Source organism: Silene latifolia, chromosome 3, assembly GCF_048544455.1.
Source record: "Silene latifolia isolate original U9 population chromosome 3, ASM4854445v1, whole genome shotgun sequence".
In the NCBI taxonomy this organism is placed as follows: domain Eukaryota; kingdom Viridiplantae; phylum Streptophyta; class Magnoliopsida; order Caryophyllales; family Caryophyllaceae; genus Silene; species Silene latifolia.
In genome coordinates, this window is record NC_133528.1 from 150,307,884 (window position 1) to 150,368,831 (window position 60,948).

Consider the following 60,948-nt stretch of genomic DNA (forward strand, 5'->3'; position numbering starts at 1 on the left):
TGATTTCCGGAGAATTTTGTTCCGGGACCCTGGAATCCCGAAAATCCGTGTATTATACACTTCAATTTGAGCCGTTCGGGAGGTAAATGGGACCCTGTTTCTTTTTCTCTCGGTTTTTCAGTCACGCGTCCGGGGTCATTTCAGTAGTTAACCTATTCGATTCAGCCTCAAGTAACCCAACATTAAACGAGCATTAATCCATTATTCACGATTATCCGAGGTTCGGCGAATGCTGGTTTATGGCATACCGGCACCCCGAAATGTCTTCCGTCGCTAATCAAATTTTGCGTGACCCTTTTATCTAACCCGAGGAACTTTCTATGTGATTTACGGAGAATTTTGTTCTGGGACCCGGGAATCCCGAAAAACCGTGTATTATACATTTCTATTTGAGCCGTTCGAGAGGTCGTCTCGGATCCTGTTTCTTTTTCTCCCGGCTTTTCAATCACGCGTCGAAGTCATTTCAGAAGTTAACCTATTCGATTCAGCCTCAAATAACGAGCATTAAACGAGCATTAATCTAACCCGAGGAACTTTCTATGTGATTTCCAGAGACTTTTATTCCGGGACCCTGGAATCCCGAATATCACTTCAATTTGAGCCATTTGGGAGGTCGTACGGACCTGTTTCTTTTTCCCCGGTTTTTCAATCACGCGTCCGAGGTCATTTCAGGAGTTAACCTATTCGATTCAGCCTCAAATAACGAGCATTAAACGAGCATTAATCTATTTTTCACGATTATACGAGGTTCGACGAATGCTGGTTTTTGGCATACCAAGCACCTAAATGTCTTCCGTCACTACTCAAATTTTGCGTGGCCGTTTTATCTTACCTGAGGAACTTTCTATGCGATTTCCGAAGAATTTTGTTCCGGGACCCGGAATCCCGAAAAACCGTGTATTATACACTTCAATTTGAGCGTTCGGATGGTAAATCGGACCCTGTTTCTTTTTCTCTCGATTTTTCTATCACGCGTCCGGGGTCATTTCAGTAGTTAACCTATTCGATTGACCTCAAATAATCCAAAGATTAAACGAGCATTAATCCATTTTTCACGATTATCCGAGGTTCGACGAATGCTGATTTATGGCATACCGGCACCCCCAAATTTCTTCCGTTGCTACTCAAATTTTGCGTGGCCGCTTTATCTGACCCGAGGAACTTTCTATGTGATTTCCGAAGAATTTTGTTCTGGATCCCTGGATTCCTGAAAAACCATATATTATATACACTTCAATTTAAACCGTTCGGGAAGTCGTACCGAACCCTGTTTCTTTTTCTCTCGGTTTTTCAATCACGCGTCCAAGGTCATTTCAGAAGTTAACCTATTCGATTCAGCCTCAAATAACCCAGCATTAAACGAGCATTTATCCTCTTATGTCGATTATCGGAGATTCGACGAATCTTTGGTTTATGAAATAACGGCACCCCAAATGTCTTCCGTTGCTACTCAAATTTTGCGTGGCCGCTTTATCAGACCCGAGGAACTTTCTATGTGATTTCCGGAGAATTTTGTTCGGGGACCCCGGAATCCCGAAAAACCGTGTATTATACACTTCAATTTGAGCCGTTCGGGAGGTCGTACCGGACCCTGTTTCTTTTTATCCCGATTTTTCAATCACGCGTCCGAGGTCATTTCAGGAGTAAACCTATTCGATTCAGCCTCAAAGAACCCAGCATTAAACGAGCATTAATCCATTTTTCACGATTATCCGAGGTTCGGCGAATGCTGGTTTATGGCATACTAGGACCCCCAAATGTCTTCTGTTGCTACTCAAATTTTGCGTGGCCGCTTTATCTGAACCTCGGAACTTTCTACGTGATTTCCGGAGAATTTTGTTCCGGGACCCTGGAATCCCGAAAAACCGTGTATTATACACATCTATTTGAGCCGTTCGAAAGTTCGTACCAGACCCTAATTCTTTTTCTCCCGGTTTTTCAATCATGCGTCTAAGGACATTTTAGGAGTTAACCTATTCGATTCAGCCTCAAATAACGAGCATTAAACGAGCATTAATCTATTTTTAACGATTATACGAGGTTCGACGAATGCTGGTTTATGGCATACCGACACCCCCAAATGTCTTCCGTCGCTACTCAAATTTTGCGTGTCCCTTTTATCTAGCCCGAGGAACTTTCTATGTGATTTCCGGAGAATTTTGTTCCGGGACCCTGGAATCCCGAAAATCCGTGTATTATACACTTCAATTTGAGCCGTTCGGGAGGTAACCAGGACCCTGTTTCTTTTTCTCTCGGTTTTTCAGTCCACGCGTCTGGGTCATTTCAGTAGTTAACCTATTCGATTCAGCCTCAAATAACCCAACATTAAACGAGCATTAATCCATTATTCACGATTATCCGAGGTTCGGCGAATGCTGGTTTATGGCATATCGGCACCCCGAAATGTCTTCCGTCGCTAATCAAATTTTGCGTGACCCTTTTATCTAACCCGAGGAACTTTCTATGTGATTTTCGGAGAATTTTGTTCTGGGACCCGGGAATCCCGAAAAACCGTGTATTATACACTTCTATTTGAGCCGTTCGAGAGGTCGTCTCGGATCCTGTTTTTTTTCTCCCGGTTTTTCAATCACGCGTCAAAGTCATTTCAGAAGTTAACCTATTCGATTCAGCCTCAAATAACGAGCATTAAACGAGCATTAATCTAACCCGAGGAACTTTCTATGTGATTTCCAGAGACTTTTATTAGGGACCCGGAATCCCGAATATCACTTCAATTTGAGCCATTTGGGAGGTAAACGGACCTGTTTCTTTTTCCCCCGGTTTTTCAATCACGCGTCCGAGGTCATTTCAGGAGTTAACCTATTCGATTCAGCCTCAAATAACGAGCATTAAACGAGCATTAATCTATTTTTCACGATTATACGAGGTTCGACGCATGCTGGTTTATGGCATACCGGCACCCCCAAATGTCTTCCGTTGCTACTCAAATTTTGCATGGTCCTTTTATCTGACCCGAGGAACTTTCTATGTGATTTCCGGAGAATTTTGTTCCGGAACCCTGGAATCCCGAAAAACCGTGTATTATATACCTCAATTTGAGCCGTTCGGGAGGTCCTACCGGACCCTGTTTACTTTTATCCCGATTTTTCAATCACGCGTCCGAGGTCATTTCAGGAGTTAACCTATTCGATTCAGCCTCAAATAAACCAGCATTAAACGAGCATTAATCTATTTTTCACGATTATATGAGGTTCGACGAATGCTGGTTTTTGGCATACCGGCACCCCCAAATATCTTCCGTCGCTACTCAAATTTTGCGTGGCCGTTTTATCTTACCTGGGGAACTTTCTATGCGATTTCCGAAGAATTTTGTTCCGGGACCCTGGAATCCAGAAAATCTGTGTATTATACACTTCAATTTGAGCCGTTCGGATGGTCGTACCGGACCCTGTTTCTTTTTCTCTCGATTTTTCTATCACGCGTCCGGGGTCATTTCACTAGTTAACCTATTCGATTCAGCCTCAAATAATCCAGCATTAAACGAGCATTAATCCATTTTTCACGATTATCCGAGGTTCGACGAATGCTGATTTATGGCATACCGGCACCCCCAAATTTCTTCCGTTGCTACTCAAACTTTGCGTGGCCGTTTTATCTGACCCGAGGAACTTTCTATTTGATTTCCGGAGAATTTTATTCCGGGACTCTGGAATCCCAAAAAACCGTGTATTATACACTTCAATTTGAGCCGTTCGGGAGGTCGTACCGGATCCTGTTTCTTTTTCTCCCGGTTTTTTAATCACGCGTCCGAGGTCATTTCAGGATTTAACCTATTCGATTCAGCCTCAAATAACGAGCATTAATCCATTTTTCACGATTATCCGAGGTTCGACGAATCCTGGTTTATGGCATACCGGCACCCCCAAATTTCTTCCGTTGCTACTCAAATTTTGCGTGGCCGCTTTATCTGACCCGAGGAACTTTCTATGTGATTTCCGAAGAATTTTGTTCGGATCCTCGGATTCCGAAAAACCATATATTATATACACTTCAATTTAAACCGTTCGGGAGGTCGAGGACCTGTTTCTTTTTCTCCGGTTTTTCAATCACGCGTCCAAGGTCATTTCAGAAGTTAACCTATTCGATTCAGCCTCAAATAACCCAGCATTAAACGAGCATTTATCCTCTTATGACGATTATCGGAGATTCGACGAATGCTGGTTTATGAAATACCGGCATCCCCAAATGTCTTTCGTTGCTACTCAAATTTTGCGTGGCCGCTTTATCTGACCCGAGGAACTTTCTATGTGATTTCCGGAGAATTTTGTTCAGGGACCCTAGAATCCCGAAAAACCGTGTATTATACACTTCAATTTGAGCCGTTCGGGAGGTCGTACCGGACCCTGTTTCTTTTTATCCCGATTTTTCAATCACGCGTCCGAGGTCATTTCAGGAGTAAACCTATTCGATTCAGCCTCAAATAACCCAGCATTAAACGAGCATTAATCCATTTTTCACGATTATCCGAGGTTCGGCGAATGCTGGTTTATGGCATACTCGGACCCCCAAATGTCTTCTGTTGCTACTCAAATTTTGCGTGGCCACTTTATCTGAACCTCGGAACTTTCTACGTAATTTCCGGAGAATTTTGTTCCGGGACCCTGGAATCCCGAAAAACCGTGTATTATACACTTCTATTTGAGATGTTCGAAAGTTCGTACCAGACCCTAATTCTTTTTCTCCCGGTTTTTCAATCATGCGTCTAAGGACATTTCAGGAGTTAACCTATTCGATTCAGCCTCAAAAAACGAGCATTAAACGAGCATTAATCTATTTTTAACGATTATACGAGGTTCGACGAATGCTGGTTTATGGCATACCGACACCCCCAAATGTCTTCCGTCGCTACTCAAATTTTGCGTGTCCCTTTTATCTAACCCGAGGAACTTTCTATGTGATTTCCGGAGAATTTTGTTCCGGGACCCTAGAATCCCGAAAATCCGTGTATTATACACTTCAATTTGAGCCGTTCGGGAGGTCGTACCGGACCCTGTTTCTTTTTCTCTCGGTTTTTCAGTCACGCGTCCGGGGTCATTTCAGTAGTTAACCTATTCGATTCAGCCTCAAATAACCCAGCATCAAATGAGCATTAATCCATTATTCACGATTATCCGAGATTCGGCGAATGCTGGTTTATTGCATACCGGCACCCCCAAATGTCTTCCGTCGCTACTCAAATTTTGCGTGGCCGCTTTATCTTATCCGAGGAACTTTCTACGTGATTTCCGGAGAATTTTGTTCCGGGACCCTGGAATCCCGAAAAACCGTGTATTATACACTTCTATTTGGGCCGTTCGAGAGGTCGTACCGGACCCTATTTCTTTTTCTCCCGGTTTTTCAATCACGCGTCCGAGGTCATTTCAGGAGTTAACCTATTCGATTCAGCCTCAAATAACGAGCATTAAACGAGCATTAATCAATTTTTCACGATTATCCAAGGTTCGACGAATGCTGGTTTATGGCATACCAGCACACCCAAATGTCTTCTGTCGCTACTCAAATTTTGCGTAGCCCTTTTATCTAACCCGAGGAACTTTCTATGTGATTTCCGGAGACTTTTATTCGGGACCCTGGAATCCCGAAAATCCGTGTATTATACACTTCAATTTGAGCCGTTCGAGAGGTCGTACCGGACCCTGTTTCTTTTTCCCCCGGTTTCTCAATCACGCGTCCGAGGTCATTTCAGGAGTTAAACTATTCGATTCAGCCTCAAATAACGTGCATTAAACGAGCATTAATCTATTTTTCACGATTATACGAGGTTCGATGCATGCTGGTTAATGGCATACCGGCACCCCCAAATGTCTTCCGCTGCTACGCAAATTTTGCATGGTCCTTTTATCTGACCCGAGGAACTTTCTATGTGATTTCCGAAGAATTTTGTTCCGGAACCCTGGAATCCCAAAAAACCGTGTATTATACACTTCAATTTGAGTCGTTCGGGAGGTCGTACCGGACCCTGTTTATTTTTATCCCGGTTTTTCAATCACGCGTCCGAGGTCATTTCAGGAGTTAACCTATTCGATTCAGCCTCAAATAACCCAGCAAAAAAGGAGCATTAATCCATTTTTCACGATTATCCGAGGTTCGACGAATGCTGGTTTATGGCATACCGGCACGACCAAATGTCTTCCGTTGCTACTCAAATTTTGCGTGGCCGCTTTATCTGAACCGATGAACTTTATATGTGATTTCCGGAAAATTTCGTTCCGTGACCTTGGAATTTTGAAAAACCGTGTATTATACACTTCAATTTGAGCCGTTCGTGAGGTCGTACCGGACCCTGTTTATTTTTCTCTCGGTTTTTCAATCACGCGTCCGAGGTCATTTCAGGAAGTAACCTATTCGATTCAGCCTCAAATAACGAGCATTAAACGAGCATTAATATATTTTTCACGATTATACGAGGTTCGACGCATGCTGGTTTATGGCATATCGGCACCCCCAAATTTCTTCTGTTGCTACTCAAATTTTGCGTGGCCGCTATATCTGACCCGAGAAACTTTCTATTTGATTTCCCGAGAATTTTGTTCCAGGAGCCTGGAATCCCAAAAAACCGTGTATTATACACTTCAATTTGTGTCGTTCGGGAGGTCGTACCGGAACCTGTTTCTTTTTCTCCCGGTTTTTTAATCACGCGTCTGTGGTCATTTCAGGATTTAACCTATTCGATTCAGCCTCAAATAACGAGCATTAATCCATTTTTCACGATTATCCGAGTTTCGACGAATGCTGGTTTATGGCATAGCGGCACCCCCAAATTCTTCCGTTGCTACTCAAATTTTGCGTGGCCGCTTTATCTGACCCGAGGAACTTTCTAAGTGATTTCCGGAGAATTTTGTTCCGGGACCCTGGAATCCCGAAAAACCATGTATTATACACTTCAATTTGATCCGTTCGAGAGGTCGTACCGGACCCTGTTTCTTTTTCTTCCGGTTTTTCAATCACGCGTCCGAGGTCATTTCAGGAGTTAACCTATTCGATTCAGCCTCAAATAACGAGCATTAAACGAGCATTAATCTATTTTTAACGATTATACGAGGTTCGACGAATGATGGTTTATGGCATACCGACACCCGCAAATGTCTTCCGTCGCTACTCAAATTTTGCGTGGCCCTTTTATTTAACCCGAGGAACTTTCTATGTGATTTCCGGAGAATTTTGTTCCGGGACCCTGGAATCCCGAAAATCCGTGTATTATACACTTCAATTTGAGCCGTTCGGGAGGTCGTACCGGACCCTGTTTCTTTTTCTCTCGGTTTTTCAATCACGCGTCCGGGGTCATTTCAGTAGTTAACCTAATCGATTCAGCCTCAAATAACCCAGCATTAAACGAGCATTAATCCATTTTTCACGATTATCCGAGGTTCGGCGAATACTGGTTTATGGCATACCGGCACCAACAAATGTCTTCCGTCGCTACTCAAATAATGCGTGGCCCTTTTATCTAACCCGAGGAACTTTCTATGTGATTTCCCGAGACTTTTATTCCGGGACCCTGGAATCCCGAATATCCGTGTATTATACACTTCAATTTGAGCCGTTCGGGAGGTCGTACCGGACCCTGTTTCTTTTTCTCTCGGTTTTTCAATCACGCGTCCGAGGTCATTTCAGTAGTTAACCTATTCGATTTAGCCTCAAATAACTCAGCATTAAACGAGCATTAATCCATTTTTCACGATTATCCGAGGTTCGGCGAATGCTGGTTTATGGCATACCGGCACCCCCAAATGTCTTCCGTCGCTACTCAAATTTTGCGTGGCCTTTTTATCTAACCCGATGAACTTTCTATGTGATTTCCGGAGAATTTTGTTCCGGGACCCTGGAATCCCGAAAAACCGTGTATTACACACTTCAATTTGAGCCGTTCGGGAGGTCGTACCGGTCCCTGTTTATTTTTCTCTCGGTTTTTCAATCACGCGTCCGGGGTCATTTCAGTAGTTAACCTATTCGATTCAGCCTCAAATAACCTTGCATTAAACCAGCATTAATCCATTTTTCACGATTATCCGAGGTTCGGCGAATGCTGGTTTATGGCATACCAGCACCCCCAAATGTCTTCCGTTGCTACTCAAATTTTCCGTGGCCGCTTTATCTGACCCGAGGAAATTTCTATGTTATTTCCGGAGAATTTTGTTTCGGGACGCTGGAATCCCGAAAAACCGTGTATTATATACTTCAACTTGAGCCGTTCGAAAGGTCGTACCGGACCCTGTTTGTTTTTCTCCCGATTTTTCAATCACGCGTCCGAGGTCATTTCAGGAGTTAACCTATTAGATTCAGCCTCAAATAACCCAGCATTAAACGAGCATTAATCCATTTTTCACGATTATCCGAGGTTCGACGAATGCTGGTTTATGGCATACCAGCACCCCCAAATGTCTTCCGTTGCAACTCAAATTTTGCGTGGCCGCTTTACCTGACCCTAGGAACTTTCTACGTGATTCCCGGAGAATTTTGTTCCGGGACCCTGGAATCCCGAAAATCCGTGTATTATACACTTCAATTTGAGCCGTTCGGGAGGTCGTATCGGATCCTGTTTCTTTTCTCCCGGTTTTTCAATCACGCGTCTGAGGTCATTTCAGGAGTTAACCTATTCGATTCAGCCTCAAATAACGAGCATTAAACGAGCATTAATCTATTTTTCACGATTATACGAGGTTCGACGAATGCTGGTTTATGGCATACCGGCACCCCCAAATGTCTTCCGTCGCTACTCAAATTTTGCGAGGCCCTTTTATCTTACCCGAGGAACTTTTTATGTGATTTCTGAAGAATTTTATTCCGGGACCTTGGAATCCAGAAAATCCGTGTTTTATACACTTTAATTTGAGCCGTTCAGGAGGTCGTACCGGACCCTGTTTCTTTTTCTCTCGATTTTTTAATCACGCGTCCGGGGTCATTTCAGTAGTTAACCTATTCGATTCAGCCTCAAATAACCCAGCATTAAACGAGCATTAATCCATTTTTCACGATTATCCAAGGTTCGGCGAATGCTGATTTATGGCATACAAGCACCAACAAATGTCTTCCGTTGCTACTCAAATTTTGCGTGGCAGCTTTATCTGACCCTAGGAACTTTCTACGTGATTTCCGGAAAATTTTGTTCTGGGACCCTGGAATCCAGAAAATCCGTGTATTATACACTTTAATTTGAGCCGTTCAGCAGGTCGTACCGGACCCTGTTTCTTTTTTTCTCGGTTTTTCAATCACGCGTCCGGGTTCATTTCAGTAGTTAACCTATTCGATTCAGCCTCAAATAACGAGCATTAGACGGGTATTAATCCATTTTTCACGATTATCCGAGGTTCGAGGTATGCTGGTTTATGGCATACCGGCACCCCCAAATGTCTTCCGTCGCTACTCAAATTTTGCGTGGCCACCTTATCTGACCCGAGGAACTTTATATGTGATTTCTGGAGAATTTGTTCCGTGATCCTGGAATCCCGAAAAACCGTGTACTATACACTTCAATTTGAGCCATTCGGGAGGACTTACCGGAACCTGTTTCTTTTTCTCCCGGATTTTCAATCACGCGTCCGGGGTCATTTCAGGAGTTCACATATTCGATCCAGCCTCAAATAACGAGCATTAAACGAGCATTAATCCATTATTCGCGATTATCCGAGATTCGACGAATGCTGGTTTATGGCATACCGGCACCAACAAATGTCTTCCGTTGCTACTCAAATTTTGCGTGGCCACTTTATCTGACCCGAGGAACTTTCTATGTGATTTCCGAAGAATTTTGTTCTGGGACCCTGGAATCCCGAAAAACCGTGTATTATACACTTCAATTTGAGCCGTTCGGGAGGTCTTACCGGACCCTGTTTCTTTTTCTCCCGGTTATTCAATCACGCGTCCGAGGTCATTTCAAGAGTTAACCTATTCAAGTTCAGCCTCAAATAACGAGCATTAAACGAGCATTAATCCATTTTTCACTATTATCCCAGATTCGACGAATGCTAGTTTATGGCATAACGGCACCTCCGAATGTCTTCCGTTGCTACTCAAATTTTACGTGGCCGCTTTATCTGACCCGATGATCTTTACATGTGATTTCCGGAGAATTTTGTTCCATGACCCTGGAATCCCGAAAAACCGTGTATTTTTATACACTTCAATTTAAGCCATTCGGGAGGTCGAACAGGACCCTGTTTCTTTGTCTCCCGGTTTATCAATCACGCGCTCGAGGTCATTTCAGAAGTTAACCTATTCAATCCAGCCTCAAATAACGAGTATTAAACGAGTATTAATCCATTTTTCACGATTATTCGAGGATCGACGAATCCTGGTTTATGGCATACTGGCACCCCCAAATGTCTTCCGTTGCTACTCAAATTTTGCGTAGCCGCTTTATTTGACCCGGTGAACTTTATATGTTATTTCCGGAGAATTTTGTTCCGTGAACTTGGAATCCCGAAAAACCGTTATTATTATACACTTCAATTTGAGCCGCTCGGGAGGTCGTACCGGACCCTGTTTCTTTTTCTCCCGTTTATCAATCATGCTCTCGAGGTCATTTCAGAAGTTAACTTATTCGATACAGCCTCAAATAACGAGTATTAAACGAGTATTAATCCATTTTTCACGATTATTCGAGGTTCAACGAATGCTGGTTTATGGCATACCGGCACTCCCAGATGTCTTCCGTTGCTACTCAAATATTGCGTGGCCGCTTTATCTGACCCGGTGAACTTTATATGTTATTTCCGGAGAATTTTGTTCCGGGACCCTGGAATCCCGAAAAACCGTGTATTATACACTTCAATTTGAGCCGTTCGGGAGGTCGTACCGGACCATGTTTCTTTTTCTCCCGGTTTTTTAATCACGCGTCCAAGGTCATTTCAACAGTTAACCTATTCGATTCAGCCTCAAATAACGAGCATTAAACGAGCATTAATCCATTTTTCACGATTATCAGAGGTTCGACGAATGCTGGTTTATGGCATACCGGCACCCCCAAATGCCTTCCTTTGCTACTCAAATTTTGCGTAGCCGCTTTATCTGACCCGAGGAACTTTCTATATGATTTCCGGAGAATTTTGTTCCGGGACCCTGGAATCCTGAAAATTCGTGTATTATATATTCACTTCAATTTGAGCCGTTCGGGAGGTCGTACCGGTCCATGTTTCTTTTTCTTCCGGTTTTTCAATCACGCGTCCGAGGTCATTTCAAGAGTTAACCTATTCGATTCAGCCTCAAATAACGAGCATTAATCCATTTTTCATGATTATCCGAGGTTCGACGAATGCTGGTTTATGACATACCGGCCACCCCAAATGTCTTCCCTTGCTACTTAAATTTTGCGTGGCCGCTTTATCTGACCCGATGAACTTTATATGTGATTTCCGGAGAATTTTATTTCGTGCAGGAATCCCGAAAACCGTGTATTATTATACACTTCAATTTGAGCCGTTCGGGAGGTCGTACCGGACCCTGTTTCTTTTTCTCTCGGTTTTTCAATCACGCGTCCGAGGTCATTTCAAGACTTAACATATTCGATTCAGCCTCAAATAACGAGCATTAATCCATTTTTCACGATTATCCTAGGTTCGACGAATGCTGGTTTATGTCATACCGGCACCCTCAAATGTCTTCCGTTGCTACTCAAATTTTGCGTGGCCACTTTATCTGACCCGAGGAACTTTATATGTGATTTCTGGAGAATTTTATTCCGTGACCCTGGAATCCCGAAAAACCGTGTATTATTATACACATCAATTTGAGTCGTTCGGGAGGTCGTACCGGACCCTGTTTCTTTTTCTCCCGGTTTTTAATCACACGTCCAAGGTCATTTCAGGAGTTAACCTATTCGATCCAGCCTCAAATAACGAGTATTAAACGAGCATTAATCCATTTTTCACGATTATCCGAAGTTCGACGAATGCTGGTTTATGGCATACCGGCACCCCCAAATGTCTTCCGTTGCTACTCAAAGTTTGCGTGGCCGCTTTATCTGACCAGATGAACTTTATATGTGATTTCTGGAGAATTTTCTTCCGTGACCCAGGAATCCCGAAAAACCGTGTATATACACTTCAATTTGAGCCGTTCGGGAGGTCGTACTGGACCCTGTTTCTTTTTCTCTCGGTTTTTCAATCACGCGTCCGAGGTCATTTCAAGAGTTAACCTATTCGATTCAGCCTCAAATAACGAGTATTAAACGAGCATTAAACATTTTTTGATGATTATCCTAGGTTCGACGAATGCTGGTTTATGGCATATCGGCACCCTCAAATGTCTTCCGTTGCTACTCAAATTTTGCGTGCCCGCTTTATCTGACTCGATGAACTTTATGTGATTTCCGGAGAATTTTGTTCCGTGACCCTAGAATCCCGAAAAACCGTGTATTATTATACACTTCAATTTGAGCCGTTCGGGAGGTCGTACCGAACCCTATTTCTTTTTCTCCAGGTTTTTTAATCACGCGTCCAAGGTCATTTCAGGAGTTAACCTATTCGATTCAGCCTCAAATAACGAGCATTAAACGAGCATTAATCCATTTTTCACGACTATCCGAGGTTCGACGAATGCTGGTTTATGGCATACCGGCACCCCAAATGTCTTCCGTTGCTACACAAATTTTGCGTGGCTGTTTTCCTGACCCGGGGAACTTTCTATGTCATTTCCGGAGAATTTTGTTCCAGGACCCTGGAATCCCGAAAAACCGTGTATTACTACACTTCAATTTGAGCAGTTCGGGAGGTCGTACCGGACCCTATTTTTTTTCTTCCGGTTTTTCAATCACGCGTCCGAGGTCATTTCAAGATTATCCTATTCGATTCAGCCTCAAATAACAAGCATTAAACGAGCATTAATCCATTTTTCATGATTATCCGAGGTAGACGAATGTTGGTTTATGGCATACCGGCACGCCCAAATGTCTTCCCTTGCTACTTAAATTTTGCGTGGCCTCTTTATCTGACCCGATGAACTTTATATGTGATTTTGGGAGAATTTTTTTCCGTGCCCAGGAATCCCGAAAAACCGTGTATTATTATACACTTCAATTTGAGCCGTTCGGGAGGTCGTACCGGACCCTGTTTCTTTTTCTCTCGGTTTTTCAATCACGCGTCCGAGGTCATTTCAAGAGTTAACCTATTCGATTCAGCCTCAAATAACGAGTATTAAACGAGCATTAAACCATTTTTCACGATTATCCTAGGTTCGACGAATGCTGGTTTATGGCATATCGGCACCCTCAAATGTCTTCCGTTGCTACTCAAATTTTGCGTGGCCGCTTTATCTGACCCGATGAACTTTATATGTGATTTCCGGAGAATTTTGTTCCGTGACCCTGGAATCCCGAAAAACCGTGTATTATTATACACTTCAATTTGAGCCGTTCGGGAGGCCGTACCGAACCCTGTTTCTTTTTCTCCAGGTTTTTTAATCACGCGTCCAAGGTCATTTCAGGAGTTAACCTATTCGATTCAGCCTCAAAGAACGAGCATTAAATGAGCATTAATCCATTTTTCACGACTATCCGAGGTTCGACGAATGCTGGTTTATGGCATACCGACACCCCCAAATGTCTTCCGTTGCTACTCAAATTTTGCTTGGCCGCTTTATCTGACCCGAGGAACTTTCTACTACAAATCCAGGCAACCACAACGACCCTTTAACAACGCTTATTCACGAAAATCACCATAAGACGTTGTAGAATGGATGGCGCGAATTTTACTAAACTTATATACAACGGTTATGTGTTGTTAACCGTTGTTATTGGTTTTAACAACGGGTCAAACTTGCACAACCGTTGTTAATATAAAAAATAATAACAACAGTTTACTCTGTAATACATTATAACCGTTGTTAATAATTTGGCGCAAAATTAGTGAAAATTAATTACAACGGTTATATTAGAACCCGTTGTTAATACTTTTTAACAACGGTTTTCAAAGGAACCGTTGTTAATATATTATCTAATGACAACGGGTTTATGTGTAATAACCGTTGTCAATACTTTCAAGCAAATACCACAATATATACCACAGAAACACTGATCAGCTACAGCCACAAACATAAACACAAAGACAAACACACAACCACTTTCTCATCGTCTCTTTCTCATCGTCGCTTTATCATCTCCGTCACTGTTGTTGTCATCATCTCTTTCTTTCTCTAATTATCAGGTATATATCTATCGCTTTATTGTTTTAGGTTTTGTCATCTCCGTCATTATTGTTCTTTCTCTAATTATTTTATTTGCATGTGTTTTTCTCCGTCATTGTTCTTTCTAAAATTATTATTCGCTTAGTTTTTCTGCGTTTATTAGTAAAACAAACTAAATTAATTGATATATATACATAAACTTAATGCATTGCTAAAAATACAATTCTTAGATGTTCATATAGGGATGCATTCTCTTCTATGATATTCATCCTCTCCTCCTTTGCTATTTGGAGGTTTCGTTCCGCAGATGTAATATCTTCATATAGCTGCATTATCTGCGGCTCTAACAAGCCATTTTTTTTTTGCATCCTTGAGTGCGATACGAGCTTCCTCAAGGAAGAGCCTGTACTTCCTTTCGATTTCCTGCAAGCGGCGTATGAAACTTTTGTTGTACTCGGTCATAATGCATGTTAAACGAATGGTATCATTCATTATTGAAGGAAGTTTGGAGTTTATTAGGTTTTAAAGATTTAGGGTTTGGTGTTTATGGTGGACATAGTGATATAATGGATTGGTTATTGAGATAGTGGAATGAATTTATAATTAGTAATGTGTCGTTTAAGTTGTTTTTTAATTAATATGTTTACGGTTTGATGCTTAAATTAATACGAATTTTGTTTAGGAAATTGTGCCATATCCCTGCTTCAAATCTTATAACCCTTCGCATTCCATATATTGTGTCATTTCATGCTTTGATTTTGGCAGTAATTTAATAATGCATGCATCTAGTAATATATAGTTAATTGATGCAGGAGGGATTTTGGCAGTAATGCTTTGTATTTTTATTTTTTTTATTTTTTTAAAAACAATAACAACGGTTATTTAAAAAAAACCGTTGTCTTTAGTTATAACAACGGTTTTTTCTATTGTAACCGTTGTTATAACTTTCCCACCAAAAATGTAGTCACACATTCCACAACGAATGTCTCGTAACGACAACGGTTTTTAACCGTTGTCAATAGTTTTCACAATGGGTTTCTTAAAAAAACCAACCGTTGTTAAAACCTTTAAAAAAAGACGCTTTAACAACGTCCGCTTTTTTATATAACAACGGTCTTTAACCATTGTTATACCCTATATCTGTAGTAGTATTTCTATGTGATTTCTGGAGAATTTTGTTCCGGGACCCTAAAATCCCGAAAAACCGTGTATTATACACTTCAATTTGAGCCGTTCGGGAGGTCGTACCAGACCCTGTTTCTTTTTCTCCCGGTTTTTTAATCACGCGTCCGAGGTCATTTCAAGAGTTAACCTATTCGATTCATCCTCAAATAACGAGCATTAATCCATTTTTCATGATTATCTGAGATTCGACGAATGCAGGTTTATGGCATATCGGCACCCCCAAATGTCTTCCGTTGCTACTCAAATTTTGCGTGGCCGCTTTATCTAACCAGATGAACTTTATATGTTATTTCCGAAGAATTTTGTTCCGTGACCCTGGAATCCCGAAAAACCGTGTATTATTATACACTTCAATTTGAGTCGTTCAGGAGCTCGTACCGGACCCTGTTTTTTTTTCTCCCGGTTTTTCAATCACGCGTCCGACGTCATTTCAGGAGTTAACCTATTCGATCCAACCTCAAATAACGAGTATTAAAGGAGCATTAATACATTTTTCACGATTATCTGAGGTTCAACGAATGCTGGTTTATGGCATAACGGCACCCCCAAATGTCTTCCGTTGCTATTCAAATTTTGCGTGGCCGCTTTATCTTACCCGATGAAGTTTATATGTGATTTCCAGAGAATTTTGTTCCGTGACCCTGGAATCCCGAAAAACCGTGTATTATTATACACTTCAATTTGAGCAGTTCGTGAGGTCGTACCGGACCCTGTTTCTTTTTCTACCGGTTTTTCAATCACGCGTCCGAGGTCATTTCAAGAGTTAACCTATTCGATTCAGCCTCAAATAACGAGCATTAGTCCATTTTTCATGATTATCCGAGGTTCGACGAATGATGGTTTAAGGCATACCGGCACCCCGAAATGTCTTCCGTTGCTACTCAAAGTTTGCGTGGCCTCTTTGTCTGACCCAAGGAACTTTATATGTGATTTTCGGAGAATTTTGTTCCGGGACCCTAGAATCTCGAAAAACCGTGTATTATACACTTCAATTTGAGCCGTTCGGAAGGTCGTACCGGACCCTGTTTCTTTTTCTCCCGGTTTTTTAATCACGCGTCCAAGGTCATTTCAGGAGTTAACCTATTCGATTAAGCCTCAAATAACGAACATTAAACGAGCATTAATCCATTTTTCATGATTATCCGAGGTTCGACGAATGCTGGTTTATGGCATACCGGCACCCCCGAATGACTTCCGTTGCTACTCAAATTTAGCGTGGCCGCTTTATCTGACCCGAAGAACTTCTATGTGATTTTCAAAGAATTTTTTTCCAGGACCCTGGAATCCCGAAAAACCGTGTAATATACACTTCAATTTGAGCCTTTCGGGAGGTCGTACGGAACCCTGTTTCTTTTTCTCCCGGTTTTTCAATCACGCATCCGAGGTCGTTTCAGGAGTTAACCTATTCAAATTCAGCCTCAAATAACGAGCATTAATCCAGATTTCACGATTATCCGAGGTTCGATGAATGCTGGATTATGGCATACCGGCACCCCCAAATGTCTTCCGTTGCTACTCAAATTTTGCGTGGCCGCTTTATCTGACCCGAGGAACTTTCTATGTGATTTCCGGAGAATTTTATTCCGGGACCCTGGAATCCCGAAAAACCGTGTATTATACACTTCAATTTGAGCCGTTCGGGAGGTCGTACCGGACCTTGTTTCTTTTTCTCCCGTTTTTTCAATCACGCGTCCGAGGTCATTTCAGAAGTTAAGCTATTCGATTCAGCCTCAAATAACGAGCATTAAACGAGCATTAATCCAATTTTCACGATTATCCGAGGTTCGCCGAATGCTTGTTTATGGCATATCGGCACCTCCAAATGTCTTCCGTGCTACTCAAACTTTGCATGGCCGCTTTATCTGACCCGATAAACTTTATATGTGATTTCCGGAGAATTTTGTTCCGTGATCCTGGAATCCCGAAAAACCGTGTATATTATACACTTCAATTTGAGCCGTTCGGGAGGTCGTACCGGGCCCTGTTTCTTTTTCTCCCGGTTTTTCAATCACGCGTCTCAGGTCATTTCAGGAGTTAAGCTATTCGATTCAGCCTCAAGTAACGAGCATTAAACGAGCATTAATCAATTTTTCACAATTATCCGAGGTTCGACGAATGCTGGTTTATGGCATATCGGCACCTCCAAATGTCTTCCGTTGCTAATCAAATTTTGCGTGGCCTCTTTGTCTGACCCAAGTAACTTTATATGTGATTTCAGAAGAATTTTGTTCCGTGACCCTGGAATCCTGAAAAACCGTGTATTATTATACACTTCAATTTGAGTCGTTCGGAAGGTCGTATCGCACCCTGTTTCTTTTTCACCCGGTTTTTCAATCACGCGTTCGAGGTCATTTCAGGAGTTAAGCTATTCGATTCAGCCTCAAATAACGAGCATAAAACGAGCATTAATTCATTTTTCACGATTATCCGTCGTTCGACGAATGCTGGTTTATGGCATACCGGCAGCCCCAAATGTCTTCCGTTGCTACTCAAATTTTGCGTGGCCACTTTATCTGACCCGAAAAACTTTATATGTGATTTTCGGAGACTTTTGTTCCGGGACCCTGGAATCCCGAAAAACCGTGTATTATTATACATTTCAATTTAAGTCGTTCGGGAGGTCGTACTGGACCCTGTTTCTTTTTCTCCGGGTTTTTTAATCACGCGTCCAAAGTCATTTCAGGAGTTAACCTCTTCGATTCAGCCTCAAATAACGAACATTAAATGAGCATTAATCAATTTTTCAGGATTATCCGAGGTTCGACGAATGCTGGTTTATGGCATAGCGGCACCCCCGAATGACTTCCGTTGCTACTCAAATTTAGCGTGGCCGCTTTATCTGACCCGAAGAACTTCTATGTGATTTTCAAAGAATTTTTTTCCAGGACCCTGGAATCCCGAAAAACCGTGTATTATACACTTCAATTTGAGCCTTTCGGGAGGTCGTACGGAACCCTGTTTCTTTTTCTCCCGGTTTTTCAATCACGCATCCGAGATCATTTCAGGAGTTAACCTATTCAAATTCAGCCTCAAATAACGAGCATTAAACGAGCATTAATCCAATTTTCACGATTATCCGAGGTTCGCCGAATGCTGGTTTATGGCATACCGGCACCCCCGAATGACTTCCGTTGCTACTCAAATTTAGCGTGGCCGCTTTATCTGACCCGAAGAACTTCTATGTGATTTTCAAAGAATTTTTTTCCAGGACCCTGGAATCCCGAAAAACCGTTTATTATACACTTCAATTTGAGCCTTTCGGGAGGTCGTACGGAACCCTGTTTCTTTTTCTCCTGGTTTTTCAATCACGCATTCGAGGTCATTTCAGGAGTTAACCTATTCAAATTCAGCCTCAAATAACGAGCATTAAATGAGCATTAATCCATTTTTCATGATTATTCAAGGTTCGACGAATGCTGGTTTATGGCATACCGGCACCCCCAAATGTCTTCCGTTGCTTCTCAAATTTTGTGCGGACGCTTTATCTGACCGAGAACTTTCTATCTGATTTCCGGAGAATTTTATTCCTGCACCCTGGAATACCGAAAAACCGTGTATTATACACTTCAATTTGAGCCGTTCGGGAGGTCGTACCGGACCCTGTTTCTCTTTCTCCCGGTTTTTCAGTAACGCGTCCGAGGTCATTTCAGGAGTTAAGCTAATCGATTCAGCCTCAAATAACGAGCATTAATCCATTTTTCACGATTATCCGAGGTTTGACAAATGATGGTTTAAGGCATACCGGCACCCCGAAATGTCTTCCGTTGCTACTCAAAGTTTGTGTGGCCTCTTTGTCTGACCCAAGGAACTTTATATGTGATTTTCGGAGAATTTTGTTCTGGGACCCTAGAATCCCGAAAAACCGTGTATTATACAATTCAATTTGAGCCGTTCGGAAGGTCGTACCGGACCCTGTTTCTTTTTCTCCCGGTTTTTCATACACGCGTCCGAGGTCATTTCAAGAGTTAACCTATTCGATTCAGCCTCAAATAACGAGCATTAATCAATTTTTCATGATTATCCGAGGTTCGACGAATGCTGGTTTATGGCATACCGGCACCCTCAAATGTCTTCTGTTGCTACTAAAATTTTGCGTGGACGCTTTATCTGACCCGAGAACTTTCTATGTCTATTTCCGCAGAATTTTGTTCCTGGACCCTGGAATCCCGAAAAACCGTATATTATACACTTCAATTTGAGCCGTTCGGAAGTAAATCGGACCTGTTTCTCTTTCTCCCGGTTTTTCAATCACGCGTCCGAAGTCATTTTGAAGTTAAGCTATTCGATTGACCTCAAATAACGAGCATTAAACGAGCATTAATCCAATTTTCACGATTATCCGAGGTTCGCCGAATGCTTGTTTATGGCATATCGGCACCTCCAAATGTCTTCCGTTGTTACTCAAATTTTGCGTGGCCGCTTTATCTGACCCGAGAAACTTTATATGTGATTTCTGGAGAATTTTGTTCCGTGACCCTGGAATCCCGAAAAACCGTGTATTATTATACACTTCAATTTGAGCCGTTCGGGAGGTCGTACCGGACCCTGTTTCTTTCTCTCCCGGTTTTTAATCACGCGTTCGAGGTAATTTCAGAAGATAACCTATTCGATTCAGCCTCAAATAAGGAGCATTAATCCATTTTTTTACGATTATCCGAGGTTCGACGAATGCTGGTTTATGGCATACCGGTACCCCCAAATGTCTTCCGTTGCTACTCAAATTTAATGTGGTCGCTTTATCTGACCCGAGGAACTTTCTTTGTGGTTTCCGGAGAATTTTGTTCCGGGACCCTGGAATCCCGAAAAACCGTGTATTATACACTTCAATTGGAGTCGTTGGGGAAGTCGTACCGGACCTGTTTCTTTTTCTCCCATTTTTTCAATCATGCGTCTGAAGTCATTTCAGGAGTTAAACTATTCGATTCAGCCTTAAATAACAAGCATTAATCCATTTTTCATGATTATCCGATGTTCGACGAATGCTGGTTTATGGCATATCGGCACCCCCAAATGTCTTCCGTTTCTACTCAAATTTTGCGTGGCCGCGTTATCGACCCAAGGAACTTTCTATGTGATTTCGAAGAATTTTCTTCCGGAACTTGGAATCCCGAAAATCTGTGTATTTATACACTTCAATTTGAGCCGTTCGGGAGGTCGTACCGAACCCTGTTTCTTATTCTCCCGGTTTTTCAATCACGCGTCCGAGGTCATTTTAAGAGTTAACCTATTCGTTTTAGACTCAAATAACGAGCATTACTCCATTTTTCACGATTATCCGAGGTTCGTCGAATGCTTGTTTATGGCATACCGGCACCCCCAAATGTCTTCCGTTAGACTCAAAGTTTGTGTGGCCGCTTTATCTGACCCGAGGAACTTTCTATGTAATTTCAGGATAATTTTGTTCCGGACCCGGAATCCCGAAAAACCGTATATTATACACTTCAATTTGAGCCGTTCGGAGGTCGTAACGGACCCTGTTTCTTTTTCTCCCAGTTTTTAAATCACGCATCCGAGGTCATTTCAGGAGTTAACCTTTTCGATTCAGCCTCAAATAACGAGCATTAATCCATTTTTCACGATTATCCGAGGTTCGACGAATGCTGGTTTATGGCATACCGGCACCCCGAAATGTCTTCCGTTGCTACTCAAATTTTGCGTGGCCGCTTCATCTGACTCAAGGAACTTTCTATGTGATTTTTGAAGAATTTTGTTCCAGGACCCTAAAATCCCGAAAAACCGTGTATTATACACTTCAATTTGAGTCGTTCGGGAGGTCGTACCGGACCCTGTTTCTTTTTCTCCCAGTCTTTCAATCACGCGTCCAAGGTCATTTCAAGAGTTAACCTGTTCGATTCAGCCTCAAATAACGAAAATTAAACGAGCATTAATCCATTTTTCACGATTATCCGAGGTTCGACGAATGCTGGTTTATGGCATACCGGCACCCCCAAATGTCTTTCGTTGCTACTCAAATTTTGCGTGGCCGCTTTATCTAACTCGAGGAACTTTCTATGTGAGTTTAGGAGAATTTTGTTACGGGACCCTAGAATCCCGAAAAACCGTTTATTATACACTTCAATTTGAGCCTTTCGGGAGGTCGTACGGAACCCTGTTTCTTTTTCTCCCGGTTTTTCAATCACGCATCCGAGGTCATTTCAGGAGTTAACCTATTCAAATTCAGCCTCAAATAACGAGCATTAAACGAGCATTAATCTATTTTTCATGATTATTCAAGGTTCGACGAATGCTGGTTTATGGCATACCGGCACCCCCAAATGTCTTCCGTTGCTTCTCAAATTTTGCGCGGACGCTTTATCTGACCCGAGAACTTTCTATCTGATTTCCGGAGAATTTTATTCCTGCACCCTGGAATACCGAAAAACCGTGTATTATACACTTCAATTTGAGCCGTTCGGGAGGTCGTACCGGACCCTGTTTCTCTTTCTCCCGGTTTTTCAGTAACGCGTCCGAGGTCATTTCAGGAGTTAAGCTAATCGATTCAGCCTCAAATAACGAGCATTAATCCATTTTTCACGATTATCCGAGGTTTGACAAATGATGGTTTAAGGCATACCAGCACCCCGAAATGTCTTCCGTTGCTACTCAAAGTTTGCGTGGCCTCTTTGTCTGACCCAAGGAACTTTATATGTGATTTTCGGAGAATTTTGTTCTGGGACCCTAGAATCCCGAAAAACCGTGTATTATACACTTCAATTTGAGCCGTTCGGAAGGTCGTACCGGACCCTGTTTCTTTTTCTCCCGGTTTTTCATACACGCGTCCGAGGTCATTTCAAGAGTTAACCTATTCGATTCAGCCTCAAATAACGAGCATTAATCAATTTTTCATGATTATCCGAGGTTCGACGAATCTTTGGTTTATGGCATACCGGCACCCTCAAATGTCTTCTGTTGCTACTAAAATTTTGCGTGGACGCTTTATCTGACCCGAGAACTTTCTATGTCTATTTCCGCAGAATTTTGTTCCTGGACCCTGGAATCCCGAAAAACCGTATATTATACACTTCAATTTGAGCCGTTCGGAAGTCGTAAACGGACCCTGTTTCTCTTTCTCCGGTTTTTCAATCACGCGTCCGAAGTCATTTTGAAGTTAAGCTATTCGATTCACCTCAAATAACGAGCATTAAACGAGCATTAATCCAATTTTCACGATTATCCGAGGTTCGCCGAATGCTTGTTTATGGCATATCGGCACCTCCAAATGTCTTCCGTTGTTACTCAAATTTTGCGTGGCCGCTTTATCTGACCCGAGAAACTTTATATGTGATTTCCGGAGAATTTTGTTCCGGGACCCCGGAATCCCGAAAAACCGTGTATTATTATACACTTCAATTTGAGCCGTTCGGGAGGTCGTACCGGACCCTGTTTCTTTCTCTCCCGGTTTTTAATCACGCGTTCGAGGTAATTTCAGAAGATAACCTATTCGATTCAGCCTCAAATAAGGAGCATTAATCCATTTTTTTACGATTATCCGAGGTTCGACGAATGCTGGTTTATGGCATACCGGTACCCCCAAATGTCTTCCGTTGCTACTCAAATTTAATGTGGTCGCTTTATCTGACCCGAGGAACTTTCTTTGTGGTTTCCGGAGAATTTTGTTCCGGGACCCTGGAATCCCGAAAAACCGTGCATTATACACTTCAATTGGAGTCGTTGGGGAAGTCGTACCGGACCCTGTTTCTTTTTCTCCCATTTTTTCAATCATGCGTCTGAAGTCATTTCAGGAGTTAAACTATTCGATTCAGCCTTAAATAACAAGCATTAATCCATTTTTCATGATTATCCGATGTTCGACGAATGCTGGTTTATGGCATATCGGCACCCCCAAATGTCTTCCGTTTCTACTCAAATTTTGCGTGGCCGCGTTATCTGACCCAAGGAACTTTCTATGTGATTTCGAAGAATTTTCTTAGGGAACTTGGAATCCCGAAAATCTGTGTATTTATACACTTCAATTTGAGCCGTTCGGGAGGTCGTACCGAACCCTGTTTCTTATTCTCCCGGTTTTTCAATCACGCGTCCGAGGTCATTTTAAGAGTTAACCTATTCGTTTTAGACTCAAATAACGAGCATTACTCCATTTTTCACGATTATCCGAGGTTCGTCGAATGCTTGTTTATGGCATACCGGCACCCCCAAATGTCTTCCGTTAGACTCAAAGTTTGTGTGGCCGCTTTATCTGACCCGAGGAACTTTCTATGTAATTTCCGGATAATTTTGTTCCGGGACCCTGGAATCCCGAAAAACCGTATATTATACAATTCAATTTGAGCCGTTCGGGAGGTCGTAACGGACCCTGTTTCTTTTTCTCCCAGTTTTTAAATCACGCATCCGAGGTCATTTCAGGAGTTAACCTTTTCGATTCAGCCTCAAATAACGAGCATTAATCCATTTTTCACGATTATCCGAGGTTCGACGAATGCTGGTTTATGGCATACCGGCACCCCGAAATGTCTTCCGTTGCTACTCAAATTTTGCGTGGCCGCTTCATCTGACTCAAGGAACTTTCTATGTGATTTTTGAAGAATTTTGTTCCAGGACCCTAAAATCCCGAAAAACCGTGTATTATACACTTCAATTTGAGTCGTTCGGGAGGTCGTACGGACCCCTGTTTCTTTTTCTCCCCAGTCTTTCAATCACGCGTCCAAGGTCATTTCAAGAGTTAACCTGTTCGATTCAGCCTCAAATAACGAAAATTAAACGAGCATTAATCCATTTTTCACGATTATCCGAGGTTCGACGAATGCTGGTTTATGGCATACCGGCACCCCCAAATGTCTTTCGTTGCTACTCAAATTTTGCGTGGCCGCTTTATCTAACTCGAGGAACTTTCTATGTGAGTTTAGGAGAATTTTGTTACGGGACCCTAGAATCCCGAAAAACCGTTTATTATACACTTCAATTTGAGCCTTTCGGGAGGTCGTACGGAACCCTGTTTCTTTTTCTCCCGGTTTTTCAATCACGCATCCGAGGTCATTTCAGGAGTTAACCTATTCAAATTCAGCCTCAAATAACGAGCATTAAACGAGCATTAATCTATTTTTCATGATTATTCAAGGTTCGACGAATGCTGGTTTATGGCATACCGGCACCCCCAAATGTCTTCCGTTGCTTCTCAAATTTTGCGCGGACGCTTTATCTGACCCGAGAACTTTCTATCTGATTTCCGGAGAATTTTATTCCTGCACCCTGGAATACCGAAAAACCGTGTATTATACACTTCAATTTGAGCCGTTCGGGAGGTCGTACCGGACCCTGTTTCTCTTTCTCCCGGTTTTTCAGTAACGCGTCCGAGGTCATTTCAGGAGTTAAGCTAATCGATTCAGCCTCAAATAACGAGCATTAATCCATTTTTCACGATTATCCGAGGTTTGACAAATGATGGTTTAAGGCATACCAGCACCCCGAAATGTCTTCCGTTGCTACTCAAAGTTTGCGTGGCCTCTTTGTCTGACCCAAGGAACTTTATATGTGATTTTCGGAGAATTTTGTTCTGGGACCCTAGAATCCCGAAAAACCGTGTATTATACACTTCAATTTGAGCCGTTCGGAAGGTCGTACCGGACCCTGTTTCTTTTTCTCCCGGTTTTTCATACACGCGTCCGAGGTCATTTCAAGAGTTAACCTATTCGATTCAGCCTCAAATAACGAGCATTAATCAATTTTTCATGATTATCCGATGTTCGACGAATGCTGGTTTATGGCATACCGGCACCCTCAAATGTCTTCCGTTGCTACTCAAATTTTGCGTGGACGCTTTATCTGACCCGAGAACTTTCTATGTCTATTTCCGCAGAATTTTGTTCCTGGACCCTGGAATCCCGAAAAACCGTATATTATACACTTCAATTTGAGCCGTTCGGAAGTCGTACCGGACCCTGTTTCTCTTTCTCCCGGTTTTTCAATCACGCGTCCGAAGTCATTTCAGAAGTTAAGCTATTCGATTCAGCCTCAAATAACGAGCATTAAACGAGCATTAATCCAATTTTCACGATTATCCGAGGTTCGCCGAATGCTTGTTTATGGCATATCGGCACCTCCAAATGTCTTCCGTTGTTACTCAAATTTTGCGTGGCCGCTTTATCTGACCCGAGAAACTTTATATGTGATTTCTGGAGAATTTTGTTCCGTGACCCTGGAATCCCGAAAAACCGTGTATTATTATACACTTCAATTTGAGCCGTTCGGGAGGTCGTACCGGACCCTGTTTCTTTCTCTCCCGGTTTTTAATCACACGTTCGAGGTAATTTCAGAAGATAACCTATTCGATTCAGCCTCAAATAAGGAGCATTAATCCATTTTTTTACGATTATCCGAGGTTCGACGAATGCTGGTTTATGGCATACCGGTACCCCCAAATGTCTTCCGTTGCTACTCAAATTTAATGTGGTCGCTTTATCTGACCCGAGGAACTTTCTTTGTGGTTTCCGGAGAATTTTGTTCCGGGACCCTGGAATCCCGAAAAACCGTGCATTATACACTTCAATTGGAGTCGTTGGGGAAGTCGTACCGGACCCTGTTTCTTTTTCTCCCATTTTTTCAATCATGCGTCTGAAGTCATTTCAGGAGTTAAACTATTCGATTCAGCCTTAAATAACGAGCATTAATCCATTTTTCATGATTATCCGATGTTCGACGAATGCTGGTTTATGGCATATCGGCACCCCCAAATGTCTTCCGTTTCTACTCAAATTTTGCGTGGCCGCGTTATCTGACCCAAGGAACTTTCTATGTGATTTCCGAAGAATTTTCTTCCGGGAACTTGGAATCCCGAAAATCTGTGTATTTATACACTTCAATTTGAGCCGTTCGGGAGGTCGTACCGAACCCTGTTTCTTATTCTCCCGGTTTTTCAATCACGCGTCCGAGGTCATTTTAAGAGTTAACCTATTCGTTTAGACTCAAATAACGAGCATTACTCCATTTTTCACGATTATCCGAGGTTCGTCGAATGCTTGTTTATGGCATACCGGCACCCCCAAATGTCTTCCGTTAGGACTCAAAGTTTGTGTGGCCGCTTTATCTGACCCGAGGAACTTTCTATGTAATTTCCGGATAATTTTGTTCCGGGACCCTGGAATCCCGAAAAACCGTATATTATACAATTCAATTTGAGCCGTTCGGGAGGTCGTAACGGACCCTGTTTCTTTTTCTCCCAGTTTTTAAATCACGCATCCGAGGTCATTTCAGGAGTTAACCTTTTCGATTCAGCCTCAAATAACGAGCATTAAACGAGCATTAATCCATTTTTCACGATTATCCGAGGTTCGACGAATGCTGGTTTATGGCATACCGGCACCCCGAAATGTCTTCCGTTGCTACTCAAATTTTGCGTGGCCGCTTCATCTGACTCAAGGAACTTTCTATGTGATTTTTGAAGAATTTTGTTCCAGGACCCTAAAATCCCGAAAAACCGTGTATTATACACTTCAATTTGAGTCGTTCGGGAGGTCGTACCGGACCTTGTTTCTTTTTCTCCCAGTCTTTCAATCACGCGTCCAAGGTCATTTCAAGAGTTAACCTGTTCGATTCAGCCTCAAATAACGAAAATTAAACGAGCATTAATCCATTTTTCACGATTATCCGAGGTTCGACGAATGCTGGTTTATGGCATACCGGCACCCCCAAATGTCTTCCGTTGCTACTCAAATTTTGCGTGGCCGCTTTATCTAACTCGAGGAACTTTCTATGTGAGTTTCGGAGAATTTTGTTACGGGACCCTAGAATCCCGAAAAACCGTGTATTATACACTTCAATTTGAGCCGCTCGGGAGGTCGTACCGGACCCTGTTTCTATTTCTCCCGGTATTTCAGTCACGCGTCCGAGGTCATTTCAAGAGTTTACCTATTCGATTCAGCCTCAAATAACGAGCATTAATCCATTTTTCATGATTATCCGAGGTTCGACGAATGCTGGTTTATGGCATACCGGCACCCCCAACTGTCTTCCGTTACTACTCAAATTTTTCGTGACCGCTTTATCTGACCCGAGGAAATTCTATGTGATTTCTGGAGAATTTTGTTTCGGGACCCTGGAATCCCGAAAAATCGTGTATTATACACTTAAATTTGAGCCGTTTGGGAGCTCGTAACGGGTCATGTTTCTTTTACTTCTAGTTTTTGCACCAAGTGTCTGGGGTCGATTCATCAGATACCGTTTTCGATTTCAGCCCTAAATAACAAGTTATCATCTATTTTTAAGGATTACCCGATTTTCTCCCGAGATTTGTTTATCGCATACCGGCACACTCAAACATCCTCTGTTTATTCATAAAATTTGTGTGGCTACTTTATCTTACCCGAGGAACTGTCCGTAGGATTTACGAAGCATGTTGTCCTGGGTCCCCGAAATCACGAAAACCGTGTATTATACACTTAAACTTGAGCTGTTAGGGAGCCCGTAACGAGTCATGTTTCTTTTACTCCTAATTTTTCCACCAGGTGTCTGGGGTCGCTTCATCAGATACCGTATTCGATTTCAGCCCTAAATTAGAAGTTATCATCTATTTTTAAGGAGTACCCGATTTTCGTCAAATATTGGTTTATCGCATATAGGCACACCAAAACGGCCTCTATTTCTTCTCAAAGTTTGTGTGGCTGCTTTATCTGACCCAAGGAACTGTTCATATGATTTACGAACCTTTTTGTCCAGGGACCCCGAAATCCTCAAAACCGTGTATTATACACTTAAATTTGAGCCGTTTGTGAGTTCGTAACGAGTTATGTTTCTTTTATACCCAGTTTTTCCACCACGTATCTGGGTCGCTTCATCGGATACCGTTTTTGATTTCAGCCCTAAATAACAAGGTATCATCTATTTTTAAGGAGTACCCGATTTTCGTCTGAGTTTAGATTATCGCATACAGGCACACCCGAACGTCGTCCGTTTCTTCTCAAAATTTGTGTAGCTGGTTAATATGACATGAGGAACTGTCTGTATGATTCATGACATTTTTTTTCCCGGGACCCTGAAATCACGAAAATCGTGTATTATACACTTAAGTTTGAGCCGTTTGGGAGCTCGTAACGGGTTATATTTCTTTTACTTCTAGTTTTTCCACCACGTGTCTGGGGTCGCTTCATCAGATACTGTATTCGATTTCAACCCTAAATAACATGTTATCATCTATTTTTAAGGAGTACCCGATTTTCTCTCGAGATTTGTTTATCGCATACCGGCACACTCAAACGTCCTCTGTTTATTCATAAAATTTGTGTGGCAACTTAATCTTACCTTAGGAATTGTCCGTAGGATTTACGAAGCATGTTGTCCCAGAACCCTGAAATCACGAAAACCGTGTATTATACACTTAACTTAGTTTATCGCATACAGACACACCCGAACGTCGTCCGTTTCTTCTCAAAATTTGTGTTGATGCTTTATCTAACTCGATGAACTGTCCGTATGATTTACGAACCTTTTAGTCGCAGGACCCCGAAATCCCCAGAACCTTGTGTTCTACACTTAAATTTGAGCCGTTTGGGAGCTCGTAACGGGTTATGTTTGTTTTACACCCAGTTTTTCCACCTCGTATCTCGGGTCGTTTCATCAGATACCGTATTCGATTTCAACCCTAAATAACAAGTAATCATCTATTTCTAAGGAGTACCCAATTTTTTTCTGAGATTGGTTTATCGCATATAGGCACACCCGAACCTCTTCTGTTTTTCTCAAAATTTATGCGGCTGCTTTATCTGACCTGAGGAACTGTCCGTATGATTTACGAAGCTTTTTTTCTCGGGAACCCGAAATCACGAAAACCGTATATTATACACTTAAATTTGAGCTGTTTGGGAGCTCGTAACGGGTCATGTTTCTTTTACTCCTAGTGTTTCCACCACGTGTCTGGGGTCGCATCATCAGATACCGTATTCGATTTCAGCCCTAAATAACAAGTTATCATCTAATTTTAATTAGTACCCGATTTTCGTCCGAGACTAGTTTATCACATACAAGCACACCCGAACGTCCTCTGCTTCTTCTCAAAATTTGTGTGGATGCTTTATCTAACTCGAGGAACTGTTCGAATGATTTACGAATCTTTTTGTCACGGGACCCCAAAAACCCCAAAACCGTATATTATACACTTCAATTTGAGCCGTTTGGGAGCTCGTAACGGTTTATGTTTGTTTTACACCCAGTTTTTCCACCACGTATCTGGGGTAGCTTCATCAGATACCGTATTCGATTTCAGCCCTAAATAACAAGTTATTATCTATTTTGAAGGAGCAGCCGATTTTCTTCCGAGATTGGTTTTTCGCATATAGGCACACCCGAAAGTCCTCTGTTTCTTCTCAAAATTTGTGTGGCTGCTTTATCTGACCTAAGGAACTGTCCATATGATTTACGAACGTTTTTGTTCCGGGACCCCAAAATCCCAAAAATCGTGTATTATACACTTAAATTTGAGCCATAAATAAAAAGTTATTTTTAAGGAGTTCCCGATTTCAGCCCTAAATAAAAAGTTGTTTTTAAGGAGTTCCCGGTTTTCTTCCGAGATTTGTTTATCGCATACTGGCACACTCAAACGTCCTCTGTTTATTCTTAAAATTTGTGTGGCTGCTTTATCTTATCCGAGGAACTGTCAGTATGATTTACGAAGCTTTTTATCCCGGGACCCCGAAATCACAAAACCGTGTATTATACACTTAAATTTGAGCCGTCTGAAAGCTCGTACAGGGTCATGTTTCTCTTACTCCAAGTTTTTCCACCACGTTTCTTGGTTTGTTCATCAGTTACCGTATGCGATTTCAGCTCTAAATAACAAGTTACCATCTATTTTTAAGGAGTACCTAATTTTCGTCCGAGATTAGTTTATCACATACCGGCATACTCAAACGTCCTCTATTTCTTCTCAAAATTTGTGTTGCTGCTTTATTTGACCCGGGGAACTTTTCGTACGATTTACGAACATTTTTGTCCCGGGACACCGAAATCCCGAAAATCATGTATTATACACTTAAATTTGAGCCGTTTGGGAGCTCGTAACGGGTCATGTTTCTTTTACTTCTAGTTTTTCCACCACGTGTCTAGGGTCGCTTCATCAGATGTCGTATTCGATTTTAGCCCTAAATAACAAGTTATCATCTATTTTTAAGGAGTACCCGATTTTCGTCCGAGATTAGATTATTGCATATAGGCACACCCGAATGTCCTCCGTTTCTTCTCAAAAAATTTGTGGCTGCTTAATTTGACATGAGGAACTCTCTGTATGATTTACGAAACATTTTTTTCCGGGACTCAGAAATCCCGAAAACCGTGTATTATACACTTAAGTTTGAGCCGTTTGGGAGCTCGTAACAGGTTATGTTTCTTTTACTTCTAGTTTTTCCACCACGTGTCTTGGGTCGCTTCATCAGATACCGTATTTGATTTCAGCCTAACAAGTTATCATCTATTTTTAAGTAGTACTCGATTTTCGCCTGAGATTAGTTTATCGCATACAGGCACACCTGAACGTCGCCTGTTTCTTCTCAAAATTTGTGTGGCTACTTAATCTCACATGAGGAACTGTCCGTATTATTTACGAACCTTTTTGTCTCGGGACTTTAAAATCCCGAAAACCGTGTATTATACACTTAATTTTGAGTCGTTTGGGAGCTCGTACCGGGTCATGATTCTTTTACTCACAGTTTTCCACCACGTATCTTGGGTCGCTTCATTGTTTACCGTATTCGATTTCAGCCCTAAATAACAAGTTATCATCTATTTTTAAGGAGTACCCGATTTTCTCCCGAGATTTGTTTATCGCATACCGGCACACTCAAACGTCCTCCGGTAATTCATAAATATTGTGTGGCTTCTTTATCTTACCCGAGGAACTGTCCGTATGATTTATGAAGCTTTTTATCTCGGGACCCCGAAATCACGAAAACTGTGTATTATACATTTAAATTTGAGCTCTCTGGGAGTTCATAACGGGTCATGTTTCTTTTACTCCTAGTTTTTCCACCTTGTGTCTGCGGTTGCTTCATCAGATACCGTATTCGATTTAAGCTCTAAATAACAAGTTATCATCTATTTTGAAGGAGTGCCCGATTTTCGTCCGATACTAGTTTATCACATACAAGCAAACCCGAACGTCCTCTGTTTCTTCTCAAAATTTGTGTGGCTGCTTTATCTGACTCAAGGAACTGTCCGTATAATTTAGGAACCTTTTTTGTCACGGGACCCCGGAATCCCAAAAACCGTGTAGGATACACTTAAATTTGAACGGTTTGGGAGCTCGTAACAGGTTATGTTTCTTTTACTCCCATTTTTTCACCACGTGTCTGGGTCGCTTCATCAGATACCGTAAACGATTTCAGAACTAAATAACAAGTTATCATCTATTTAACGAGTATCCGATTTTCGTTCGAGACTAGTTTATCGCATAGAGGCACACCCAAACGTCCTCTGTTTCATCTCAAAATTTGTGTGGCTGCTTTATCTGACCCGAGGAACTGTCTGTATGATTTACGAACATTTTTGTCCCGGGACCTCGAAATCCCGAAAACCGGGTATTATACACTTAATTTTGAGCCTTTTGGGAGCTCGTACCGGGTCATGATTCTTTTACTCCAAGATTTTCCACCACGTGTCTTGGGTTGCTTCATCAGCTACCGTATTCGATTGTAGCCCTAAATAACAAGTTATCATCTATTTTTAAGGAGTACCCGATATTCGTCAAAAACTAGTTAATCGCATACACGCACACACAAACGTCCTTTGTTTCTTCTCAAAATTTGTGTGGGTTCTTTATCTGACCCAAGGAACTTTTCGTATGATTTTGAGATAATTTTGTCCCGGGACCCCGAAAACTGTGTATTATTCACTTATATTTGAGCCGTTTGGGAGTTTGTACCGGGTCATGTTTCTTTTACTCCTAGTTTTTCCACCACGTGTCTTGAGTCGCTTAATTAGTTACCGTAGTCGATTTCAGCCCTAAATAACAAGTTATCATCTATTTGTAAGGAGTACCCGGTTTTCTCTCGAGATTTGTTTATTGCATACTGTAACACTCAAACGTCCTCTGTTTCATCTCAAAATTTGTGTGGCTGCTTTATCTGACCCGAGGAACTGTCCGTATGGTTTACGAACCTTTATGTCCCGGGACCCCGAAATCACGAAAACCGTGTATTATACACTTAAATTTGTGCCATTTGAAAGCTCGTACCATGTCATGTTTCTTTTACTCCTAGTTTTTCCGCCACGTGTCTAAAGTCTCTTCATCAGTTACGGTTGATTTCAGCTCTAAATAACAAGTTATCATCTATTTGTAAGGAGTACCCGATTTTCTTCCGAGATTTGTTTATCGCTTACCGGCACACTCAAACGTCCTCCGTTTACTCTTAAATTTGCGCGGCTGCTTTATCTAACCCGAAGAACTGTCCGTATGATTTACGAAGCTTTTTATCCCGAACCATGAAATCCCGAAAATCGTGTCTTATACACTTAAATTTGAGCCGTTTGGGAGCCCGTACTGAGTCATGTCTTTTTTACTCCCAGTTTTTCCACCACGTGTCTGGGGTCGCTTCATCAGTTACCGTATTTGATTTCAGCCCTAAATAACAAGTTATCACTTACAATCTATTTTTAAGGAGTACTCGATTTTCTTCCGAGATTTGTTTATCGCATACCGACACACTCAAACGTCCTCTGTTTCTTCTCAAAATTTATGTGGCTGCTTTATCTGACCCGAGGAACTGTCCGCATGATATACGAACTTTTTTGTCCCGAGACCCCGAAATCCCGAAAACCGTGTATTATACACTTAAGTTTGAGTCGTTTGAGAGCTCGTACAGGGTCATGTTTCATTTACTTCCAAGTTTTTAAACCACGTTTCTTGAGTTGCTTCATCAGTTACCGTATTCGATTTCAGCCTTAAATAACAAGTTATCATCTATTTTTAAGGAGTACCCAATTTTCGTTCGGGACTAGTTTATCGCATAGAGGCACACCCAAACGTCCTCTGTTTCTTCTAAAAATTTGTGTGGCTGTTTTATCTGACCCAAGGAACTCTCCGCATGATTTACAAACCTTTTTTACTCGGGACCCCGAAATCTCGAAAACTGTGTATTATACACTTAAATTTGAGCCGATTTGGAGCTGGTACACGGTCAATTTTTCTTTTACTCCCAGTTTTTCCACCATGTGTCTTGGGTTGTTTCATCAGTTACCGTATTCGATTTCAGCCCTAAATAACAAGTTATCATCTATTTTTAAGGAGTACCCGATTATCGTCGGAGACTATTTTATCACATACAAGCACACACGAACGTGCTCTGTTTCTTCTCAAAATTTGTGTGGTTGCTTTATCTGACCGGAGAAACGGTCCATAAGATTTACGAACCTTTTTTCCCCTGGACCCGGAAATCCCGAAAACCGTGTATTATGCACTTAAATTTGAGCCGTTTAGGAGCTCGTAGCGGGTCATGTTTCTTTTATTTACTCCTAGTTTTTCCACCACATGTCTGGGGTCGCTTCATCAGTTACCGTATTTGATTTCAACCCTAAAAAACAAGTTGTCATCTATTTTTAAGGAGTACACGGTTTACGAGAGATTAGTTTATCGTATACCGGCACATCCAAACGTCTTCTTTTTCTTTTCAAAATTTGCATGGATGCTTTATCTGACCCGAGGAAGTGTGCGTATGATTCACGAACCTTTTTGTCCCGGGACCTCGAAATCCCGAAAACCGTATATTATACACTTAAATTTGAGCCGTTTGGGAGCTGGTACACGGTCAATTTTTTCTTTTACTCCCGGTTTTTCCACCATGTGTCTTGGGTTGTTTTATCAGTTACCGTATTCGATTTCAGCCCTAAATAACAAGTTATTATCTATTTTTAAGGAGTACTTAATGTTCGTCCGAGACTAGTTTATCTCATTCCGTCACACTCAAACGTCCTCTGTTTCTTCTCGAAATTTGTGTGACTGCTTTATCCGACCCGAGATATTGTCCGTATGAATTATGAAGCTTTTTAAACCAAGACACTAAATTCCCGAAAACCGTGTATTATACCTTTAAATTTGAGCCGTTTGGGAGGTCAGACAGGACATGTATCTTTAACTCCCAGTTTTTCCACCACATGTCTGGGTTGCTTCATCAATTACCGTATTCGATTTCAGCCGTAAATAATAAGTTATCATCTATTTTTAAGAAGTTCCCGATTTTCGTCCGATACTAGTTTATCACTAGCCGGCACACAAAAACGTCCTCTGTTTTATCTCAAAATTTGTGTGGCTGCTTAGGCTGACCTATGGAACCATACGTATGAAATACGATACGTTTTTGCCCCGTGACCCTTAAATCCCGAAAACTGTGTATTATACACCTAAATTTGAGCCGTTTGGGAGGTCGTACCGGGTCATAGTTCTTTAACTACCACTTTTTCAACAAGTGTCGGGAGTCGTTTCATCAGTTATCGTATTCGATATCAACCCTAAATAACAAGTTATCCTCTATTTTTAAGGAGTACCTAATTTTCGTCCGAGACTAGTTTATCGCAGACCGGCACACCTAAACGTCCTCTGTTTCTTTCAAATTTGTGTGGCTATTTTATCTGACTCGAGAAACTGTCCGTATGATTTACGAACGTTTTTGTCCCGGGACACCGAAATCCCAAAAACCGTGTATTATACACTTAAATTTAAGCCGTTTCAGAGCTCGTAGCGGGTCATGCTTCTTTTACTCCCAGTTTTTCCACCACGTGTCTGGGTTGCGTCATCAGTTACCGTATTCGATATCAGCCCTAACTAACAAGTTATCATCTATTTTTAAGGATTACGCGATTTTCGACCGAGACTAGTTTATTTCATACCGGTACACTCAAACGACCTCTGTTTCACCTGAAAAAAAAAATTTGGCCGCTTTATCAAACATATGGAACCGTCCGTATTGATTTACGGACCTTTTAGTCCCGGGACCCTGAAAGCCCGAAAACCGTGTATTATACACTTAAATATAAGCCGTTTGGGAGGTCGTTCCGGGTCATGTTTCTTTTATTCCTAGTTTTTCCACCACATGTTTTGGGTTGCTTTATCAGTTACTGTATTCGGTTTCAGCTCTAAATAACAAGTTATCATCTATTTTTAAGGAGTACCCAATTTTCGTTCGAGACTAGTTTATAGCATACCAGCACACTAAAACGTTCTATGTCATCTCAAAATTTGTGTGGCTCCTTTAGTTGTCCAGAGGAACCGTCCATATGATTTACGGACGTTTTTGTCCTGGGACCTCGAAATCGCGAAAACCGTGTTTTATACACTTAAATTTGAGCCGTTTGGAAAGTCGTACTGGGTCATGTTTCTTTTACTCCCAGTTTTTCAATCGCGTGTGTAGGGTTGTTTCATCAGTTACGGTATTTGATTTATGCCGTAATTAACAAGTTATCATTTATATTTAAGGAGTACCTCATTTTCGTCCAGGACTCGTTTATCGCGTACCGCCACCTTCAAATGTCCTATGTTACTTCTCAAAAATTTTGTGGCTGCTTTATCTGACCGAAGGGACTGTCCACATGATTTAAATACATTTTTGTCCCGAGACCCTGAAATTCCGAAAACCGTGTATTATACACTAAAATTTGAACTGTTTGGGAGGTCGTATCGGGTCATGTTTCTTTTACTCCCAGTTTTTCCACCACGTGTCTTGGGTCGTTACATTAGTTATCGTATTCGATTTCAACCCAAAATAACAAGTTATCATCTATTTTTAAAGAGTACCCGATTTTCGTCCAAGACTAGTTTATCACATACCGGCACACTTAAATATCCTCTGTTTCTTCTCGAAACTTGTGTGGCTACTTTAGCTTACCGAAGGAAACGTCCGTATGATTTATGGACATTTTTGTCCCGGGACGCCGAAATCCTGAAAATCGTGTATTATACACTTAAATTTGAGCCATTTTGAAGGTCGTACAGGGTCATGTTTCTTTTACTCTCAGTTTTTCCATCACGTGTCTAGGGTTGTTTAATCAGTTACGGTATTCGTTTTAAGCCGTAAATAACAAGTTATCATTTATGTTTAAGGAGTACCTTTCGCCCAGGACTCGTTTGTCGCGTACCGCCACCTTCAAATGTCCTATGTTACTTCTCAAAATTTGTGTGGCTGCTTTATCTGACCGAAGGAACTGTCCACACGATTTACACTAAGGTGAATGATATGGTTCTTATATTCTAAACACATGAATATTTAAAGATATTTATATAACATGAAAATGTCAATTATACAACGTCAACAAAGTCTTCACAAGACTACTTGTGGATACTAAATTACAAACTAAGACATAGATGGCTAATTATCTCTATGGATAGATGGATGGTTTCACCGTGCTAATCTAATCTAAGATCTAAAGATAGACAAAGTTGTAATTGTTTGAGTTGTGTGTCATTTGTCTTGGTAAATGCCTCTTTATATAGGGACTAATCGACTATACACCAGCTCTTTGCAATTACTTCCTTAGTAGGGAGCGGTTTGACAACCGCTGATGCTTATTAAAACTGTTTCGAGGGCTGCTAACCTCTTCAAGTCTAGCGTTCCTCTTCTGGGCTTTCGTCCTTTTTTTTACGTGGATCACCTTGAATAGACGGAATCATCTATTATTTATATAGTAAGCACAAATATCATAAAATAATAAATTTAGTAGCTTAATTAAATTGAACGTTAACAATAATTGTCAATAATCCAATATTATTTTTCATAACGAAAACTTTTGTGATTATGACAAATAGATCCGACTCAAAGATAACCCGATTTGAACAACCCTTTTGCTATGGTAGTAGTTGGGCCATGGATGATAGGCTTCTACAGTGTAAACTTACTTCACCCTTAAGAAAGATCGAAGCAAAATAATGCAATATTTGCTTTGAAATAATGGACAAGCGTCACGTCAACTTACACCGAACCAAAAATCACCCGTTCCTAAACCGACTAAACCGCTCCAAACTTCCATCTTCCAATATATGATATGCAACTATGCAACAAGTTTATCTTAAGGAGGATATCCATCTTAAGATTAAAACGGGTCAAATAATCTACCATTTGCATAGATATGACAAGTCTTTTGATAATTTCTAAGCATTTTGTTTTTGTGTAAATGGTATGTTATTTGACTTATGTAGATTAATAATTATGATAAATGAGACGATATCAACAAGGTGTATATAGTCACTTACCTTACTAAATCGGGAGAGTAGAATATCTATCTCGAACTTGCGGAACCCTCCAAGTAATTGCTCCAGGACGACTTTAGTATTGAACTAGTATCACGAATCCGTCGATCTAGATATTGATCACTAGGACCAATACCTATAGCTTCACAACCCAAGAACCTCCTCTCTCTAGTGTAGAGAAAGATATATTTTTGTTGTGTGATTTTTGGATGATCCAAATGCCTCCCAAAAGCCTTCTATTTATAGGCCTAGGAGAACTTTCTCTAAGAAAACCGTGTACTGCAATGGTTTCTCTAATAAAACCATGGGAGGGAGACCATGGTTTCTTATAAACCATGGGTCTCAAATGGTTTTTCTACAAAACCATGTCCATTTGTCCCAAACAATGGGACAATCACAGTTTATCCAAACGATCTGTAGAAAAACTACGGAATAAAATATTTCTGACTCATGGGTGGATCATTCGACTATTCTCTAACAACTTATTTTAAGTTTAAAATGAATAGTGTCGTCTTAAATGAGATTTGTTTAAAATGAATAGTGTCGTCTTAAATGAGATTTTGTAATATGACGATTGACGATGAGTTGATATTGTGCATATTATTACGTTGAAGCAAAATAAAGGAAGAAAGAGCAAAATGATATATACACAATTAATCAAGTAATACTTGTGTACTTGGAAACATATTATTCTCAATCAATAATCAATATTACCATTTAAAATCGGAAATTACGATTTTCTATTTCTATCTATATACTTTGTTCTTTATAACATGGATCTCAAAATTTTTACTCTCAAGCAATACCATGGCATACACACTACAAAACATTTTCCGTCTTCCATACTTCACAAACATTCTTGTATTATGTGTTCCTCTACTCTTGCTTATGGCGATTTTACGTCGAAAAAGGCCATACCCGCCTGGTCCGAAAGGGCTACCGATTGTTGGCAATATGCTTATGATGGATCAATTGACTCATCGTGGGCTAGCCCAATTGGCTAAGACCTATGGTGGACTTCTCCATTTGAAGATCGGTGTGTTACACATGGTGGCGGTTTCCACGGCGGAAATGGCCCGTGAAGTCCTCCAAACCCACGACAGCGTCTTCTCGAACCGCCCTGCTACTGTTGCCATAGCTTATCTTAGCTATGACAGGGCGGATATGGCATTTGCCCATTACGGCCCATTTTGGAGACAAATGAGGAAAATATGTGTTGTAAAGCTATTCAGCAGAAAACGAGCCGAGTCATGGTCTTCGGTCCGTGAGGAAGTCGACTCAATGACCCGGTTTGTCTTGGAACAAGTTGGGTCACCGGTGAATATTGGGGAATTGGTATTTGAACTAACAAGAAACATAACATATCGAGCTGCATTTGGGTCGGGATTCACGACAGGCCAAACTCGGTTCATATCAATCATGCAAGAGTTTTCGAAACTTTTTGGTGCATTCAATATAGCTGATTTTCTACCATGGTTAGGGTGGATTCATGCACATGATTTCAACAAGAGATTAAAACAAGCAAGAGGAGCACTTGATGAATTTATCGACAAAATTATCGACGATCACATGGAGAAGAGAAGAAACAAGAAAAATAATGATCAGGTTAATGACTTGGATACAGATATGGTAGATGAACTTCTGGATTTCTATAATGAAGATGGAGAGAAAAATCCTGCAGATAATTCTCAATCTCCTATTCAGTTAACTAAAGATCACATCAAAGCAATTATTATGGTAAGTCATCATTCAAATTATAATTCGTAATTCGTTTACATTAATAAACTAGATGTGGAAAGATTTGTAAATATTCTCACTATGGTAAAAATGAGTTTACACTTAAATATCTCATGAGAATACTTGTAAATCTTTCCACATTTAGGTTATTAAGGGCCCACACTAGAAAAACCGTTCATAATTTCATTTTACATGCAATGAGAAGAAAGAATCATGCATATATATAAATGGTTAGGGTTTTTTTTTTTTTATCAAGTAGAAAATGCTAGCTGTCGGTTGGTGATACCTAATTCGAGTATCACTCTGGCATGGATTATAAAACCCGCTATTTATTTTTATTTTTTATTAGGTAAAAAAAAAAAAAAAAAAAAAAAAAAAAAAAAAAAAAACGCTATTTATTGTCTCGATCATCAACCGTGAGAGAACGGTTCAGACCCAAACACACTAATCCGAGACTGCATCTCGATCAAATCATGGCCTAATCGACCAATCATTGACTCCTACTGTCCTACAGTATAAACTAATGTAATCAGTGTTTCCTAGGATGTCATGTTCGGAGGAACAGAGACGGTGGCATCTGCAATAGAATGGGCAATGGCAGAACTAATGAACACACCAGAAGAGCTCAAAAAGGTTCAGAAGGAGTTAGAAGATGTAGTCGGACTCAACAACACGGTTCAGGAAACTCATCTCGACAAGCTCACGTACTTCAAATGTGTGATCAAGGAAACCCTAAGGCTCCACCCACCTATCCCTCTCCTCCTCCATGAAACGGCCACAGACGTCACCCTAGGTCCGTACTTCATCCCAGCCCGCTCTCGGGTGATGATCAATGCTTGGGCCATCGGTCGTGACCCGTCTGTGTGGGAAGACCCAGACAAATTCAACCCAGCTAGGTTTGCTAAAGAAGGTGCCCCCGATTTCAAGGGGAGTGACTTTGAGTACATACCATTTGGATCAGGCAGACGGTCGTGCCCTGGTATGCAACTCGGACTGTATGGTTTGGATTTGGCTGTGGCTAATCTATGCCATTGTTTTACATGGGGCTTACCTGACGGACTTAAGCCGGGGAGTCTTAATATGGATGATATGTTTGGGCTTACAGCTCCGAAAGCAACTAGGCTGATCGCTGTGCCCACATATCGGCTAAAACACTCGCTGACATGAAACCAGGAGTATCAGTAATTCAGCAAACATTCCTATAAAACTAAGCAGGGATGAAATATGAACACACTAAAGCTCTATATAAAGTCAGTTTCACTTTTCTATTTTCCAAGTGGTTTTCTCAATTTGATGTTTTCCTAGTTCGACAACAAGATAAACTATGTTGAATTACAGAATATTTGCAGTTAAAATTTTACATAAGCGTATTGTATGTAAACTATGCTAAAACAATCAATGTTACAAAGTACGAGATATAAACTCATTCTGGCTTTGAAAAAAATTACCAGAAAAGAATAAATGTGTGATCATTTCATGAATATTTCTTCACGGCCTTGAAAAGAATGATGATTTTACAGTCACTACTCACGACAGTCAATTAGTCATCTTCAGTTTCACTAATGCTGTAAAATGAAGTACCTATAACAGGATCCTGATTACAGCAAGACCCACTGCTGAAATGGAGACCAGTGAACCAATGCAATATTTGATGACTTCATACTTTGCAGCTTCTAGTTGAGCCCTCAAGGCATGAATTTCCTGAAGAACATGTTTTTAAACATAGTTAGTCGAAAACGAAGAAAAGAATCTAACAGAAATGACGATTTTACGGAATACTATTCATTAGGAGGGTCCTTACTCGATCAAGCTTATTTGTTAGGTTGGATGTTTCGGTTTTCTGATTGTTAAGTTCCTCACGTATACGCCTGCATTCATTTAAGAGAGATTTAGCAAGAAGGTCGAGCAATGAAGTTTATAGAGATAAATCAGTCTCAAAAATCTTCTTGTGAGAGAAAATCAGTAGAGTTGGCTAACCCTTTCTCAAGATTTAGATCCAAACGCTGTCCAGCTGTTACCTTGTCAATCTCATACCTGGTCAAAGAAAAAGTCGCATTAAAACATTTGCGTAAAGATCAAATAGATGACAATCCAAATTCAGGCTTTAACGAAAAATGAAGATGAAAGAGTCGTAATAAGATGACTAACTTCAACTCCCGCTGCAATTTCTCTATGTCTCCCTGAAGCTTTTCAGTCTCCCTCTGCAACAAGGCAAAATGATGGTCCTGCAGCAAGGAAACAAACAGTGTAACATAAGAAACAAGTTCTTTGAATACGCAATAAAAGTTACCGATAACTCGATAAGGCGTCTCAAGACGGGAACATTCTTCCAACAATACCCAAACTAGTAGGGATGTCAATGGGATGGGGTGGGTGCGGAGGAAGGGTATCCCACACCAGCGTCTGCGGACTATAATGCGTGCCGACACCCACCCCGCGGGTACCCGTTGATCCCCCAAATTACTTTTCTCCTCAGAAAAAAATGTTTAAAAATATAGTTCTTTAATCTAAAATGTACTAGTCTCAAACAATTTATACAAATGCTCTCCGTAAACAGGTCTGAAATAGTTTAACATTCGATTAATTAGTCCATAAGTTCTTCAAACAATGATATAACAGTAAAAAAAAAATCATTCTCCAAGTTAGAATCCTAGTTTTGGGTAGTATAGTTATTAAGCAACGGTTGATACCTACCACCTGCCCCACCACCCACCAAATCATTACCGGCATCCGCCCTAACTGGGGCAGATGCGGGGAGAGACCCACCAAAACCCGCTCCAATGACATCCCTAGACAAAAGAAACTGGTAAATTCACTTGGGATATACATTCAGCATATAACTTCAAGTCAAACAAGAAACTATAAAGCACATCAACATTCTTATTCAATGAATTGGTCCTCTCAAAGCGTCTTTATGGCATTCATTGCAGCTCTCGAGCGCGGTAAGTAAGAAGAGTTGTAGCAGGCCCAGGGCAGCCAGCGTAAACAAGTCCAAAGTTATGGGGAATGGATCCAAATCTGTAATTAGAGTGTGTTCGATTTGGAGGAAAGTATCTTTAATAGAGTATATCAATATAATTTGATTATGTATGACTTCCTATATTGTATATATAACGAAGATACCCTAGACAAGGCCGTTAGACTACAATGGGAAGGGGAATTGAACCTGGTAACTATCATCAGTAATATTCAACAGGACCTCATTTTCAAACACTAGACTAAGACCTCAGTTTCCTATAGGGTAATGCGGTAGAGCAGCATGCGTATAAGCATAGATATGGCAAGTTACAAAAAGGCTTAATCTTTATTGCTAGAAATTTGCTCCAGGAAACAGCATATTACCTGCGAAGTTTGAACTTCTGTTTTGAACTTTGAAATATTCCCGTCCTGAACCAGCTCTGTCTATACATCATTCAAACATTGAAAACTTTACAGGTCAACCCAAAATAAAATTCCATAGACCAAGACTCGATTTACAAGTCATAACCCCAAAGAAGGAGCATACCTTCTGCATTTCAGCTTTGGACACAAAAGTATATGAAACATTTTCCAAGGTATCATTAAGAACTCCCGTGATTGCAGAGGTTATAGCCTCGGCTTGCTTCGATGGTATTCCTTCTTTCTCTAAACTCCTCACCTATTCAAGCAAAAAGTAAATAAATTGTAGTTCTTCGATTATTCAATTGCTCTAAGCCTCTAATATCTACACGAAGTCACCAACAAAATACAGAACTTGCTTGACATGTGATATACTGCTAGCAGTGTAAGAAACACAAAATCGAAGGATAAACTACTGAGTTCCTTAATTTGTTGTATATTATCAAGATATGCACCAAGAAAATCAATCTTTCATCAAAATTCCGCTTAAACTTAATTCAAATTACAGAAATAGGTTAGAAATGATCACAAATAGATACGGAGTAATACCTAACTATCAAGCATAAAACACAAATTGCCTAAAACATCAATAAACTTCCAGAAAATGCCGAAACATAATATGAAACCAAAATTAAACTACTTAGTTTATTAATTACATATTCACCAAAAATCAATCAATCTTTCATCAAATTTCCGATTTTTCTGCAGGAAACAGTATAAATAAGAATCTAAACACGAGTATCAATCAACATAAACTAAAAAGGCGCAGAAATGATCAAGCATACAAACATGAAATTGCTTTACAGAACATCAATTATGCCGAAAATAACTTCATAGTTCCTTAATTCATCGTATATTATCAACATACTCGCCAAAAATCAATCAAACTTTCATCAAAATTCCGAATTTTCTGCAGATAACAGTATTATAACTAAGAATCTAAACATGCGTAATATCATATAAATCAACATAAACAAAAAAGCGCACAACTGATATCATCAAAATGCCGAATATTAACTTCGTAGTTCCTTAATTCCTCGTATATTATCAACATATTCACCAAAAATCAATCAATCTTTCATCAAAAATCCGATATTTCGGCAGGAAAAATAAAAATACGAATCTAAATACACGTAATATCAACAAAAATCAAATATCAAAATAGAACAAAAAAGCGCACAAATTAATAATACCTAATTACGCATAAACATCAATAAACTTCCAGAAAATGCCGAAACATAATTAAAATTGAAGAAAAAGATTGAAATTATCACCATAGCTAAAGTATCAACAAGAAAAGCACGCTTTCCATTACTAGGAACTTGAAGTTGTGCGATCTGACGGTAATCGAAATTCAACCTGCGGTTAATTTCCGGCGTATTAGCAGTAAAACGATAACCACAACCACCTCTCGATTTACCGAACAATAAGCACCGAGTTAACGATCCGAGTTGAATCGCTCGCCTTGATGCCGCCATTGAAATGCAAAAAAAATATCTTCAAAACAAGGAATTATAGAAATCAATCAATTACAGCAATATTGTGAAGATAATGTAGCAATGGATATGAAGAAATATTAGAAGGAAGGTTGTAGAAACATTGTAGGAGGTAGAAAAAAGGATGAGCGTAAAAATGGCGGCATATAATGGACGGAAATGAGGAGAAGGATAGATTGAGAAAATGTTGGGAAGGATGTAGGTGGAGTGCAAGTTGGGATTACCGGTTTCGAGGATATAGAGAAAGATTGAGAATTTGAGATTGATAAAGCACTCATTTTCATACGAGACGGTTGTAATTAAACCTGACCCATAGACCGCATCGTGTCGGGTTCGTATTCGTGTTACATACTAGTATTGGTGCCCGGCTTCGCCCGGGCTACCTCTACTCACCATTAATTTTTTTTCATTAAATAAAATTACTTAAAGTTGCATAACCCATAAATTTATCATTAATATATTTTTTATAACATATCCTAAAATTACGATGAAATAAATTTTGAGACAAATTCACTACTCCCGCTATTAATATTTTACTCTTATTAATAAAACAATAGTAATAACGTTTCACTACTTGCCCGTAATCATTGTTACTTTCACTACTCCCGTCGTACTTATTGTTACTGTCACTACTGTCGCATTAATATTTATAATTTCACTACTCCCGCCGTAATTATTGTTACTTTCACTATTGCCGCATTAATATTGATTATTTCACTACTTCCGTTGTTGTTTCTACCACTCTCACTAATCTCGTTGATAATATTGTTACTTTTACTATTCAAATGAGTGATTACTATCATATAACTTTATCCAATGTTACTACAATTATTTTCTTTACGAAATTACATTTACTACTTAGGCATGCAATTTTAAGAGAATTATCTATTTATATAAATATATTACATATATGCATTAAATCATATCGAAAGAATTATGCAATCAATACTATATTATGGAATCTAACTTGAATTATTTATAACCTACTTATATTATATTTTTATATGTTAAATAATTATTTTTATATGTTAAATAATTAACATCTTTATACATCTAATAAAATATAAAGTTATATTTAGGAAAATTATCAGGCATCTTCTTTCCTTTAGTCTCTTTGAAATTGACCATCTTAATTAATTATTTTATTTTAAGGAAATTGAACATCTTAATTAATTATTTTATTTAAGTATTTTATTTTAAGGAAATTGACCAACTTAATTAATTATTTTATTTTAAGGAAATTGACCATGTTTAGGAAAATTACCAAGCTTCTATATAATTTAATTTTAACCCAAACTATATAATATTTGCATTGAGATCCCTCCATCGGGTCCATCACACGGTGCTATTGATTTAAAACTATATAGTATAATTAATTTGTATAACTTTCTTTAATTACATTGAAATCCCTTGGTTTCTGGATTTAATATATAGTATTGATAAGCGGGTCGTAAATCCTTCAACCCAAACCCAAACCCAACCCATTTATATCTCGTGTCGTGTTCTGTTAACTCACTTACATAAATGGGTCATCGAGACTAAACTCAAACTCATTAATTTTGTTTCGTGTTCTCGTGTCACGTCTATATTTGGCAGGGGCGGAACCAGGAATTGGATGTATCTAGGGCTAAATAATTTTTTTCGGGGTTCAAAATACATTAGAAGAGTTATACCCGATATTATTATAGAGTATATTTTACGTTTCACTTTCATAATATTTTGACGGCCATATTTAAGTGTTTTAATTTGCATTTTATCGACTTTTTAACACTCACGTATACCCAATGAAATATTTTATAATTATTCAAGTTATTTATGTGACTAAAAACCACTTAAATTGAGTTTATAAAATTATTTAATAAATTTCATTCTCAATGATGTACATAATTAAATGTACTTTATTTTAAAACAAGTTGGAAGTCGAAATTGGTACCTACATCTCAATAAAGAAACAAGATTTATATCTATTGGTTTGAACTAAAATAGACAAAAAGATAACCGCTCAAAACAGATGATATATGTGTGATATGTTAAGAACGAAAAAAATGAAAACTAGAAGTAAATAAGGGCACGAGTTATCATTTTGATGGTATTTGCTTTTAAGTGCGAAAAGAAAAAATTAGAAAATCAAGGTAACCCATTTTAGGAAAAATTAAAAGTAAGAGAGAATTAAGTCCAAACAAAAAAAAAAAAGAGAGAAAATGTGGTGCTGAGATTCGAACTCGGATGTCAAGCGTGGAAACTGAATGGCTGACCACTATGGCAAAGAAGATTCACTGGTAATTTACTACTCTATTGTATACTTATTTGTCCTGAAAGTTACTAGGGCTATAGCCCTAGTAAATTGGGCCTGGATCCGCCCCTGATATTTGGAAAGTGTAAGTATATTTGGAAAAATCCGTAATGGCCCCCTCGTAAAATGCAAGTGGGAGGGCAAGTGGGAGTATCCATTTTCTACCCACTTGCACTATCCACTCTCATTTTGTGAGAGGGATACTATCCGTCTACAACTTTAGACGAATATTGTCCGTCTAGAGTGAGAATTTGTGTATTTGAAAAGTGTAAGTTATATTTTTTCTCATTTTTATAATTTTATTTTAACTTAAAATATGTCGCGTCTCGCTTTATTTAACATAACACTAACGCCCTGTTCTTTGACTGAATACAACTTTACTAAGAGTTATTACTCCCTCCGTCTTAGTTAATTGTTGTTCTTTGATTTTGACAAAAAACCAAGGAAAGAGATGGGGCAATTATAAGATAATAAGTGGGCCAAATTGGGTGTAAATGATCAAATTGCTCATCAAATGCAATCCTAAAATAGAAAGGACAATAATTGACTGAGACACCCTAAATAGGACAACAAATGACCGAGACAGAGGGAGTAGATTAAATGAAACTTAGCTGAATTGAACTGGATGAAGCTAATTAAAATGAAATAAATTGAAATTAAGCCTACTTTAGTGGGTTTTCTAAGACCACTTTCGTGAGTTTAATTAATCTTATAAAATTTTCTTTCTGTTCCCATTTAATTTTGAGGATTAATAACATCGACTTAGGAAAAAAAATTCAAAATCTCTCATACGAAATTGTATGAATATACATACAAATATATGATCAACAAAGTTGATCTCTTTTGGCACAACAATCAAATGAAATAATAAGACTTCAGAGCTACATAGGGAAAACATTGTCCAAATTCTCGGACTCCAAAGAGTGCATTTTTATTACGAATTACTCCATCCGTTCTATTCATTTATTCACCTTTAATTAAAATATTTTTCATATAAATTACGAAATAAAAGTAAATAAATAATTCGGATAAAAAGTGGAGAATATTATCCTGTCCAAAAACTGATCCGACTCTGTTATAACCAAATTCAAACCTAAATTTACCTAAAGAATGATATATTCAAAATCAAAATCACATACAGAACAAAGTCTAAACTCAACATCGCCACCTTCTAATATTATTTAAGAGCCAAGGAGTACATTCTTCATATATTTCGCCGGAGATCTATTAAGGGTATAAAAGTTTATACAATAAACAAGTTTAGGACTACCAATGATATTTATTCATTATCATCGATTTTTCTTCAACAGCGAGCAAGAGAGAACAACTCCGAGGAAATATGATTTCCATCCATCTTCGTATCAAGTATGACGACTAAAGGCTGGAGCATCGACAGTGCTTACATACAGTAACTGCAAAGAACTACTCAAACAGATCTAAGGCTAGTTATAACAAATCTAGAGCTAGTTATAGTAACTACTGCACGTCTGCACCATATAAACCCTACAAAATCCAACAGTTAACGACTTGTGTTGAAAGTCTCGAAACAGCTCATGCAAAAAAGAACACTGAGATAAACTTCCAAAAAGAAGGGAGGATATGGAAATATAGACCTGCTGATAGTAGTACATCGACCTGTGATCTAGCCGTCCGATACTGTGGAGTACAAATTACCAATCCGCCCTCCTCCTTTGGTCGCAAATGACTGTACACAGAGAGAAACTACCTATCTTGAGGCTAAGAAGTTCGTGCATGCTAAGCCACGTGGCCATATGACGAATTCCTGTTTCACCGAGTGCCCCCGGAATTGTGGTTTTGGCCACCTCCCCAGACGCCTGTGTTCCCTGGCTGGGCTGCCCAACCTGGATTAGTGTTTCCAGCGGATGGATTAGGACCTGCACCTGACCACCCCATGGATGGGATTCCACCGGGCATGAATCCAGCCTGTTGTCCCATTGGTGCTGCTGCGACTGTCGGTTGGCCGGCCCATGCTGTATTTGGATTTACTATTTGCTGTTGTTGACCGTTCCATGGCACAGTCATACCCGTCATGTTGGGTGCAATATTCCCCTGCGCAGCATATCCATGACCATAAGACGGAACTTGATTACTTACAGAAACAGTGGACCACTGACCATAAGCGACTTGTGTAGGAACATTTGGATTGTTGGAAGACCAGCCTTGATTATAGACCGAAGGATTTTGCCCAGTGACAGGCTGACTGACATTTGACACCCCGTGTGGCCAATTTGACTGGTTCATCATGGAGTTAGGCACAGTCAATGGTGGACCGCCCACCTGTACAGTTGACTGTGATGCTATTCGCTGGCTATTTGTGATACTTGAACTTGAAGACAAGTCTTGTTTAGGTCCAGAAGGTGCAAAATGTTCATTGTTTCCGGCAACATCCCATTTAGATTTACGAGATAAATTTGACCTAGCAATCGGGGTAGATGGGGACGTAGGGGTAGGAGAAGGTAACCTTTCAATTCCTCCTCGCGTTTGTTGATTAGATGATTGGAAAGAGCTCCTTATTGGCCCGGAACTACGAGCATTTCCAGAGAGCTTAGAGGTATCTATTGAAGATGGAGCATTGTTTACAGAAGGTACTGCCTTGTCAAGTATTCCAGATAATATGTCGGTCAGAAGGATAGAATCATTCTCGCCTTGTGAGATCCTCCATACTCTCAAATCATTGGGAAAATACCCGGTGTTGCTCCATTTACGAAGTTGGGTAATAGAGAAGGGTCCTTGAACCTTTCCAGCCGGATCACGGTAATGCCAAATTTTTTCTGCCTCGTTGCCTTTTAAATCCATTTGAGCAGCCACAGTAGATAGACGAGGAGATTGTGACACGTCAGCAGCAGACATGTCTGATCGCACTGCAGAATGTTCAACTCGCATGGTTGACTCAGAAGTCAACCCTGCCTTTTCCCTACTGTTGAGCCTAGGTGACCTGTCTAACCCGTTACTCCAAGGGCGCTCACGAGTTGGTGAAGTGAAAACCGAGTCTTCCTTTCTACCTGAAATACCCTTGCCAGATGAATTCCTGTTTGGTTCCCATTTCTGGCTTGGGGGTCTTGCGTTAGCGCTCCAAGAGTCAGTAGTAGCACCTCCTTTACGAGATGAAAAATCATCTCTGCCTCTTCTACTGAATCCAGTTTCTCTTCGCCTTGTGTCACTTTCTGCATTCAAAGAAGTGGAAGCCGGTGACACTTCGTTTTGAAAAAAAGGCAAATGTCATAATAATTGTTGGGATATTCTCTCGTGTACCCCTCAACTTTTTCATTTTCTAAGATGTACCCCTCTTTTCTTGCAAAACCAACATTGACCATCAATCACTCTTAGCCACAAGTTCAGAATACGATAATTTTTTTTTTTTCAAATTGACCGTCTTTAAGAGATCTTCAGTTTGAAAAAGAATACACCGACGTCTCAAGTCGTAGTCGGGAATTATGGTCGGTCAAAGTTTATTCGTTAAAAAAGCTTTGACCAACCATAACTACCGGCTACGAGTTCAAAAAACGGTGATTTTTTTTTTCAAATTCAAGGCCTTGACAGATAATTGGTTTGAAAAAAAAATCCGTTTTCTGAACTCGTAACGGAGAATTATTGTCTGTCAATGTTTCTTTGTGAAAAATAAGGGGTACACTTTAGAAAACGAAAAATTTGAGGGGTACACGAGAGAATATCCCATAATTGTTTGTAGAAGTCAAGTTACTTGGAGGAACAGAACAAACCTTGTCTCGTAGTGTCAATTTCATCTTCAGACTCATAACTTGGATCCATTTTCGGATCTGCATGCACCTCTGGGATTTCATCCAACTTCCGTTGACGCTCCTCAGGTGTCTTCAGAAGCTGCAGTTTCTCTACACATTCTCTGAGCGTATAACAAGGTTAAGGAACTCTATTTTGTACCCGGGGAAAATTTCACAAATGATAGAGCAACTCAATACTCAGTAATAATTCTCTCATATTTTTGCTGCTTCCAGGAATATGTTTGGTAAAATCTATCTATATATATGGAACTCATCAAACGGTGAAAATTAAGTGGATGACCTGGAAAGGAATTCTAAGTCTACAAAGGGAAAGTTGCTTCCTGAATAAAGAAAGGAGATGAAGGTAGGCTAGTAACTACCCTAGGTAGAGGTACTAGTAACCCACCTCCCCTCTAAGGAAATTTATTACCCTCATGCCTTACTTTTAAAACAGTGAGGTGCACTAAGGCGAGGAGATCCCAAGGCGACAAAGAGCTAGAGTACACTTTATACACACGAGGTGCACAGTTTCTGCAAACAAATTTGTATTTTTTACATAAAATTTTGCACAATATTTCCCTTTTCGAATTTTAAAGAGGGATGACAAGCGCAGGAGTAAACACTAGGGATGTTGTGTCAAAAAGAAGGGAATAATAATTAAAAGAGACAAAAAATATAATGATTCGCATAGTGGTACTTCTCGCTGGTTGTGCCTTATCTATAAGGCACACTTAAGATGCACTAAGAGCACACCAAGGCGTTTTGGTTAGCGCCTCACTACTGCTTGACCTTAAGGGTGCGCTTTTTTTAATCTAAGCCTCATGTGAGAGTAATTATACTCACACTATCCGCTCAGCCAGTCCGTATCTTCCTTTCCACCACCGTCACTTTCCTCCCTGTAAAAACTACTTCTACTCCAGGTGAACTCTATGTGGGCCTATTGAGGGAGAAAAGTGCCAGAAATCATATGAATCCTCTGTCCTAAAGCACATTTTACACCATTATATTCTGGGTCCGATTCGTGGCCACAAGTGTATATAACTAATCCTTATGACTTCCAAAGGCGATCCATGATTGCATATAAATAAATCCCTCAAGAAAAGAAGCCTTTAGCTCTGGACAAATAGAATGTACAGTACTAATGATTGTGGGGCATGTATATTCTAAAATCATGAAAGCCATTCCACATTTCCACCCCTACAAATGTTAAAAACAGAAGAGGCAGAGTATGATAAATCATTAAGTAATCACATGAATAACTCGTAACCATAAAATGGGAAAGGCTAAAGCAAGATGCTATGGTTCCCATGTAAAGGATATTCTTTTTTACGCCCCTTCTCACTAGCGCGATCACGGAGATGGCTGAGCCTTACAATTTCTGCTTCAAGCCACTGCAATGGTCATAACACATAAATGTCATTTACAAAGCTATCACAAGGATAAAGAAGCAAGGGTGAACCACAACAGCTACTAGAACAAAAAAAGCCAAGATGGAAAACAAGATGGCCAAGATATGCACATGACGGGTGAACCACAACAGCTACTAGAACAAAAAAAGCCAAGACGGAAAACATGATGGCCAAGATATGCACATTGTCATGCCTGACCTTACAATGGACTATGTCTAGAAAGCTACATAGCCATAGTCAAGTGGAAAAGGAGGATGGGAGACACAATTACAGACACACAGAGGCACCCAAAAAGAAAAACCTAATTAAAATCAACAGAGAAAAAGCTAGAAGTATGTATCTTACATCAAGAACTCTGACTTCCTGAAGTTCCCTAGCTTTATCAATAATATCACCCTGAAAAAAGACATTCATCTCAAACTCATCAGTGAATCATGTATGAGACGGTTTAATGCATACAGCCGTCTCATATTCACATTTTTTTTGTAAAGAATCATATAAATTCAGTGCAGGTGTTTCAAGATTTTAAAACAATTTCCTTACCACAGTCATCCGGTTGATAAGTCCACATTTGATAGACTGACGCAATCGTTTACATTCATCCTACATGAGAAGCAAGAGAAATCTTATATTGTATCCAACAAAGAAATGTCAAACTGCCGGACAATCTTGACCCCTATTCACAGCAGTATTCAGAACTATAATTTCACCAATACATGTATGACCGTACTGATTTCATGAAAGTGTTACACCAACAGTTTCAGATGGCATATGTTGCCTCCATATCACATAACTTACTCCACCACAGAAGTTAAGAGAATATTTAAATAAAAAAAAAATTGCCGTCGGCAGTTGAGCATAGTAATCGATATCATCTTACATGTGTACAAAAAGCAAGTTGGTCGCTTCACCATTGTACTCAAAACATTACTTTAGGATCTTGAAACAAAATTAAAAAACATCAATGACGGAGTACAATTTAATAAAAGAGGATAACAAAGTTGACTTAAGGCTTGTGGATCTCTTTCATGCTTTAAGCAGATGTTTTACAACTAGGTATCAATCAGTGCATCATTGCCCTTTCGCATGCATATATAAGAGAATACTTATTTCTGAATACGTTATTATTCGTATAAAAATCACCTCAGAAAAGTCCTGGTTGGACATTGTATCTATTGATACAGTCTCCGTCTTATCGAGATTCAAGATCTCCAGCATGATGTCCGTTGTCCTTTTGCCAACTTTGTATGGTTCAGCAGCTTTGCTTGTACCTAGTAGAAAACAATCTCAAGTTTAATCTAACCTAAATATATATGTTAAACTAAACCAAACATAATTCTAACTTTCTTAGACTTCTTACCAGTTATCTGCACCAGCCTGTAAATATCTTGGTTTTTGCTGCTGCCAGAAATTCTTATTCTGACAAAAGCCCCAACAGCCTTGTCATGGAACGTTTCCGGATTTTCCAGAAGTGCATCCATCAAGTTACGGCGCAAGAAAATTAGGTTAATGTTATGCATATCAATAGCAGCATAGTCATCAAGGTTTGACTGAGACCCCCTCCCTTCTCTTTTACGTGATTTTTTCCCCCTACTTTTGCTGCCATCATGGGGCGAATCAATGTTATCATCAGCATCCAGTTGCCTCGTTTCAGAATTAGCAACACTTCCTTGATTATCATCAGCATCCTTTAAAAAGAAGTGTGATTCAAGTAGCTTCAACATTTCAAAATGACCAACTCGTGGCTTGTGAAATAATTTCTGTAGCATAGAATCACAAATAATCTGGCTCTGTCGGCGTGGATCACGAAGTTTGTTCGTTTTAATATATTCTAATAACAGTCCTTGTACATCAAACTGAGTTAAAACAGATCGGTCGCCCCTTTTCATGTGCATTATAAATTCCATTAGTTCCTTAGATGCCCACTCCACATTGCTTTGTGCACCCTTGGAGCGGGACTTTAACAACCTTCTAGCTTTTCCACCCCTCCTACTACTAGTATCTGGAGAAGAATGTTCTGAATCTGAATTATTAACATCCTTTGGCTGGGATCTTAACCTCCTTTTAGACTTTCGTTTCCCAGAGCCAGTGTTCTTCTCTGAAGAGTTATCAGAATCATTGTCTACAGATTTAGAATTTTTCTTTGCCTTCTTCCTTTTTGAAACATTCACTTCTGAATTCTCATCGAAACTATCTGAATCACTTCCTGCATCGTTGTTACCCTCAACTGATGGTTGCTGCTTATCAGAAACTTTCGACGGATTTTTTGCATGTGAAAGCTCATCAGAGGTAATGCATAGCTTCTCCTTTTGTTCCAACCAGTAATCCTTGAACAGATATTCCCAGCTACTTTTATCACTAAAAGCATCCTGACCCTGTGGCAAAATTGGCTAAGAATAAGTTTGTGCAAGTGATGACAATGTAAATGTTTCTAAAGGTGGTCAGTAGTCACAAGGGTTCAAAATCTCGGCCAAGTTGTATCAGATTTTCACTCTACCGATACGAGATATCGCCCGAGAAATCACCGAGATTCTCCGCGATCCGTCCTTGACGACCGATTAAGGACCGATTATACCGATACCGCGACTACGACCGATACCGAGATTTAAAACCATGATAGTCACAATGACCACTAAACAGGATAAAACGAGATTAATTGTCAATTGTCGTTCACCAAGACTCTTAAAATAGGACTCTTTAAGTGCTCTCCAAGATGCTCCCCATTGCCAGAGAACAAAAATAAGTGTTATTGTCTACAATGGGGGCACTTTTACGATTTTCATGTGCTCTCTAAGGAATATAATGGAGAGGAGCTCTCTATTTGCTCTTGGAAGAGCAAAGGAGAGCTAACTCTCAATTTAAAGTGGGATACAAAAGGTGAAATTGCAAGGAAACATTCGTTTTTCAATTCTATTTTATGTAAGCAAACAAAAAGGTAGGACCAAAATTGGAACGGATAGCACGTGGAAGAGTTTTGTTATCGTAGGTGCAAAATTGTTTGCTTTCCAATAAGTGAATGTAAATAGAGAGCAAAATAGGTGCTCTCCATCAATGACTATAATACATGCTCTTATCTTCTTTCTTGAGCATAAAATAGAGTCGGCATTTCTAATTTCTCAGCCAGAGGCACAAATACATTTGATTAATTTCTCAGCCAAAGGAGTCAATTCTAGAGTTATCTTCTAATGGGAAGGAAATGTGATGTTAACGAAAGGGGATAAATAATGAAACATAGCAAGCCAAGAGCCTTAACGAAAGTTAGCAGTCGAAGTTACAAATTTGTCGAACTGAGATAGTTAGCAATAATAAGAATCCTCCAAGTCACCATTATAATTGTGAGCTATTTCTGAAGTGCTGATTAGTAGTATTCCTCAGAGGCGGCTGCAAAACACGGACCTCAATCAAAGGAGGCTGCCAACAGCAGGCAGAGGTTTCTCTTACTGATGAGGTGGAGAGGGCGACTGAATGGGATTGTAGAGCACAAGAAGATGGCTTAGAGGTGAACTTCCTTGAACATGACACAGTTCAAGCATGAAACAAAAACAGTTCCGAATATCCTTGTACACTGGGAAACATGTCAAAGCTAGTTTCCAGGAAAATAAGGTTTGAAATATGCACAAAAGAAAAGAAACAAAAGAGGTTGCGCTAGATGAGAGCACCCACACAAGCGGTAGTGCTGAAGAGATGATTCCTTTTACAACCTATCGACAACCAGTTAGTGAAGGTCCTGCTTATGTAGGATATTTGATAGACAAAGGTAGCCAACCTCACCGACCACAAGGGTTAGCAGTGACACTACTCCTATGTCGTAGAATCTAATGCTAACTTTTTCGTTCTTGTCAACCATTGTAAGAACTTTTTTGAGCTTCAATACATGCAAAATTTTCATTCTTTATCGGTCATCAATTCTAACAAAGTTAAAATCCATGAACCAGAACTCAATAAAGGGAGCAGAAAAGAAACAACTGTGTACATGAGCCCAGAGAGAGTGGAAAAAACATATACCATTTCATTTTGTTCACTATTTTCAATCACCATTATAGTTTTCATGCATGACTCACAGAATCCTTTGTTTCCTCTAACACAGAAAAATGCTGCATCCTTACTGCAGGCTCTGCACAAGGAGAACTGACAGGTACAACACTTAAAATAGGCATTCTTTCCACACTGGTTGCACATATGCCAACCTGCACAAGAAAAAAAATAAAAAAGAAATAACAAATCTGAGGGCAACGTAGGAGGTGTATGGCAACCATCATTATAACAAGTAACGAAACCAATAGAATCAAAGTGCTTATGAGTATCAAGCAAGCAACGGCAAAATTGAAATCCAACTAAGTAAAATCAAAAACTAATCACCCAATGGTTTTATTCAGACCGTCAGGGTGATAGAGACAGCAAGCGGCCGTTTGGCTAATTTTGCAGCAAAATTATTTAAATGGAATACAATCTTAGTCTTGATTCCGTTAGTCAGAGACTTAGACATCTTTTTTTTTGTTGTCTAACTTTTTATTTTAGATTGTCCGGATAGGAACGTAGAACCAAAGGTAATTGATCTTTTTTTTTTTTACCAACAATAGTTCTTTTTAGAGTTATTCTTGCATTGAAAGAAGAGATAGCCGAGGTCAGTAATACTCCCTCTGTTCCATAATATAAGTGGTTTTAAATTATTATCACAAGTATTAAGAAAGTATTGGGAAATGTTGTATTATTAGTTAGGTGTTATAAATGCTCTTTGAAAATAGAAAGACAAACTTTTTCCACCAATAAAATGGCTTAGATCACCTCTTTTTCCTAATTGTTAGTGCTTTGGAAATGAAAATAACATGTAATACATGAGAAAATGTAAAACGACATATAAAAAGAAAATTTTGATTTTTATTAAAACGACTTATATTAAGGAACGGAGGGAGTATTAATCTAATAGTGTTGTCAAAGAGACAGAGTTAACATATCGTTTTTCGTGTTTTCAACTGACAACTTATCAAAAATTCAGGTGTAGTGCAGAAAATGTAACTCTTTTATTTCTCATCCATGTCACATGATACGTAGTCCTAATATCACCACAAGACAGAAAACTTTAGCTCCAAAAGAACGGCTTGACATTCAACAGCAACTATTCAGTACCCTACACCAAGGTATCAAAAAGGAGTGCAAAAGCCCTAAAGAAGTGATTGAGTACTTGAATGGCAGAACCTTCAATAAAGAAACAGCATAGCACAGCCCTTAACTAGAGTAGAGACAAATAGTAAAATATTCTACTATGTATGTCAAGAATTACCAACTTAAATTACTAAACTACTACAAAATGGTTTCTAGGTATGCCACAAAACATGCCTCAACTACTCGCGCAATATGATGATTGAGCAATGTTTAAGTTTTCAAAAAGTAGGCTTCAAATCTCTGATATTTATAACCGAAATAAAGTAAACTTTCTGATAACATATAAGGCCTTAAATGGCAGGTAGCTAATGTTACTTTTTACAGGTAACAGAAGCAGAACGATTTAAAATACAATTCCCATTAACATAGAAAAGCCAAACATACCACAGTACCAGTGGCCCTTGGTTTTGAAAAACTCGTCATCATGATCAACACAGGAAGGATGATAAGCCTTGGGGCAGCCTCTGAAAAATAAAAGAAACGAGCTTCAAATCAATTCCGCACATTTTATTACAAAGCATAATTAGTTGACAAATTCATAAGCCATAACTAAAGATCGGCTAAATTTCCATAGATGATTTCCTATAAAGGAACCACAATCTCATTATTCTTGGATTTCAAATACAATGGGATTAAGCAAAATGTCTCACTGACAAGTTTGCGAATTTCATATTACAAAGTGAACCCACTCCCTCTCTTCTGATAACACAAAGGTAAGGCTATGTATATCTGACCCAACTTTTTAGGCATTGGGGGTAATGTTATAACACAAAGCAAAATAGTGCATATATTTGCAATCAATTTAAAAGAAAAGACGACAATACCTACGATCACATAATACAAGGTCCCCTCCATCAAGGCAGATGAAGCAAACATCCTCCCCTACAACCTTCCTAGATGGAGTTTTCACAACTCCAGCCTTCGCATTCCGCTTCCTCTTCCCACCACTTCCACTACCACTTTTCATACCCTCTCCCTCCATTTCCATTTCATTTTCAGCAATTGGTGTCCCCTCATCCACCATCAAATCATCTTTTTTCGCAATAGTCGGTGAATGGTCCATTACCTCATCAGCCCCGTCTACCTTACTCTCTTCTTGTGGCACCTCTTCTTCCACCTCGGCTCCTTCATCCTCTTCCTTTTCCTTCAGTTTTTTCTCTTCATCATCATTTTCCGCCTTGTTCTCAACTAACTGGTCCACCATTTCCACCTCCTCATTCAATGGTGGCGCCCCCCCAACTTCCAAATTCACATCTCCTTCGACCTCACTAGAACACAAAACCCCATCTTTTTCTTCCCTAACCACTTCTTCTACCTTCTCAACTGATTCATCCGCCATTTGTACCTCCTCACTCAATGGTGCCACATCCTCAGTTTTTAAAGTCACGTCTCCTTCAACCTCATTAGCACACAAAACCGCCTCTTTTTCTTCCCCGGCCATCTCTTCTACCATCTCCCCACCTTTCATAACCTCGTCTCCTTCGACCTTTTTGGCAATTAACGAACCTTCTCCTCCATCCAATTCCCCATCTTTCTCAATAACATCCTCATTTTTCACTTCCATATCTTCCACTTTACCAACATCCTCGCCCCCCTCATTTCTAACGTTCATCTTATCAGTAACAGTCACAAATTCACCTGACATTTTCGCAACCTGTTCATCATTTTCTTCTATTGGTTCATTTACATGTTTTACCTCAGTTTCTCTATCTACACCTTCAACACTCTCATCACCTTCTGTTAACAAGTTATCACTAGCAACAAACGGTACCTCGGCTTCTTTGACAACTACTTCCTCCTTACTCTCTAGTTTCGATTCCTCGTTACCCTTGTTATCAATCCCTCCCTGAACAACCTCATCAACTGCTAATTCGTCAGAAACCTTAACCTCCGGCAATGGCGGGGCTACATCCTCCTCGCTCTTTGCTTTCATTTTCGATTCCTCAACATTCTCGCCATCAATTTCCCTCCCCACAACCTCACTAACCGCCAATTTGTCCGAAACCTTAACCTCCGGCAATGGCGGAGCTACATCCACAGCAATCACACCTTCATCTCTCTCCAATTTCGATTTCTCGACACTCTGGACCTCGCTTTCTCTCTCATCTATCACCTTTTCCAATTGAGGAATCTCCGGCGAATCTCCGGCAGTCATAACGGCATCGCGTACCTCCAATTCGTCGGAAACCTTAACCTCCTGCAATGGCGGAACTTCACACGTAACATTCACATCTTCTACTCCTTCCAAATTCGATCTTTCGACATTCTCAACCTCGTTTTCTCTCTCCCCGTCGTGAACCGCCGTTAATGGAAGACTCTCCGTCGAATCTACGGCGGTCGAAACGGTGTCGTTTAACTGTAATTCGTTTTGAGGTTCGGATTCTAACGATTGTTGTTGTTGTTCTACTGAAGGAGAAACCATGGCGACATCCTCTTCGTCCTCCATCGATGAAGAATAACCTGAAAGATTAAGAAAATTACGAAGAATTGAAGAAAACACGATTCAATTTGGGGGAAAATCGGGGATTTTAAGCGAAAAACCCTAAAACTACAAATACGTTTCTTCCCGAACTCTATCGGTTGTTGGGGTAGTTATGTTATTGCTCTCCACTTCTCGTCCTCCCAAAAGGAGTCTTTTGTTTTGCCATTAAAAATTTTAGGGATATTTTACATAGTATTTCTTAATTTTTCGACTTTTTATATGATATTTTTTACACTTTTTAAATATAGATAATACCTCTAATTGTTGTCATTAATCCCTAAGTGTACTCCTAAATTTTATTTTCCATCAATTACACTCAGGGGGTGTTTGGTTGGAGCTTTTGGAATGGATTGGAATGGATTCAAGTCATTCCAATGTTTGGTTGGAGTATTTTGGAATGGAGTTAGATACCTGATGGATTCTAACTCCATTCCAACCCCTTGGAATCCCATACCCATCTTTCTCCCCAAGGTTCCAACTCCATTCCATCCCACACATTATTATTCCCATTCCCGGATTGAACCAAACAACTTTAAACAGGTATGGGGTTCTAACTCCATACCTCCTTGGAGTTAGAATCCATTCCATTCTATGCCTAATGTTTGAACCAAACGCCCCCTCAGTTTTAGGCGTTAGGTAATGACTTGGACGCGTAACCAAACTTGTCATTTATTATCCCATGACATAAGGACTCTATTGGGCTCAATATCCATCTCGATTCTAATATTTATTGATATATATATATATATATAGGCTAAAAAGTTTTTTACGGAAAATTTATTGAATCCTTGCCAAATTATCACGTCCAAAGATGGAAATTGAGCCTAATAGAGTCTTTATGTCGTGTGATGATAAACGTCAAGCTTGGTTACGCGTCCAAGTAATCACTTAACGCCTAAAACTGAGTTTAATTGACAAAATAAATTTTAAGGGTACATTTAATGATAATGATAACAATTAGGGGTACCATGTATGTTTTAATAAGTGTAGGGGTACCATGTAGAAAATCGAAAAATTAAGGGGTACCATGTAGAATATCCCAAAAAATTTAAGTTTTTTTAATTTTAAAGGATATTCTACGTGGTAACCGTGTTTTTTTATTTTCTACATAGTAATCTCATTTCACCAAAAACACCTTCGACTAGCCACAACTCACAGCTATGAGTTCCAAATCGACGATTCTTTTTTTTTTCAAATTAAAGATATCACTAACGCGGTCAATTTGAAAAAAAAAATGTCGCATTCGGAACACGCTACAAAGAGGTACGGTTAATCAAAGTTTAAAGTTTGACTGGTCGTAATTCTTACCACGAATTCAGAAACTGGATTTTTTTTCCAGATCAAAGATCTCGTAAAGCCGGTCAATTTGAAAAACAAATCGTCGCTTTCAAAAGTTTTGATCGTGAATTATGGCCAATCAAAGGCGTTTTTGTTAAAAACGAGGTTATCATGTAGAAAAAAAAAACACGATATTACCACGTAGAATATCTCATTTTTAATATAAACTATTTTGCATAAAGTACAAACTTATAAGAAAATCATAATGCATATAGTTGTATACATGAAAGAATAGTTGTTAAGTTAAGGGTATTGATTTTCGCAGTACGTATTTTACTTATCGTAGTACACTTTTGACAACTGTGCCCCTCTCATTTCCCCTAACAATGTACTACATCTAGTAAAAGGAGAAAGAAAAAAGAAAAAAGAAAAAAAATACTCTAAAAGAAAAATTAA

At 39.9% G+C, this 60,948-nt stretch overlaps 3 protein-coding genes and 1 long non-coding RNA gene across 5 annotated transcripts; 1 reads left to right on the forward strand and 3 right to left on the reverse strand.

The window, feature by feature from the left end:
* Positions 1-14,346: 14,346 nt before the first annotated feature.
* On the reverse strand, positions 14,347-37,812 carry LOC141646466 (uncharacterized). Of its 2 annotated transcripts, XR_012545563.1 has the most exons (4): positions 37,502-37,733; positions 36,362-36,903; positions 35,738-35,874; positions 14,347-14,562 (listed from the first exon to the last, which is right to left on the reverse strand). It is a non-coding gene; the product is annotated as an uncharacterized LOC141646466 (long non-coding RNA). The 2 variants fall into 2 exon arrangements; XR_012545564.1 differs by lacking the exons at positions 14,347-14,562; positions 35,738-35,874 and having other exon boundaries at positions 36,439-36,922; positions 37,502-37,812.
* A 454-nt stretch (positions 37,813-38,266) lies between these two features.
* On the forward strand, positions 38,267-40,616 carry LOC141648474 (cytochrome P450 84A1-like). Its single transcript, XM_074457161.1, has 2 exons — positions 38,267-39,235; positions 39,779-40,616. The coding sequence occupies exons 1-2, from the start codon at positions 38,306-38,308 to the stop codon at positions 40,400-40,402; spliced, it is 1,554 nt and encodes a 517-aa protein (XP_074313262.1). The 5' UTR covers positions 38,267-38,305; the 3' UTR covers positions 40,403-40,616.
* LOC141648475 (protein FMP32, mitochondrial-like) lies at positions 40,543-44,376 on the reverse strand. The gene is made up of 7 exons (XM_074457162.1): positions 43,888-44,376; positions 42,741-42,872; positions 42,578-42,637; positions 41,384-41,460; positions 41,213-41,269; positions 41,037-41,103; positions 40,543-40,936 (listed from the first exon to the last, which is right to left on the reverse strand). Exons 1-7 carry the CDS (start codon positions 44,089-44,091, stop codon positions 40,817-40,819), a joined length of 717 nt encoding a protein of 238 aa, XP_074313263.1. The 5' UTR covers positions 44,092-44,376; the 3' UTR covers positions 40,543-40,816.
* A 3,176-nt stretch (positions 44,377-47,552) lies between these two features.
* LOC141648477 (uncharacterized) lies at positions 47,553-59,397 on the reverse strand. The gene is made up of 10 exons (XM_074457166.1): positions 57,557-59,397; positions 57,117-57,196; positions 55,575-55,756; positions 52,930-53,944; positions 52,713-52,840; positions 52,113-52,172; positions 51,915-51,965; positions 51,481-51,551; positions 50,143-50,288; positions 47,553-49,587 (listed from the first exon to the last, which is right to left on the reverse strand). Exons 1-10 carry the CDS (start codon positions 59,176-59,178, stop codon positions 48,191-48,193), a joined length of 4,752 nt encoding a protein of 1,583 aa, XP_074313267.1. The 5' UTR covers positions 59,179-59,397; the 3' UTR covers positions 47,553-48,190.
* Between the last annotated feature and the right edge of the window lie 1,551 nt (positions 59,398-60,948).

Bases quoted from the DNA above. Each gene is read 5' to 3' on its own strand.
- LOC141648474 (XM_074457161.1), top strand. From the start codon at position 38,306: ATGGCATACACACTACAAAACATTTTCCGTCTTCCATACTTCACAAAC. The intron at 39,236-39,778 runs GTAAGTCATCAT...AGTGTTTCCTAG, and splicing joins ACATCAAAGCAATTATTATG to GATGTCATGTTCGGAGGAAC.
- LOC141648475 (XM_074457162.1), bottom strand. From the start codon at position 44,091: ATGGCGGCATCAAGGCGAGCGATTCAACTCGGATCGTTAACTCGGTGC. The intron at 42,873-43,887 runs GTGATAATTTCA...TTGCTTGAATAG, and splicing joins TTGTTGATACTTTAGCTATG to GTGAGGAGTTTAGAGAAAGA. The intron at 41,104-41,212 runs GTTAGCCAACTC...AAATGAATGCAG, and splicing joins GATCTAAATCTTGAGAAAGG to GCGTATACGTGAGGAACTTA.
- LOC141648477 (XM_074457166.1), bottom strand. From the start codon at position 59,178: ATGGAGGACGAAGAGGATGTCGCCATGGTTTCTCCTTCAGTAGAACAA. The intron at 57,197-57,556 runs GTATTGTCGTCT...TTTATTTTTCAG, and splicing joins CTTGTATTATGTGATCGTAG to AGGCTGCCCCAAGGCTTATC. The intron at 52,841-52,929 runs GTAAGAAGTCTA...GTTTTCTACTAG, and splicing joins CAGGCTGGTGCAGATAACTG to GTACAAGCAAAGCTGCTGAA.